General features: G+C 41.8%; 1 protein-coding gene across 1 annotated transcript; it reads right to left on the bottom strand.

Moving 5' to 3' along the window:
• Positions 1-47,228: 47,228 nt before the first annotated feature.
• LOC113720202 (uncharacterized) lies at positions 47,229-54,446 on the bottom strand. Its single transcript, XM_072053599.1, has 3 exons — positions 52,169-54,446; positions 49,999-50,786; positions 47,229-47,285 (listed from the first exon to the last, which is right to left on the bottom strand). The coding sequence occupies exons 1-3, from the start codon at positions 54,444-54,446 to the stop codon at positions 47,229-47,231; spliced, it is 3,123 nt and encodes a 1,040-aa protein (XP_071909700.1).
• Positions 54,447-72,089: the final 17,643 nt, after the last annotated feature.

Here is a 72,089-nt window from a genome sequence, read left to right as displayed (position 1 = left end):
TATCACCAAAAACCAACCATTTCCTCCATTATTTCTGCATATCAGCCGTGAGTTGAGGGAGGAAAAACAAGAGAAAAGGAAACTTCAATCAATCTTGGTTTGAGCTTGAATGAGTGAAAACAAGAAAAACTAAACCGATTAATCATTAGTTTGGAAGCTTGGGAAGCTTAAGGAGCTAAATTTTGCCAAGGGAAGTGAAGGATAACTCTTGAAAGCTTTTTTCTTGAGGTATAATGGCTGACTAATTTTTCTTTTCCCTTAACCATGTTTGAGTTGTGTAGTAGCATCTAATATTGCTTGTTATGCTTATATCAAGTGGATTTGGATGATTGGGGTTGATGTATTTAAGTCAGGGTTTGAATAATTTCCTTCCCATATTTGTTGTATGAATGATATACGATGTATATAAGCATGTATAGGAGGTAGTAGGGGTGTTTCAAGTTCAATTTGTGAGGATTAGCAATTGATTGCAAGAATCCCAGATTTCTGGAAAATTTCAGTTCAGTTCTGCCCGGTTTTAGTACTCATAGTTAGAGGCCGAATTAGGCTTGGCCTAAAACATGAAAGTTGTAGATAATAGTATTTTATATGTGCCTACAAAATTTCAACTCAATCGGAGCAACGTAGCCTATGAAAATACCAAAATACCCTCACTGTTCTAGGTTACATTCCAGAGTTCCGCGTGGATAGTTTAGTCTATTCGGTTGTGTTTATTCACTATGATCCGTACTGATTTAGCCAATGAACAAAACATGAAAGTTTTAGTGTTCTGTCTTATCTTTTAAACGCCTCTAAGTACACCTTAATCGGACCTTGGTAACCTGAGATATAGCCATTTAAAGGTAGTGCGGTTAATTAGCCGACTAGTTGGATTTTGGTTCTGTAAATTGGGAATTTGACTAGGTTGCATTGGAAACTGGACTAAGTGATCTCATAAAAATTGTAGCCCTGTGTCTTAGCTTCGAAACGGTATAAGATTCATCCCAATCCGATAAGCGTAGCCTCGGATGTGTTCTTTCCACAACCACACGTCAAATCTGTCTTTTGCTAGATTGCATTTCCGCACTTGTTATTAGTTTAATTCTTGTTCTTATATTGTTTTGAGCCTATGGAACGGCTATTGACTTGAATCTATGATATGTATGACTTTGGGATTGGTTGAGGAAAAATAATGAAGCCATAAATGGCTGGAAAATAGGTAAACACAAAGGGCGTGCTGCCCAAATTTTCGCTTAAGAGCTAAGTTTCTATTTGAACTTATATATTTTCGATTGGCAAATCCTATGACTATTTTTCCATCTTAAAACATGATCCTTCTGCAATTGGAAACTCCAAATATTTACTCACTCTTACCCAAATAAAGAGGAGTGGTTTAGGGTTTTTCTTGGGTATTTTGTCCTCCCCTTTTCATGAATTTCATTAAGGCATTTAGTCTATAATATCTACTTGAATATGAGATGATTTTGAACCATATAAACGATTCCGAAAACAGTATTTCTTAGCCTATCTAGTTGGATTCCGACTTGTCGTTAGTTCAAGGATTTCCATTGGAAAATTTTATAACCCTTTTGAATTTGGTTTCTAGCTTGGATTGCGAAACCCTAATTATTTCCGACCACATATTCAAATACCCTCTTTTCACTTAAGAATCATCTTTATACATCCTACTAGTAATTAGTCGGACTTCCTTTAATTTTACCTAGTTGATTTACTAGATAACTTGTAATATGTTCTCTTGCTTAATTTTAGGTTTCATTGGTGATTGAGGAATTGGACGTTATTTTGCTTGTATAAGTGAATGTTCCTTATTTGTTATATTCTCCTTGACTTCATGACTTGTTGTTATTGTTTGATAATGTGTGAAGTGTTTCCAATAATTTCCAAAACGAATTTTCTAGGCGAGCGTGTACTTTATCGCGCTCGACCTAAATGAAACGTGAAATTTTCAACGATTTAATGATTGAAACGTTACTTGTGCATGAATGTAAGCCTTTTGGGCTGAACTGGTCACTCGAGCCAGAAGCGGACTCGGTCGGGCGATTTGGTGACCTGGGTGAACGTTTTGGTATGCTCGAGTATTACCTTGAAGTCTGGTGGAGCCTGGCCAATGTCCGGGAAGGGGGTGAATGAAATGAATGAACAAATGAATGAACGAGGGGTTTTATTGACAAAAATGCATTTGCAAATGATTGAAGGTGTAAGGGAATGAAAGGAGAATGAATGAATGAACGAATGAAGGAATGGCTCCTTGAGAGCACGTATCCTTTTAATGAATGTGTTTATCGCTTTGTATTGTAAATGTTTTCTTGAATTATGGGTTAATGTATTGGGTTTATTACTTGTATATGTGTTCGGAACCTCACTGAACTTTCAAGCTCATCCCTTTAGTTTTGTTTTCCTTAACAGGGGACGGCGAGCAGGATGAGAGCATAGACTAGCCAGTTTAGTTCTGTTGTAATGGTTCTCGCCCTAGTGCTTGGCACGGGCTAGACGTATGAAGGATTGAGAACCTTTGTATATTCGATGGTTATACTCTCTTTTGGGATGGCAATGTATATATAAGTTCCGCTTTAAGTTTTGGATAGTTGCCTATTTATTCTTGTGGTTTTATTCCGATTTTAATTGTGAACTGAAGTGATTGACTGAGTCTTGGCGAGAGCTGGGCAGGCGACCCGCCGAACCTTGGGGTACGCCTGATGCGAGACGCGGAAGCAACTTCGGATCTAGAGGAACACGATGAAGATTGGATGGAGTTGAACCTGAACTTGGACCACTCAAGAACAGATTTAACGGTAGAGGACGCCACATTCAAGTATGTGTGCTTGATTGATAAGTCAAGAACAGCCTAGGATCAACTCTAGGATGTTCAACTTAGCTTTCACAAGCTAAGGGAATTTGCCACAAGGAATGGACGAAATTCTGGAAATTTTATTCAATACTCTCAAAAACTGAATGTAACATGCGGCTTGAGGCTATTAATAGCCGTGACTAAGACCTAATAAACTGGAAAGATAACAAGGAAAGTTCGGCCAGGCCCTTGGGCCTCCACTTGACCGAAAGCTAGCCCAACTAACTATAGATCTTAAGCGAGGGTACTTAACTGCAGCTTGGCCCGCTATTTGGAGCTTGAACACTTGCATCTTCAATTGTAAGCAGCATTTTAGTAGTCGTGCAAGGATATTCCAACTCAATTCCTTCAATGGCCGGTTTCTCTTGGATTCGGATGGCACGTACCAAGGCTTGGAGGGACTCCTTGAATCTCTTAGCTCGTGCTCGTGTCACCGGGCCTAGGGGCACCTTCACAGGGTCTACTTGTACACTTTGGGTCTCGTGCTCAATCGCATCAACGCCCTAGGGGGAGGTAGGGCCGTCACAGTTGGTATCAAAGCCTGCTTCGCGTGGTCTCTGCGCGGAGTGAGCCTGGACTAAGTGGTGAACAAGTATAAAGGCTAAGTTGATGTGTGCACGGACCTTGGCCCACCAATGACCCAGTTCAACTACCATTGGGCCCAGTCACATGTGCACGGGCTAAGCAATTCAAGGAACGTTCAAGACCAACATGGAGTTCACTAAGAAATTGAGGGCTTGGAGAGAGACAATCGAGTCATTTACACCATGATCCAAGTCCACGAAGAGTCAAGCGGGCCACCAAGAGAATAAGGCCTTAGGCCCCATCAATTAGTTAGCAATTAGTTAATGATTAAGTAAGAGCATGGGCCGGCCCATCTTGTTCCAAAAACATGGGCCGACTTTTTCCTTTTCCTAGCCTTTAGGGTTTTAGTCACTTTAACCTATAAATAGGCTTGCTTTGTAAGGTTTAAGGGTAGACGTTTTATCAATAAAATTGTTATTTTCGATTCTTCTTCTTGAGAGAGAATTCGAGCCTTTACTTGCTTTGGCAAGGGTTTTGAGCAGTCTTGCGTCTCGTCCTAGATTGTTCTACCGACCTATCCCGTGGAGTATCCACCTTCATTGGAGTTGTCGTCCTACCGTCTTGAATCAAATCGTGTCGTCCGTTTGGTTCTAGATCCCGCAATTCCAAGCGTTGGATATCCTTGCTAGATCCTTAGGCAAACGTGCTACGTGTCTCGAAACGTGTTGATCGAGGAACGTATCAGTTGGCTTCAGAGCTTTGGTGGACGTATCTTCCGTTATATCCGTAGTTTTGTCCTAGTTATCAATTTTCCGCTGCCTTTGTGTCAAAAAAAAAAAATTTCGTGCATCATATTTGTTGCTTCCTTATCGTGAAAAAAAATTCTGTTCGTTAGCATTGTTGCTTTGTTGTGCCATTTCGTTCTTTTGTTGTCAAGAAACTCTGGTCGTTGTTCTTGTTGTTGAGTCCGTGTTCAAAAGAGAGAAAAGAAAAAGAAAAACACAAACAAAATCTGTTCGCATCACTTGTCAAAAAAAAAAAATTTCTGTCCGCTAGTTCTTGTTCTTGGTCGCGTCAAATTTCTGGTCAGTCGCATGTATTGTTGCTAGTTCTAATCTGCCCAGATTTTGTACTTGTATTGCAACCATTCTGCCCAGCCATTGGTCTTAGCCGAATCTGCAAAAAAAAAAAAAAAGGAAACCTGTCCGTATAGCTCTTGTCAAAGTTTTCAACTCAATCTGGCCGCAACTTGCTTGTTGTGTTGCGTCGTTAGTTGCTTGCAATTTGGCAGCACCTGTGTCCTTTTGTTGCGTCAAAACTGTTGGGCTATTGTATCTTCTAGTTGTTCAGGCATAATCTGTCCGTGTGTGTGGTTAGCTTGTTATCCCAAAATTCAGTTTGTCATTGTGTCTCCGCGGGTCACGAATCTGTCCGCGGCCTAGCTCCTCATTGGCGTCAATTTCTGTCCCCGTTGTGGGCTGAAATTTCTGGTCGTGTCCTGGTGTCTTGTGTCCGTAGTCACTGCCCAAAGTAGTTGTACCGTGATCAGCAAAAAAACAAAAAAAAAAAGAGACTTTGCGGCAGCTAGGGTTTCTTTCCCTTCTTGTCACATCTTGCGTTTGTAGCAACCTGTCCAGAAAGTTGTTCCCCGCTATTTGCTATAGTTTGTCTCATTTGTGGTCTGAAATCTGGTGTGTTGTTGTGTTGTTCGAGTCTTGTAAACAACCCAGCAAAAGTCAAAAAAAAAAAAGAGAAAAAAAAGGAGTAGAGGGTCACATACCTTATTGTTCGGGAATCGTGGCTGGAATTGTCTTGTTGGGGGCTGCCGACCCAGTTTTGCTATTAAACCTTGATTATTTGTGATTAGTTCTTGCAATCTTGGGCAACAAAACCTAACTTGGGTAGTTCTTGAGCTTCTTGATCAAAAATCTTGAAGTTCTTGTTCTTGGGCAACCGAGACTGATTTGGGCAACTCTTGACTGAGGGAAGGGGATTTCTCTTTCTTGGCCATCTTGAATATTGATCCAAACTAGAGGAGTCCTTGGGACTGACATTACGTACTTGGAAACATTAGTTTGAGCCAAAAAAAAAACAAAGAAACAAAAAAAAAGGGAAAGATCCGGCTCTTAAGGTTTCCTACTTGGGAAAACCAAGTCCCACCTTTGACTCCAACTAATCCTACCTTTGTTGGGATTAATAGCTGCCAAGAACTTTGGCCAAGGCCCAAGCTTCCCTCCAACGGACCTCCACTGCCCATATAATCACCAATTCAGTCTCCCGGTCGGCCAAACACCAAGCCACTTCCCAAAGCCTTGACCGACATAAACAGCCCCACATACTAACCAATTCAGTTTTTCCAAAACACCGCCGGCCATCACACCCAATCATTTCCAAAGCCTTCACCGACTCAACAGTCCACTTTATATAAAATCCAGCCTTCCATCAACCACCCTCCACTGCCCACATATAACCAATTCAAATAAACAATTCAGTTTCCCAAATTCTGTCTCACATTCGGCCACCACACCAAAACCATTTCCCAATGTCTTGACCGACCTCCACTGCCATATAATCACCAATTCAGTCTTCCATTCGGCCAAACACCAACTCATTTCCCAAGCCTTGACCGACCTTCACCACCCACAATTCAATAACCCATTCAGTCTTTCAGATTATGTTTCACATTCGGCCGCACCCACCGCCCATAAATCAACAATTCAGTTTCCCAAATTCTAACTCACATTCGGCCAGCACACCAAAATCATTTCCCAAATGTCTTGACCGACCACCACCGCCCATATACTAACCAAAAAAAAAGAAAAAAAAAACTGACCAAAAGGGCGCAAACAGCAACCTAACACATTCCAAAAATTGGGTCATCGGGTAGAGTTCTTTCTAGGAATTCCAAAATTTCAGCTTGTGAGTTTTGGGTATTATCTAGTGTCAATCATCTTGGGCTGCTCACCTACATTATTTAGGTCATAAAACAGTATCTCAAGTGTGTCCAAAGTATCTTTGCTCGTTGGTTACTCTTGTGCGAAGCTTGGTGGACAATTCTTGGACCTTGTGCGGCATTGCTCAAGTTACTCAATCCAGCAACGTAAGCGTAATGGTAAGACCATTAGAGTGTCATCAGTTTGAGTGATACACGAGAGTAGAGTGTACATGCGTGAGCTTGTGGGAGGAAAATTCCTTTGCTCTACTAACCGTTTTGCAGGTCACATAGTCATGCCCACTAGAGTTGCATCTTGCTCATACAATCAAGAATTCGTGGAGACCGAACCTTTCAAGAGGAGAGGTCCCAAGCGAAGTACCATGCAATCCAGTTCACAATGTGGGTATCATTCACTCCGGGAGGAGATGCAACGCCACCGTGCTTTGTGTGTATACGAAAGGTATAAACAAGATTGTGATGAGTATGAGGAGGAGCAAAGCAGCTTGCGTAGAGCATCTAAATCAAGGTCAACTTCAAGCAAACAAGGTTCATCTAAGAAGCATCTTGACAATCAAGACGAGGAGCTCGAGAATTTTCGAATTGAGTCAAAGCTTCGTGAAGCAAAGGATGAATTCCGAAGTCAAACTAAAGCATGGGTTGATTCTATGATGGAAATACTTAGCCAAGTATGGGATTCCCACTTTGAGCAACTTAATCATGTGTCGACCGATGGTAACAAAGGAAATATTCATCCTAGTCCCTCGTCGATTGAAGAGCCCTCTATGAATGAGATGCAGCTAAGCCATGAACATAATCCGAACTCAAGTGCAATGAATGGACAATGGTCCGAGACAAATGGAGTGGGAAAAGGCAAGAATAGTTTGGCCTTATTGATGAGTAAAGAGGAGGAGTTGGCCATGTTCGCAAAAGTTGAAAGTGTAGACGTTTTGTTTGCTAACACAAGCTAACATGTGTTTTGTTTAGTACCTCTTCTTTTGTGCAGATTAAACAAAGTCAAGTAGAGTTGGTCATGGCATGTTCCATTCCCACGTCACTTGGACACTTTGCGAGTTTCCATGGAGTTTGTCTTCAATTCATGGAACCATGTCAACTCAAACCTGTCCACACCATTGGAGGATTGATTCGAGCTCGTCTTAAAAGGGAAATTTCAGATTCTACTTCTTGTTCTCTACCTATGGTTCATTCCTCACCTTTGCCTTATTTTGAGCATGATACTAGCACTAACTCTTGTCGCTCTCATGTAGGTGTTAAAGAGAAGTGTAAAGGACTAGCACTGGCATCTCAAGTTGAATCAATTGGTAGAAAGAATATTGAAGTGTCAAAGGGAGTTTTCTCATTTCCATCTTGTTCTACACTTTCTTACCATCTAGTTAATAATGTACCATTAGTTCTTTACCCGATTTCCGAATTGCTTCAAGTTGAAGGTTATTTTGTTTTTGTAGGTTGTAACGCTGTCCAAAATTTTCCAACTATGGTTAAGGACTTGCAACCCGATTTCGTGCTTATTCCTGCTGAAAGTGGAGCACGTTCGTGCTTCTTCACATGTCCAAAAGCTGGTCACCACGAGCTTACTTCACCAACTCCAACTTGCACAAATTCATATGATTCGTATGGAGTGCGTTTCACTTCATTGCTGCCACTTTTGTCGGGTGATACCCACAAATGTGTCAATAAAGATCCGAACGTTGGTCTTACATCACTGGTTCGTACTTCTAGGGAAGTGCAACCTGATTGGTTCAATGTTTCACCTCCAAATAGGCAAGTTGTGCCAAATCAGCAACAACCAGGGACGAGTCATACCACCTTGAAAAACCCGATTTGGAATTTCTCTTGCTCCCATGAGCATCATTCTGAAGATCCTTATTTTGTGCATGAGAATGGTGACACTATACCAATGCATGGCCGAAGGATGATTAGAGCGCGCTGGATTGCTACCTGGAAGTTTCGCGAGCCTTACACAGGCTCTTTCCTATCTTGGCGCATGTCCTTGTTTGAGAGCCTAATGAAGCTGACCAAACGCCATTTAACTTGGCTCGTGACCTTTCATTTGTTCCCAACGTGGCTGACTTCCAAACGCACTATCGATTTGAGTTGTCATACTACTAACACTTGTTAGTATCTTCCATCCCCATCTAGATTTGAGGACAAATCCTTCTTAAGAGGAGGGGACTGATGTGTGCACGGACCTTGGTCCACCAATGACCCAGTTCAACTACCATTGGGCCCAGTCACATGTGCACGGGCTAAGCAATTCAAGGAACGTTCAAGACCAACATGGAGTTCACTAAGATATTGAGGGCTTGGAGAGAGACAATCGAGTCATTCAAGCGGGCCACCAAGAGAATAAGGCCTTAGGCCCATCAATTAGTTAGCAATTAGTTAATGATTAAGTAAGAGCATGGGCCGGCCCATCTTGTTCCAAAAACATGGGCCGACTTTTTCCTTTTCCTAGCCTTTAGGGTTTTAGTCACTTTAGCCTATAAATAGGCTTTCTTTGTAAAGTTTAAGGGTAGACGTTTTATCAATAAAATTGTTATTTTCGATTCTTCTTCTTGAGAGAGAATTCGAGCCTTTACTTGCTTTGGCAAGGGTTTTGAGCAGTCTTGCGTCTCGTCCTAGATTGTTCTACCGACCTATCCCATTGAGTATCCACCTTCATTGGAGTTGTCGTCCTACCGTCTTGAATCAAATCGTGTCGTCCGTTTGGTTCTAGATCCCGCAATTCCAAGCGTTGGATATCCTTGCTAGATCCTTGGGCAAACGTGCTACGTGTCTCGAAACGTGTTGATCGAGGAACGTATCATAAGTGCTCGTTCGAGCATAAGTTATGAATTATGAATATTATAGGCCTTAAATCTTTCTCATGGTATCTGAGGACCATAAATAAGTATGTCGGGTAGGAATTTCGATTGTAGATGGTTTACTCTTGGGACTGGCCAGCTCGAATGTGAATTGTCTTATTTCAGATTCTCATGCCCGTGTACTTCAAAGTTGAGGTCATGGTAAGTGCTTAAGACTTGTATTTCGGGAACATGAACAGGTTTTGTCCGACTGTAATGAGTATAAGAAGTAATGGACATCTCGTTTGGATAGTAAGTGACGTGAGAAACCGGACGGGGTTATTTAATTGAGACTGGGACGACTTCACCTTCTCTTTTTTATTTACCCGTATATTGTTACTACATGACGTTAGTATACGTGTGTGTACATGGTTATCTGTCCAATTTGATATGTATTTGTGTAATTGATTATCTGCCTCATTGATATGGCGTGTTATGTGCGCATATGTTTATTTTGTATTTGGAATGCTAGAATTTGTTACTTTGGTCAATTTACTGTGTTTATTTACTAAATTACCTTTTGGGGGAAAAGAAAAGAAAAGAGAGAGGGAAAAACATATATATGGACGGGAGACGTAGCCGTGGACGTGGACATGGTCGTGGAAATAAACGAGCTCAAGAGCCAAGAGAGGAAAGGGAAACTACAGCTGCACAAGAGCAAGGACCGAGGGTCGAAGCCGGGGACCAAATGGCGACGGCAATGCAACAAATGACAAATATCTTAGCAAGGTTGGTGGACCAACAAGGTCAAATACTTGTGAATCAACCTCTGAACCCTGAAATAGGAGAAGATCGGGCTCTTGAGAGGTTTCAGAAGTTTGCTCCTCCGAAATTCCTTGGAGGGTCTGATCCGGATGTAACCGAACAGTGGCTGGAGGCCATGATCAACATCTTTGCAGCTTTGAACTATACCGAACAAAGGCAAGTGAACTTTGCGGTATTTCAATTTGAAGGACCGGCCCGAGCATGGTGGAACGTGATTAAGGCAAAGTGGGAAAGGGAACAGACTGTATGGACATGGGCGAATTTCATAAGGGACTTTAACGAGAAGCACCTCCCTCCTTTAGTCAAAGAAATGAGAGAGGAGGAGTTTATTGGGTTACGCCAGGGAACGCTAAGTGTGGCCGAATATGAAACGAAATATACAAGACTATCCAAGTTTGTTTCTGAATTGGTGGCCACAGAACGACGAAGAGTAAGACGGTTTATACAGGGATTAAATTTGAAATCCAAGAAGCATTAGCGGCGGTACAAGTGAACACGTTTACGGAGGCCCTTGAGAAAGCTCAAAGAATCGAGACTGCAAAGGCACAGATAAAAGCCTCCCAGACCCGGAAAAGGGGTACATCGGGCAGTGTAGTGGAGGAATTAAGTGAAACAATAACACCTCGTAAAGTGCAGAAAGTGAACCCATTACTCCGCCCACCATGGACATTAGGGGCGATAGATGAAAGGTTTTCAAGAAAGCCAAATCGGACCTGGGAAAAGTTTTCAAGAAAGCCAAACGATGGCTTCTCATGTGATCTGTGGATACTGTGGAAAGGCAAATCATGCTGAAAGCAATTGTTGGAGAAAAGGACGGAAATGCTTAATCTGCGGAAGTGACGATCATCAAGTTAGCAACTGTCCGAGGAGACAGTCACGTGAAAACAATACTCCGCAACTGGATGGAGCTAAATCACAAGTGAATGAAAGAGAGAAACGAACTAGTGTACCGGCAAAGGTTTATGCTTTAGACAACCGACAAGTTCTGGACTCGTCTGAGGCAACTGAAGGTAAAATTTCGAGGACGAAATTCTCTTAAGGGGGAGAGAGTGTGAGGACTTGCAAATTCCTTACATATTTCTTGAAAATTTCCTGTTATTTGAAAATTATTTGGAAATTATTATTCCATACCATATTGCTACTTAATCACCCTAGAAAAAGTGCCAATGATCATAGAAAATTAGGGTTTTCCTTTCCGATTTCAATTCGAAGTGAAATAGGGTATTTCGTGTATCCGTCGTGTAATTATCCGGTACGGAGCGAGGATCAAATTTGGTGCTTAAGAGTGACTTTTGGATGAGGAAATATTATATGATTAGAAGTGATAATAATAAGTTAGTGATTAGAAGTTAAAAACCCAAGTATATGCGATTTAAGGACAAACGGCTTGGACCGACGGGTGTCGCGCGCTACCGATTGAACACACCACTTGATCCTTACTTTATTACCTTAATCTTCTTATTTTATTACAGCTAATTAACCCTCAAAATATCTCATACATCAGTCACATTTGTTGACTTTAAATACCAAGAGAGAGAAGGGAAAAAATGAATGGAATTGGTGGCGACAAGTGGCGGTATTTCATTGGATGGTTGACTAACTAATTTACACCATATTTATCACCAAAAACCAACCATTTCCTCCATTATTTCTGCATATCAGCCGTGAGTTGAGGGAGGAAAAACAAGAGAAAAGGAAACTTCAATCAATCTTGGTTTGAGCTTGAATGAGTGAAAACAAGAAAAACTAAACCGATTAATCATTAGTTTGGAAGCTTGGGAAGCTTAAGGAGCTAAACTTTGCCAAGGGAAGTGAAGGATAACTCTTGAAAGCTTTTTTCTTGAGGTATAATGGCTGACTAATTTTTCTTTTCCCTTAACCATGTTTGAGTTGTGTAGTAGCATCTAATATTGCTTGTTATGCTTATATCAAGTGGATTTTGATGATTGGGGTTGATGAATAATTTCCTTCTCATATTTGTTGTATGAATGATATATGATGTATATAAGCATGTATAGGAGGTAGTAGGGGTGTTTCAAGTTCAATTTGTGAGGATTAGCAATTGATTGCAAGAATCCCAGATTTCTGGAAAATTTCAGTTCAGTTCTGCCCAGTTTTAGTACTCATAGTTAGAGGCCGAATTAGGCTTGGCCTAAAACATGAAAGTTGTAGATAATGGTATTTTATATGTGCCTACAAAATTTCAACTCAATCGGAGCAACGAAGCCTGTGAAAAGACCAAAATACCCTCATTGTTCTAGGTTACATTCCAGAGTTCCGCGTGGACAGTTTAGTCTATTCGGTTGTGTTTATTCACTATGATCCGCACTGATTTTGATGCGATTGAGCACGAGACCCAAAGTGTACAAGTAGACCCTGTGAAGGTGCTCCTAGGCCCAGTGACACGAGCACGAGCTAAGAGATTCAAGGAGTCCCTCCAAGCTTTGGTACGTGCCATCCAAATCCAAGAGAAACCGGCCATTGAAGGAATTGAGTTGGAATATCCTTGCACGACTACTAAAATGCTGCTTACAATTGAAGATGCAAGTGTTCAAGCTCCAAATAGCGGGCTAAGCCGCAGTTAAGTACCCTCGCTGAGCCGTACGGGGATCTCGCATCAGATTTAGCCAATGAACAAAACATGAAAGTTTTATTGTTCTGTCTTATCTTTTAAACGCCTCTAAGAACACCTTAATCGGACCTTGGTAACCTGAGATATAGCCATTTAAAGGTAGTGCGGTTAATTAGCCGACTAGTTGGATTTTGGTTCTGTAAATTGGGAATTTGACTAGGTTGCATTGGAAACTGGACTAAGTGATCTCATAAAAATTGTAGCCCTGTGTCTTAGCTTCGAAACGGCATAAGATTCATCCCAATCCGATAAGCGTAGCCTCGGATGTGTTCTTTCCACAACCACACGTCAAGTCTGTCTTTTGCTAGATTGCATTTCCGCACTTGTTATTAGTTTAATTCTTGTTCTTATATTGTTTTGAGCCTATGGAACGGCTATTGACTTGAATCTATGATATGTATGACTTTGGGATTGGTTGAGGAAAATAATGAAGCCATAAATGGCTGGAAAATAGGTAAACACAAAGGGCGTGCTGCCCAAATTTTCGCTTAAGAGCTAAGTTTCTATTTGAACTTATATAATTTCGATTGGCAAATCCTATGACTATTTTTCCATCTTAAAACATGATCCTTCTGCAATTGGAAACTCCAAATATTTACTCACTCTTACCCAAATAAAGAGGAGTGGTTTAGGGTTTTTCTTGGGTATTTTGTCCTCCCCTTTTCATGAATTTCATTAAGGCATTTAGTCTATAATATCTACTTGAATATGAGATGATTTTGAACCATATAAACGATTCCGAAAACAGTATTTCTTAGCCTATCTAGTTGGATTCTGACTTGTCGTTAGTTCAAGGATTTCCATTGGAAAATTTTATAACCCTTTTGAATTTGGTTTCTAGCTTGGATTGCGAAACCCTAATTATTTCCGACCACATATTCAAATACCCTCTTTTCACTTAAGAATCATCTTTATACGTCCTACTAGTATTTAGTCGGACTTCCTTTAATTTTACCTAGTTGATTTACTAGATAACTTGTAATATGTTCTCTTGCTTAATTTTAGGTTTCATTGGTGATTGAGGAATTGGACGTTATTTTGCTTGTATAGGTGAGTGTTCCTTATTTGTTATATTCTCCTTGACTTCATGACTTGTTGTTATTGTTTGATAATGTGTGAAGTGTTTCCAATAATTTCCAAAACGAATTTTCTAGGCGAGCGTGTACTTTATCGCGCTCGACCTAAATGAAACGTGAAATTTTCAACGATTTAATGATTGAAACGTTACTTGTGCATGAATGTAAGCCTTTTGGGCTGAACTGGCCACTGCCCCTTGTTACCGGTCGACTCGAGCCAGAAGCGGACTCGGTCGGGCGATTTGGTGACCTGGGTGAACGTTTTGGTATACTCGAGTATTACCTTGAAGTCTGGTGGAGCCTGGCCAATGTCCGGGAAGGGGGTGAATGAAATGAATGAACGAATGAATGAACGAGGGGTTTTATTGACAAAAATGCATTTTCAAATGATTGAAGGTGTAAGGGAATGAAAGGAGAATGAATGAATGAACGAATGAAGGAATGGCTCCTTGAGAGCACGTATCCTTTTAATGAATGTGTTTATCGCTTTATATTGTAAATGTTTTCTTGAATTATGGGTTAATGTATTGGGTTTATTACTTGTATATGTGTTCGGAACCTCACTGAGCTTTCAAGCTCATCCCTTTAGTTTTGTTTTCCTTAACAGGGGACGGAGCCAGTTTAGTTCTGTTGTAATGGTTATCGCCCTAGTGCTTGGCACGGACTGGACGTATGAAGGATTGAGAACCTTTGTATATTCGATGGTTATACTCTCTTTTGGGATGGCAATGTATATATAAGTTCCGCTTTAAGTTTTGGATAGTTGCCTATTTATTCTTGTGGTTTTATTCCGATTTTAATTGTGAACTGAAGTGATCGACTGAGTCCTGGCGAGAGCTGGGCAGGCGACCCGCCGAACCTTGGGGTACGCCCTAGGGGGAGGTGGGGCCGTCACAGTTGGTATCAAAGCCTGCTTCGCGTGGTCTCTGCGCGGAGTGAGCCTGGACTAAGTGGTGAACAAGTATAAAGGCTAAGTGCTCGTTCAAGCATAAGTTATGAATTATGAATGTTATAGGCCTTAAATCTTTCTCATGGTATCTGAGGACCATAAATAAGTATGTCGGGTAGGAATTTCGATTGTAGATGGTTTACTCTTGGGACTGGCCAGCTCGAGATGTGAATTGTCTTATTTCAGATTCTCATGCCCGTGTACTTCAAAGTTGAGGTCATGGTAAGTGCTTAAGACTTGTATTTCGGGAACATGAACAGGTTTTGTCCGACTGTAATGAGTATAAGAAGTAATGGACATCTCGTTTGGATAGTAAGTGACGTGAGAAACCGGACGGGGTTATTTAATTGAGACTGGGACGACTTCACCTTCTCTTTTTGATTTACCCGTATATTGTTACTACATGACGTTAGTATACGTGTGTGTACATGGTTATCTGTCCAATTTGATATGTATTTGTGTAATTGATTATCTGCCTCATTGATATGGCGTGTTATGTGCGCATATGTTTATTTTGTATTTGGAATGCTAGAATTTGTTACTTTGGTCAATTTACTGTGTTTATTTACTAAATTACCTTTTGGGGGAAAAGAAAAGAAAAGAGAGAGGGAAAAACATATATATGGACGGGAGACGTAGTCGTGGACATGGACATGGTCGTGGAAATAAACGAGCTCAAGAGCCAAGAGAGGAAAGGGAAACTACAGCTGCACAAGAGCAAGGACCGAGGGTTGAACCCGGGGACCAAATGGCGACGGCAATGCAACAAATGACAAATATCTTAGCAAGGTTGGTGGACCAACAAGGTCAAATACTTGTGAATCAACCTCTGAACCCTGAAATAGGAGAAGATCGGGCTCTTGAGAGGTTTCAGAAGTTTGCTCCTCCGAAATTCCTTGGAGGGTCTGATCCGGATGTAACCGAACAGTGGCTGGAGGCCATGATCAACATCTTTGCAGCTTTGAACTATACCGAACAAAGGCAAGTGAACTTTGCGGTATTTCAATTTGAAGGACCGGCCCGAGCATGGTGGAACGTGATTAAGGCAAAGTGGGAAAGGGAACAGACTGTATGGACATGGGCGAATTTCATAAGGGAATTTAACGAGAAGAACCTCCCTCCTTTAGTCAAAGAAATGAGAGAGGAGGAGTTTATTGGGTTACGCCAGGGAACGCTAAGTGTGGCCGAATATGAAACGAAATATACAAGACTATCCAAGTTTGTTTCTGAATTGGTGGCCACAGAACGACGAAGAGTAAGACGGTTTATACAGGCATTAAATTTGAAATCCAAGAAGCATTAGCGGCGGTACAAGTGAACACGTTTACGGAGGCCCTTGAGAAAGCTCAAAGAATCGAGACTGCAAAGGCACAGATAAAAGCCTCCCAGACCCGGAAAAGGGGTACATCGGGCAGTGTAGTGGAGGAATTAAGTGAAACAATAACACCTCGTAAAGTGCAGAAAGTGAACCCATTACTCCGCCCACCATGGACATTAGGGGCGATAGATGAAAGGTTTTCAAGAAAGCCAAATCGGACCTGGGAAAAGTTTTCAAGAAAGCCGAAAGATGGCTTCTCATGTGATCTGTGGATACTGTGGAAAGGCAAATCATGCTGAAAGCAATTGTTGGAGAAAAGGACGGAAATGCTTAATCTGCGGAAGTGACGATCATCAAGTTAGCAACTGTCCGAGGAGACAGTCACGTGAAAACAATACTCCGCAACCGGATGGAGCTAAAGCACAAGTGAATGAAAGAGGGAAACGAACTAGTGTACCGGCAAAGGTTTATGCTTTAGACAACCGACAAGTTCTGGACTCGTCTGAGGCAACTGAAGGTAAAATTTCGAGGACGAAATTCTCTTAAGGGGGAGAGAATGCGAGGACTTGCAAATTCCTTACATATTTCTTGAAAATTTCCTATTATTTGGAAATTATTATTCCATACCATATTGCTACTTAATCACCCTAGAAAAAGTGCCAATGATCATAGAAAATTAGGGTTTTCCTTTCCGATTTCAATTCGAAGTGAAATAGGGTATTTCGTGTATCCGTCGTGTAATTATCCGGTACGGAGCGAGGATCAAATTTGGTGCTTAAGAGTGACTTTTGGATGAGGAAATATTATATGATTAGAAGTGATAATAATAAGTTAGTGATTAGAAGTTAAAAACCCAAGTATATGCGATTTAAGGACAAACGGCTTGGACCGACGGGTGTCGCGCGCTACCGATTGAACACACCACTTGATCCTTACTTTATTACCTTAATCTTCTTATTTTATTACAGCTAATTAACCCTTAAAATATCTCATACATCAGTCACAATTGTTGACTTTAAATACCAAGAGAGAGAAGGGAAAAAATGAATGGAATTGGTGGCGACAAGTGGGGGAATGATGCGGTTGAGCACGAGGCCCAAAGTGTACAAGTAGACCCTGTGAAGGTGCCCCAAGGCCCAGTGACACGAGGACGAGCTAAGAGATTCAAGAAGTCCCACCAAGCCTTGGTACGTGCCATCCAAACCCAAGAGAAACCGGGCATTGAAGGAATTGAGTTGGAACATCCTTGCACGACTACTAAAATGCTGCTTACAATTGAAGATGCAAGTGGTCAAGCTCCAAACGGCGGGCTGAGCCGCAGTAAGTACCCTCGCTGAGCCGTACGGGGGTCCAAGGGGGCGACGCGCCCCTAGCTTGGGGGGCCTGGGGGCCTGGGGGCGCAGCGAAGCCCCCGGTGGGGGTTCGGGGGCAACGCCCCCGAAGCTTATGATCTATAGTTAGTTGGGCTAGCTTTTGGTCAAGTGAAGGCCCAAGGGGCTGGCCGAACTTTCCTTGTTATTTTTCCAGTTATTAGGTCTTAGTCACGGCTATAAGTAGCCTGAAGCCGCATGTTACATTTAGTTTTTTGAGAATATTGAATAAAATTTCCAGAATTTCGTCCATTCCTTGTGGTAAATTCCCTTAGCTTGTGAAAGCTAAGTTGAACATCCTAGAGTCGATCCTAGGCTGTTCTTGACTTATCAATCAAGCACACATACTTGATTGTGGCGTCCTCTACCATTAAATCTGTTCTTGAGTGGTCCAAGTTCGGATTCAACTCCATCAAATCTTCATCGTGTTCCTCTAGATCCGAAGTAGCTTCCTCGTCTCGCATCACGGTATTTCATTGGATGGTTGACTAACTAATTTACACCATATTTATCACCAAAAACCAACCATTTCCTCCATTATTTCTGCATATCAGCCGTGAGTTGAGGGAGGAAAAACAAGAGAAAAGGAAACTTCAATCAATCTTGGTTTGAGCTTGAATGAGTGAAAACAAGAAAAACTAAACCGATTAATCATTAGTTTGGAAGCTTGGGAAGCTTAAGGAGCTAAATTTTGCCAAGGGAAGTGAAGGATAACTCTTGAAAGCTTTTTTCTTAAGGTATAATGGCTGACTAATTTTTCTTTTCCCTTAACCATGTTTGAGTTGTGTAGTAGCATCTAATATTGCTTGTTATGCTTATATCAAGTGGATTTGGATGATTGGGGTTGATGAATAATTTCCTTCTCATATTTGTTGTATGAATGATATATGATGTATATAAGCATGTATAGGAGGTAGTAGGGGTGTTTCAAGTTCAATTTGTGAGGATTAGCAATTGATTGCAAGAATCCTAGATTTCTGGAAAATTTCAGTTCAGTTCTGGCCGGTTTTAGTACTCATAGTTAGAGGCCGAATTAGGCTTGGCCTAAAACATGAAAGTTGTAGATAATGGTATTTTATATGTGCCTACAAAATTTCAACTCAATCGGAGCAACGTAACCTGTGAAAAGACCAAAATACCCTCACTGTTCTAGGTTACATTCCAGAGTTCCGCGTGGACAGTTTAGTCTATTCGGTTGTGTTTATTCACTATGATCCGCACTGATTTTGATGCGATTGAGCACGAGACCCAAAGTGTACAAGTAGACCCTGTGAAGGTGCTCCTAGGCCCAGTGACACGAGCACGAGCTAAGAGATTCAAGGAGTCCCTCCAAGCTTTGGTACGTGCCATCCAAATCCAAGAGAAACCGGCCATTGAAGGAATTGAGTTGGAATATCCTTGCACGACTACTAAAATGCTGCTTACAATTGAAGATGCAAGTGTTCAAGCTCCAAATAGCGGGCTAAGCCGCAGTTAAGTACCCTCGCTGAGCCGTACGGGGATCTCGCATCAGATTTAGCCAATGAACAAAACATGAAAGTTTTATTGTTCTGTCTTATCTTTTAAACGCCTCTAAGAACACCTTAATCGGACCTTGGTAACCTGAGATATAGCCATTTAAAGGTAGTGCGGTTAATTAGCCGACTAGTTGGATTTTGGTTCTGTAAATTGGGAATTTGACTAGGTTGCATTGGAAACTGGACTAAGTGATCTCATAAAAATTGTAGCCCTGTGTCTTAGCTTCGAAACGGCATAAGATTCATCCCAATCCGATAAGCGTAGCCTCGGATGTGTTCTTTCCACAACCACACGTCAAGTCTGTCTTTTGCTAGATTGCATTTCCGCACTTGTTATTAGTTTAATTCTTGTTCTTATATTGTTTTGAGCCTATGGAACGGCTATTGACTTGAATCTATGATATGTATGACTTTGGGATTGGTTGAGGAAAAATAATGAAGCCATAAATGGCTGGAAAATAGGTAAACACAAAGGGCGTGCTGCCTAAATTTTCGCTTAAGAGCTAAGTTTCTATTTGAACTTATATATTTTCGATTGGCAAATCCTATGACTATTTTTCCATCTTAAAACATGATCCTTCTGCAATTGGAAACTCCAAATATTTACTCACTCTTACCCAAATAAAGAGGAGTGGTTTAGGGTTTTTCTTGGGTATTTTGTCCTCCCCTTTTCATGAATTTCATTAAGGCATTTAGTCTATAATATCTACTTGAATATGAGATGATTTTGAACCATATAAACGATTCCGAAAACAGTATTTCTTAGCCTATCTAGTTGGATTCCGACTTGTCGTTAGTTCAAGGATTTCCATTGGAAAATTTTATAACCCTTTTGAATTTGGTTTCTGGCTTGGATTGCGAAACCCTAATTATTTCCGACCACATATTCAAATACCCTCTTTTCACTTAAGAATCATCTTTATACGTCCTACTAGTAATTAGTCGGACTTCCTTTAATTTTACCTAGTTGATTTACTAGATAACTTGTAATATGTTCTCTTGCTTAATTTTAGGTTTCATTGGTGATTGAGGAATTGGACGTTATTTTGCTTGTATAGGTGAGTGTTCCTTATTTGTTATATTCTCCTTGACTTCATGACTTGTTGTTATTGTTTGATAATGTGTGAAGTGTTTCCAATAATTTCCGAAACGAATTTTCTAGGCGAGCGTGTACTTTATCGCGCTCGACCTAAATGAAACGTGAAATTTTCAACGATTTAATGATTGAAACGTTACTTGTGCATGAATGTAAGCCTTTTGGGCTGAACTGGCCACTGCCCCTTGTTACCGGTCGACTCGAGCCAGAAGCGGACTCGGTCGGGCGATTTGGTGACCTGGGTGAACGTTTTGGTATACTCGAGTATTACCTTGAAGTCTGGTGGAGCCTGGCCAATGTCCGGGAACGGGGTGAATGAAATGAATGAACGAATGAATGAACGAGGGGTTTTATTGACAAAAATGCATTTTCAAATGATTGAAGGTGTAAGGGAATGAAAGGAGAATGAATGAATGAACGAATGAAGGAATGGCTCCTTGAGAGCACGTATCCTTTTAATGAATGTGTTTATCGCTTTGTATTGTAAATGTTTTCTTGAATTATGGGTTAATGTATTGGGTTTATTACTTGTATATGTGTTCGGAACCTCACTGAGCTTTCAAGCTCATCCCTTTAGTTTTGTTTTCCTTAACAGGGGACGGAGCCAGTTTAGTTCTGTTGTAATGGTTCTCGCCCTAGTGCTTGGCACGGGCTGGACGTATGAAGGATTGAGAACCTTTGTATATTCGATGGTTATACTCTCTTTTGGGATGGCAATGTATATATAAGTTCCGCTTTAAGTTTTGGATAGTTGCCTATTTATTCTTGTGATTTTATTCTGATTTTAATTGTGAACTGAAGTGATCGACTGAGTCCTGACGAGAGTTGGGCAGGCGACCCGCCGAACCTTGGGGTACGCCCTAGGAGGAGGTGGGGCCGTCACACTATCAATCCAAGACCAACCCATGATTATAATATAAAATTCAGAAAATCCCCTAATAAATCATAAATTCACCATAAACTCCTTCAACCCATGAAATCTTCCACAAAACAACATATTTAACCACTACGAAGCACAATATACCATTATTAGAACAGAAAGGGAATTTTCTTAGGAACTCACCTTATAACTCAAGAAAGATAGCACCTTAAAACTTCCCTTTCAAAAATCACTCCGTCAAAAGATTTAAACCTCCTTAGTATACCCTTGTATGGAGTAGTTTGAAAATCCAATGGTGAAATCTCAAGATTCGAGCAAAAATTGAAACTAGGAAATGAAGAGATCTCTTTCTTCTTTCTATGATGCACGGCTGAGCAAGGGAAGAAATGAAGATATTTCGGGGCCAAAAGCAATATAAGAAGGAAAGGAAACAAGCGATCAAAGTTGGTGGCTGCCTGTGCCACGTCATAATCCGGTCGGAATCTGGCCGGATTCAAGGCAGAGGAGAAATCAATTTTTTTTTCAAAACCCTTCAACAATCCGGCCAAGAACTGGCTGGATTTGCGGCCGGATTTGGTCCTTCCTCTTCTCACAAATTTTTTTCTTCTTTTCCTAGTTCAAATGCCGTATTCATCCACTCTTCCAACTCATAGACATATATTGATACGGTCCTCGATCAACACGTTTCGAGACACGTAGCATGCTTGTCCAAGGATCTAGTGAGGTTATCCAACGCTTGGATTGCGGGACCTAAAACCAACACGGACGACACGAGTTGATTGAAGGTGGTAGAACGACGACTCCAATCGAGGTGGGTACTCAAGTGGATAGGTCGGCAGAACAATCACGGACAATCGCGAGATTGCTCAAGAGCCCTTGCCATTGCAAGTAATGGAATTGTACTCTCAAATGTAAGAGAAACAAAACAATGTTTATTATCATAAAATGGCTACCTTAATGCTTACAAAGCAAGCCTTTATATGGGCAAAACTAATGAAACCCTAATATCGAAAAGCTAGATGGTTGGCCACTCCTTGAACAAGGTGGGCCGATCCATGGACTCAATAAAAAAGGGCCTAGTGGTTCGGCTATCCTTAGACAAAGGTGGACCGAATCCATGGCTAACAAAAAGGACTAATCTAAACTTAGGACTCCTACACTAAGGCCTAATAGGCCATGGTCCACTTGGCTCTTCACGAGCTCTTTTCACGGGCTTGATCATCGTGTAGACAATTGGGTTATCACCTTCCAAACCTTCAATGTCTCGATAAACTCCTTCTTAGCCTTGAACATTCCGCATAAGGCTAGGAGTGATTCCTTGAATTGTTTAGCCCGTGCACGTGTGACTGGCCCCAATGGTACTCGAACTGGGTCATTGCGTGGGCCAAAATCCGTGCACACATCAGTCCCCTCCTCTTGAGAAGGATTTGTCCTCAAATCTAGATGGGGATGAAAGATACTAACAAGAGTTAGTAGTATGACAACTCAAATCGACAGTGCGTTTGGAGGTCAGTCACGTTGGGAACAAATGAGAGGTCACGAGCCAAGCTAAATGCCGTTTGGTCAGCTTCATGAGACTCTCAAACAAGGACATGCTCCAAGATAGGAAAGAGCTTGTGTAAGGCTCGCGAAACTTCCAGGTAGCAATCCAAAGCTCTCTAATCAACCTTCGGCCATGGATTGCCATATTGTCACCTGACATATGTGGCAGCAATGAAGTGAAACGCACTCCATATGAATCGCATGAATTTGCGCAAGTTGGAGTTGGTGAAGTAAGCTCGTGGTGACCAGCTTTTGGACATGTGAAGAAGCATGAACGTGCACCACTTTCTGCAGGAATAAGCACAAAATCGGGTTGCAAGTCTTTAACCATAGTTGGAAAATCGTGGACAGCGTTACAACCTATGAAAACAAAATAACTTTCAACTTGAAACAATTCAGAAATCGGGTAAAGGACTAATGGGACATTATCAGCTAGATGGTAAGAAGGTGTAGAACAAGATTTAAATGAGAAAACTCCCTTTGACACTTCGATATTCCTTCCACCAATTGATTCAACTTGAGATTCCAGTGCTAGTCCTTTACACTTCTCATCAACACCTACATAAGAGCAATAAGGGTTAGGGCTGGTAACATGCTCAAAATATGGCAAAAATGATGAATGAACCACAGGTAGAGAATAAGCAGTAGAATATAGGATTTCCCTTTTAAGATGAGCTCAAATGACTCCTCCAATGGCGCAGACAGGTTTGAATAGACATTGTTCCATGAATTGATACCAAAGAAATTTAGTTCCTAGAAGACAAACTCCATGGAAACTCACAAAGTGTCCAAGTGACTTGGGAATGGAACATGCCATGACCAAATCTATTTGATTTTGTTTAATCTGCACAAAAGAAATGGTACTAAACAAAACACATGTTAGCTTGTTAGCAAACAAAACGTCCAACACTTTTAACTTTTGCGAACATGGCCAACTCCTCCTCTTTACTCATCAATAAGGCCAAATTATTCTTGCCTTTTCCCACTTCATTCTGCTTGGACATTTGTTCATTCATTGCACTTGAGTTCGGATTTTCATTATCTAGCTCATGTGCATGGCTCAGCTGCTGCTCATTCATATAGGGCTCTTCAATCGACGAGGGACTAGACTGAATTTTTCCCTTATCACCACCAATTGTGATACGAACGTCGCCAACCTTGTGACGAAACCCGTAAAAGATTAGCTTCAGGATCGACAAGAGGACACCAAGTTTGAAGCGGATGACCTCAACCCGTTAATCACGTGGTTAACGAACCTTGGTATAATGGTAGAAGACGCTACAACCTAGTGCGATTCTAGATTGATAAGTCACGAACACCTAGAGAAATTCTAAGGTATTCAAGAAGCCTTGGAGAAACCAAGAAAACTCTCAAAATCTGATTTATTGATTGAATGCCTAAACCATTGGAAGTGTGGGCTATTTATAGCCTTACATAGAGATGAACAACTAAATGTGGAACTAGTCTAGAGTTGTGGTCTTGACTAAGACTAACAATTATAGGCTTGACCAAACCTTATGAGGTCATCCCTTAGGTAAACAACCTTATGAGGTCATCGCTTAGGTAAATGACCTTATGAGGTCATCGCTTAGGTAAATAAAGCAAGGCTATGGACCATTAAACCCTTATTACAATGACTTAACTAAAACAGCAAATGTGACTAGAGAAGGGTCACACATGGTTCTCTTTGACGTGCTGATGCGGACCCTGTGAAGGTGCCCCTAGGCCCGGTGACACGAGCACGAGCTAAGAGATTCAAGGAGTCCCTCCAAGCCTTGGTACGTGCCATCCAAATCCAAGAGAAACCGGCCATTGAAGGAATTGAGTTGGAATATCCTTGCACGACTACTAAAATGCTGCTTACAATTGAAGATGCAAGTGTTCAAGCTCCAGATCACGGCTATTAATAGCCTCAAGCCGCATGTTACATTCAGTTTTTGAGAGTATTGAATAAAATTTCCAGAATTTCGTCCATTCCTTGTGGCAAATTCCCTTAGCTTGTGAAAGCTAAGTTGAACATCCTAGAGTTGATCCTAGGCTGTTCTTGACTTATCAATCAAGCACACATACTTGATTGTGGCGTCCTCTACCGTTAAATCTGTTCTTGAGTGGTCCAAGTTCAGGTTCAACTCCATCCAATCTTCATCGTGTTCCTCTAGATCCGAAGTTGCTTCCGCGTCTCGCATCAGCTGGCATCAGAGCTGGTTAGAGGTATCACGAATATCCTTTTTTATTGTTTTTAGATCTGTTTTAGTCTTCTAAATTCGTAGCTCAAGTGCTCGGGTTTGTCAAGTCCTAAATCTGTCTTGGTTGTTTCCTTGTCAGAAATCTGTCTTTGTTGTTTAGTTGTTGTCCGAAATTTTCTGTCCAGTTTTGTCTTGTGTTTATGTTCTGTTTAAATCCAAAAAAAAAAAAACTATTGTGATGCATACCTTATTGTCATTCCCTTGAGTCGTTGCTGGAATTAATTTGCTGGGAAGCCGAACCTGTTTGCACTTGTTTCTTGAACCTTTGTGTTGTTGCTTTGCAAAACTCGAACATCAAAACCTTATTGGGGAAGTCTTGAGCTTCTTGGATCAAAGAGGTTAATCTTGGCAGTCTTGAAACCTGAAATAAACCTTCAACCGTGTTCTTGTTTTCATGGAACTTTGATCTTGAAACCAAATCTGTCCAAGTTGTTTACGTTAATTGCTGTGAAATTCTGGTCTAAACTAGCTGGATATTGTGTGAAAACACCCCAACAGAAGTCAAAAAAAAAATTCTAAGAATGACGGCTCTAGTTTCCAATTTTTGACCAGACTTCATGTTTTACCAAATCTGATTCAAACTTGGACTTCCAAATCTGAACAACCTCCAATTCTTGACCAGCCTTCAAGTTTTACCAAATCTGATTCAAACTTGGACTTCCAAATCTGAACAGCCCTAGTCTTGGTCAACCTTCAAGCCACCAAATCTGATTCAACTTGGACTTCTGAATCTGAACAACCTCCAATTCTTGACAGCCTACAAGTTTACCAAATTTGGTGCAAAATCTGACTTCCAAATCTGACCACCCCAAAATTTCGAATTTGAACCACTTGGGACTCCCAAATCTAACCAAACTCCAAGGTTTCCAATCCTTGGCAACCCCAAGTGTCCAAATCAGATCAAACTTTCCAATTTTCGAATCTTGAATCCTTGAATTTTCCCAAAACCGTTGGAGCAATTGTGACACCCGATTGGGCTGAGTTTTAGGTAGTAGATTGCCCATTATTTGAGCAGCATAAGGCCACCCAAAATACTCCAAAACCCTTACCAAAAAGACCACGGACCAGCAGCTCAACAAATTCCAGAAAATTGGGTTTCGGGTAGAGTTTTCTAGGATTTTCAAAATTTCAGCATTCAAGTTAATTGTCTTACTTTCTTTTGCGTCGTTAGTTATTGTCCAGCTATATTCTAAGTCTTGAGTCGTGTCTAGGTCTTCAGTCATTCAACTCCATTTTATTGCTACTAGCTTGTGTGTCACCTGTTGACTAGTCAAGAACGTACATTGCGGTGACGCCTAGTTTGTTCAACTCAAGCAACAAGCAAGCCAAGGAATTGCTTGGTAAGATTATTAGAGAGTGATACACTTGAGTGAAACACGAGTGTGAGTGACCTATACATCGTAATAAAAAAAAAAAAAGAGAGAGGAACTCGTTTTGTTTATTTGTTTTGCAGGTGGACTAAATATGTCTAGTGGAGTTGGTGAACAAACCATGGACATCAAATTACAGTTGGAAGCCATGATGAGGGAGTTCAAACGATTGCTTAAGAATGAAATTGAGCCATTGCATGATCGAATTGATCAGTTGGAGAACTCGAGACCTCCACCTACCCCGAGTAAGGGCAAAGAATCGGCATACTCAAACGATGAAGAGGAAGCATTTGAGGGAAGGTACCAAAATGATCAAAGGTTCCAACGTCGAGGAGACGACACCATTAAAGGTGTCAAACTCAAGATTCCCTCATTCCAAGGCAAGTCGGATCCCGAGGCGTACTTGGAATGGGAACGAAAAATTGAGTTAGTCTATGAATGCCACACCTATACGGAGGAGCAAAAGGTGAAACTAGCAGCCGTAGAATTCACTGACTACGCCTCCATTTGGTGGGACCAACTTAGACTAAGCCGAAGGAGAAATCGTGAGAGACCTGTGGAAACTTGGGAGGAAATGAGGAGTCTGATGAGAAAAAGGTTCGTTCCGAGCTACTATAGCCGAGATCTACACCGTCTGCTACAAGCTCTCAACCAAGGGTCCATGTCAGTTGAGGATTATTACAAGGAGATGGAAATGGCCATCATGAAGGTGGATTTGCGTGAAGATGGAGAGGCCACGATGGCTCGTTTTCTACATGGATTGAGGCCCGAGATTACTGAAGTAGTGGAACTCCAACACTACCTCGACATGAATGAAATGCTCGAGAAGGCGGTTACCATTGAACGGCGCCTCAAGAGGAGGGGTACTGCACGACAAAGCACTACTTATCCAGCAGGAAATTGGCGCACTTCTCAACCAAAAAGGGAGGAGAAGGCCGCAGCTCCTTCTTACCCTCCAAGGCCAAATGGCCTCCCTTCCAAGGCAGCGCCCAAGCCTGACTTTAAGGCTAATAATGCAGCTTCCCAACCACGTGGTCGAGACACCAAGTGCTTTAAGTGTCAAGGATTTGGCCACATCGCTTCTCAATGCCCCAGCCAAAGGACCATGCTGATGTTGCCAAATGGGGAAATTGTATCAGATGAGGAAGAGGAGTACGAGGGGATGCCACCTCTAGAAGAGGAAGAGAATGAATCGAGTGAGGAGATACCTACGCATGAGGAGATTGGATGCCTAGTGGTTCGAAAGGTCCTCACTACCCGCGCCAAAGAGGAGAAAATGGAGGTACAACGGGACAACCTTTTCTACACAAGGTGTCATATCAAGGATAAGGTGTGTAGTGTTGTTATTGATAGTGGGAGTTGTGCCAATGTCGCTAGTCTACTCATGGTAGAAATGCTAGGGCTCCAAGTTATCAAACATCCAAGACCTTATTGCCTTCAATGGTTGAACAATGAAGGGGAAATACGTGTGTTTAGACAAGTGAAAGTGCCATTCCGAATTGGCAAGTATGAAGACGAGATTACTTGTGATGTCGTGCCAATGCAAGCAAGTCACCTCATTCTTGGATGGCCTTGGCAATATGATCGCGATGTCGAATTCAAGGGAAGAGCTAATAAATATGTCTTTACTCATTGCAATAGAAAGGTGACACTTGTACCTCTCACCCCAAAACAAGTGTATGAAGATCAAATGAGGCTCCAAAAGGAGTATGAGCTAGAACTTGAGAGGAAAAAGCGAGAGAAAAGTGAGGAAGAAAAAGGAGAGAGAAGGGCCGAACCCCTAGGGAAGAAAAAGGCAACAAGTGGGTCGGCTATGAGAGAAGAAAATAAGGGGAAGCTAAGCTTGCTAGCAAAAGCCAAAGATGTAAGGCGAGCTTTGTCTTCCAACCAACTCTTACTTATGCTTGTGTGCAAAGAAGAGTTGGTCACTTCATCCATATCCACTGACTCCTTGCCTTCTACTATTTTACCTCTCTTGCAGGAATTTGAGGACATATTTCCTGAGGATGTACCTGATGGACTACCACCACTAAGGGGAATCGAGCACCAAATCGATCTCATTCCTGGAGCACCATTGCCTAACAAACCAGCCTATAGAATGGGTCCTGAGGAAACAAAGGAATTGCAAAGGCAAGTGGAGGAATTGCTAAGGAAAGGTTGGGCTAGAGAAAGTCTAAGTCCATGCGCTGTACCAGTGATTCTCGTGCCAAAGAAAGATGGAGCGTGGAGAATGTGCACCGACTGTCGAGCAGTCAATGCAATCACGGTAAAATATCGTCACCCTATCCCTAGGTTAGATGATATGTTAGATGAATTGCATGGTGCCATTATATTTACTAAAATTGATTTGAAAAGTGGTTACCACCAAATAAGAATGAAAGAGGGAGATGAGTGGAAAACCGCTTTCAAAACTAAACATGGTCTATACGAGTGGTTAGTAATGCCATTTGGTTTAACTAATGCACCTAGTACCTTCATGCGTTTAATGAACCATGTTTTGAGACCTTTTCTTGGGAAATTTGTAGTGGTTTACTTTGATGATATTCTGATTTATAGCAGAAGTTTAGAAGAACACCTTGAGCACCTCAAAGCCATCTTTGAAGTACTTCGAAGGGAAAGGCTATATGCCAACCTTAAGAAGTGCACATTTTGCACTGATCGTGTTGTGTTTCTAGGATATGTTGTAAGTGCGCAGGGCATTCACGTAGATGAAGAGAAGATTAAGTCCATCCAAGAGTGGCCAACACCTACCTCAGTAAGTGATGTGCGCAGCTTTCATGGATTAGCAAGCTTCTACCGTCGTTTTGTGAAGGATTTTAGCACCATCGCTGCACCTCTTACCGCAGTCATAAAGAAGAACGAGAAGTTCTTTTGGGGGGAAGCCCAAGATAAGGCTTTCCAATTGCTGAAACACAAACTCACACATGCACCACTCCTTGCAATACCTAACTTTGATCTCACTTTTGAAGTGGAATGTGATGCATCAGGTGTAGGAGTAGGAGCCGTACTCATGCAAGGAGGGAGACCGATTGCCTACTTTAGTGAGAAATTAAATGGCGCGGTCCTCAACTACTCAACTTATGACAAGGAGATGTTTGCCCTTGTACGTGCTTTGGAGACATGGCAACACTACCTACGTGCCCGAGAATTCGTCATCAAAACTGACCATGAGTCTCTCAAGCACCTAAAAGGACAACAAAAGCTGAGCAAACGACATGCCCGATGGGTAGCCTTCATTGAGTCTTTTCCATACGTCATCAAATACAAAACAGGTAAATCTAATGTCGTAGCTGACGCTTTATCTCGTAGACACATTTTGCTCACTGCTTTAGATGCTAAACTTCTAGGCTTTGAACTCATGAAGGAGTTGTATAAGAATGACTTGGATTTTACGAACGCTTATGCGAATTGGGGAAAATCTGACTTTGAAAAATTCTTCGTACATGATGGGTTCTTATTTTATCTTACCAAGTTGTGCATTCCTCGAGGGTCCATACGTAACTTACTTATTCAGGAGTCACATAGTGGTGGACTAATGGGACACTTTGGTGTCACCAAGACATTAGCTGTATTACAGGAACACTTCCATTGGCCTCGCATGCGCAAGGACGTGGAGAGGATTGTTGAAAGATGTGGTGTGTGCCACAAAGCTAAGTCTCGGGTCAACCCAAACGGTTTGTATACTCCTTTACCCATACCTCACCAACCTTGGGTTGACATTTCCATGGATTTCGTGCTTGGGTTACCTCGTTCAAAGCGTGGCCATGACTCTATATTTGTTGTGGTAGATAGGTTCTCCAAAATGGCTCACTTTATTGCATGTCATAAGACGGATGATGCTTTACACATTGCTGATTTATTCTTTAAAGAGGTTGTTCGTTTGCATGGCATACCTAGGACTATAGTATCTGATAGAGATGTCAAGTTTTTGAGCTATTTTTGGAAATCTTTATGGGGTCGGTTGGGAACCAAACTGTTGTTCTCTACCTCTAGTCATCCTCAAACGGACGGACAAACTGAGGTAGTCAATAGGACTTTATCCACACTCCTACGTGCAATCATAAAGAAAAATATCAAGTCATGGGAGGAGTGTCTACCTCATGTTGAGTTTGCATACAATAGGGCTGTGCATAGTGCTACACAATTCTCGCCTTTTGAAGTTGTGTATGGTTTGAACCCCTTAACTCCCTTAGATTTGTTGCCATTACCTTCTTCTGAGCATATGAACTTAGATGGCAAGAAGAAAGCTGAGTTCGTGAGATCATTACATGACAAGGTTCGTACTAATATCGAGAGGAGGACGGCCCAATATGTCCAACAAGCTAATAAGCACAGGCGCAAGCTTGTCTTTGAACCAGGTGATTGGGTCTGGTTACATTTGCGCAAGGAGAGATTTCCAAACCAACGGAAAAGCAAGCTGTCACCAAGAGGAGATGGGCCTTTTCAAGTCATTGAGCGCATCAACGACAATGCATACCGCTTAGATCTGCCTGGTGAGTACAATGTTAGTGCTACATTCAATGTTGCTGATCTAAATCCATTTATTGCAGGGGACGAGTACGATTTGAGGGCAAATCCTTTTCAAGAAGAGGGGAATGATGCGATTGAGCACGAGACCCAAAGTGTACAAGTAGACCCTGTGAAGGTGCCCCTAGGCCCGGTGACACGAGCACGAGCTAAGAGATTCAAGGAGTCCCTCCAAGCCTTGGTACGTGCCATCCAAATCCAAGAGAAACCGGCCATTGAAGGAATTGAGTTGGAATATCCTTGCACGACTACTAAAATGCTGCTTACAATTGAAGATGCAAGTGTTCAAGCTCCAGATCACGGCTATTAATAGCCTCAAGCCGCATGTTACATTCAGTTTTTGAGAGTATTGAATAAAATTTCCAGAATTTCGTCCATTCCTTGTGGCAAATTCCCTTAGCTTGTGAAAGCTAAGTTGAACATCCTAGAGTTGATCCTAGGCTGTTCTTGACTTATCAATCAAGCACACATACTTGATTGTGGCGTCCTCTACCGTTAAATCTGTTCTTGAGTGGTCCAAGTTCAGGTTCAACTCCATCCAATCTTCATCGTGTTCCTCTAGATCCGAAGTTGCTTCCGCGTCTCGCATCACGTGCACTACATGGATGACTTTCATTCCTTCATGCTCAAGCCCCTCAATGACCTTGGGGACAATTTCTTGGCCTTGTATCTCATGAACAAGTCCTTGGAGTTCCTCCATCATCTTCTTAGCTCGTGCTCGAGTTACGAGTCCTAGGGGAACTCGAATAGTTCGCAATGGTGTCTCTTGGTTCGTATCATCCCCCTCCTCTTCAAAAGGATTTGTCCAAGAAAAGGAGATAGATCAGAGACATTGAATGTAGCGCTCACATTGTACTCACCGGGTAGGTCCAGTTTGTAAGCATTGTCATTGATGCGCTTGATGACTTGGAACGGCCCATCTCCTCGGGGAAGTAATTTATTGCGCCTTTGGACTGGGAACCTTTCCTTGCGTAGATGTAACCACACCCAGTCACCAGGTTCAAACACAACGCGTTGGCGTCCGTTGAGCAACTTGGTCCATCCTTCGCTCAATGTTTAGGCGTACCTGCTCGTGTAATTTCTTGACAAAATCTGCTCGTTTAGCACCATCCATGTTAATGTGCTCAGAAGAAGGTAAAGGTGATAAGTCTAGTGGTGTTAAAGGGTTAAAACCATAGACTATTTCAAATGGTGAAAAATGAGTAGAACTATGCACCGTGCGATTGTATGCAAACTCAACATGGGGTAAACACTCTTCCCAGGTTCTAATGTTTTTTCTAATGATGGCACGCAAGAGTGTAGATAGTGTACGATTGACAACCTCAGTTTGGCCATCAGTTTGTGGGTGACTAGTAGTAGAAAATAGCAATTTGGTACCCAATTTTCCCCACAAAGTTTTCCAAAAGTAACTCAAAAATTTGACATCCCTATCAGAGACAATTGTCCTAGGCATGCCATGCAATCTAATGATTTCTTTGAAAAACAAATCAGCAATGTGCGATGCATCATCTGTTTTGTGACATGGTATAAAATGTGCCATTTTTGAAAATCTGTCAACAATAACAAAGATGCTATCATTTCCCCTCTTTGACCTAGGCAACCCTAAAACAAAATCCATGGAAATGTCGGTCCAAGGTTCCTTAGGTACAGGTAAAGGACTATAAAGGCCATAGGGTTGAAGTTTAGACTTAGATTTGTGGCAAGTAATGCATTTAGCCACCATTCGCTCCACATCTCGTTTCATCCTTGGCCAATGGAAGTGCTCTTGAAGGATAGCTAAGGTTTTAGCCACGCCAAAGTGTCCCATCAAGCCACCTCCGTGTGCTTCCCTAACTAGTAAAGAGCGAATAGAGCAAGTAGGTATGCATAGTCGATTGAGGTAGAAAAGAAATCCATCAAGGATGTAGAATTTACCTTGAGTTGCTGAACCACAAGAATCATAAATACCTGAGAAATCTGGGTCATTGGTGTATAACTCTTTAACTAATTCAAATCCTAACAACCTTGCATCAAGTTGAGTGAGCAAAGAGTACCGACGTGATAATGCATCAGCAACAACATTAGTTTTCCCCACTTTGTACTTAATCACATAAGGGAAGGTTTCAATAAATGCAATCCACCTAACATGACGCTTATTCAACTTGTGTTGTGACTTAATGTGCTTAAGCGACTCATGATCAGTGTGTATGACAAATTCCCTTGGTCTCAAGTAATGTTGCCAAGTTTCTAAAGCACGGATTAAGGAGTACAACTCCTTATCATAAGTGGAATAGTTCAAAGCTGCTCCATTGAGTTTTTCACTAAAGTATGCAATTGGTTTGCCCTCTTGCATTAGGACAGCTCCAATACCCACCCCAGATGCATCACACTCTATTTCAAACATCTTGTCAAAGCATGGTAATGCAAGTAGTGGTGCATGTGTGAGTTGATGTTTAAGCATTTGGAAAGCACGTACTTGAGCATCTATCCACACAAATGGCTCATTTTTCTTAATTACAGCAGTTAGAGGTGCAGCAATGGTACTAAAATCTTTAACAAATCGTCTATAAAAACTAGCAAGACCATGGAAGCTACGTACCTCACCCACCGTGCTTGGAGTAGGCCATTCTCGAATTGCTTTAACCTTCTCCTCGTCCACTTTGATTCCCTATTTACTCACAACAAAGCCTAGGAAGACAAGTTGATCAGTACAAAAGGAGCACTTCTTAAGGTTAGCATAGAGCTTTTCCCTTCGAAGTACATCAAGAACAAGCTTCACATGTTCAACATGCTCATCGAATGTAACTCCCTTGTCGAATTGCCATGGTCTCCTCAATAGTATGTGACATGCTTGCATAGGGACCACGTCGCATAACACCACGTCCTCATACTTTCCAATTCGGAAAGGTACTTGGACTTGCTTGGTCACACGAACATCCCCACTATCGTTCAACCATTGCAAACGATAAGGTGTTGGATGTCGTAGAGTGGGTAGTGCTAGTTTCTCCACCATCAAGGCACTAGCGACGTTAGCACAACTACCTCCATCTATGATCAAACTACATACCTTGCCTTTGATATAGCAACGGGTGTAGAAAATGTTCTCCCTTTGTGCATGGTCGGCAGCTTTCACTTGGGTTGCTAAGGCTCGTCTAACAACGAGTCCAACTCGTTCATCGACAGGCAATGCTTCCTCTTCTTCCTCAAGGGATGGCAACTCCTCCTTCTCATCTTCATCATCGGTGAGAAACTCACCATTGGGTAAGATGATCATAGTGCGTTGGTTCGGGCATTGGCTAGCAATATGCCTTCGGCCTTGGCATTTGAAGCATCTAGTATCTCGATTTCGCCCCATGCTCGACTCAATGGCAGTCTTTGGTGTTGCCTTAGACTCCCACTTAGTCATATCCGGCCTTGGTCTTGAAGGGATGGAATTACTCGGCCCTTTATCCTCTTTCTTTGGTGGTGTAGTTCGGAGATAAGAGGGTGAAAAGTTGGAGTAACTCCGAGTCGAACCCCTCCTCTTAATCCTCCTTTCAATCTTGATGGCCTTTTCCACCAAATCCCCAAGTTCCACATAGTGGTGTAACTCTACTTGGTCAGCGATTTCGGGCCTTAGTCCGTTCAAGAAGCGTGCCATTGTTGCTTCTCGATCCTCCATGATGTCTGCCCGTAGCATGAGTATTTCCATTTCCTTGTGATAGTCCTCGACACTTCGTGCTTCTTGGTTGAGGGTTTGAAGCTTTTGGTACAAGTCACGGTAGTAGTGACTTGGTACGAAACGCTTCCTCATTAGTCGTCTTAGCTCCGTCCAAGTGTGTATGGTAGGTTCACGACTCCTCCTTCGACTAGTGGAGAGTTGATCCCACCACACAACGGCGTAGTCGGTGAATTCGACCACGGCCAACTTGACCTTTTGCTCCTCCGAGTAAGTATTGCAATCGAAGACAAGTTCAATCCGCTTCTCCCACTCTAAGTAGGCATCGGGGTCTGATCGTCCTTGGAAAGGCGGGATTTTCATCTTTATGCCCGGAATGTGGTCATTTGAAGGCCTAGCATCACGCTTGGACCTACTTTGCTTATGCTCATAATTGTTGTCTGAGTTAGAGTCGCTAGACTCATCTGCATAAGCCTTTCCACGGCTGCCTTTGGAGCTTCCATGAGACAACTCTAAGCTGTCAATGCGTTGGTGCATCAGTTCAAGTTTTTGGTCCATCATGCGTCCCAATTCGCCTTTGATTGCTTCTGTGAAAAGTTTAAGATCAAAAGCTTGGGAGCTTGCTCCCCCCTCGTTAGCCATGGTAGGGTAAAAAAAATAATAATGGAAAGAAGCAAAGTTTATCTCGCACACTTCCTCACGTGTTTACTCTCGCTCTCGTGTTTGAACACTCTAATGAATTCACCAAGGTATTTTCAAGGCTCCTCAGTCAACTCCTCGAAGAAGTTAGAACTCCTTCTAGTGTGGATCGACTTACCAACCAGGGTCACAAGATTGTAGCACTTTGAACGAAAAAAAAAAGAACAAAAGATGAAGGGACTAACCACGACTCAATGAATGACTCAAAGTTGAATTTTAAGGATCCTAGACAAAACTCTACCCAAAACTGGAATTTTGAGCTGCTGGTTGCTGCATTTCTGGTCAGTGTTTTGGTAGGTAAATGGACACTTAGAGGATTCAGAATGACACTTAAAACTGACCTAATGATGCACGAAAATTTTCAGAATTAATGATTGGACAGAAATCCCCAATGGTTGCAAAGATGGAATCTGAATGGAAGATGAATTTGTGTTGCGGTAGGATTGTTTTGGAAACCCAAGGCTGGCTTTTCTTCCTTAATCCTTTGGAAATGAGGATTAGTCTTCCTATTTACTGGTTCCCATGAATTCTAAGGTCAAGTTCAAGATTGGAATTGATTTGGTTGTTTTTGGGAACAAGGGTGGAAAATTTGACTTGAACAGGTTGGAAAATTTTGACTTCAATAGGTTGGAAAATTTGACTTGAATAGGCTGAATGTTCTTCTTCTTCCTTTGTTTTTGTTTTCTAATCAGCCAAGAAGAGTCAAATTTCGTGGCTAAAATGTTCTTAGTCAAGAAAGAAGATTATTGTGGTGAAAACAAGGATTTTGGCAGCTGGAATTTTGCAACCTTGTTGTTTACCAAGATTTGATTCCCAAAACCCAGAAACTTCAAGATTCTTTCAAGAATTCAAGATGTTAATTTCCAGAATTCAAGAAACACGAAATTGAAGATGATTTCCTCCCCAAACAATCCAAGATTTCACGATTTGATCAAGACAGATTTTGGTTGTCTTCAAGAATCCCAACCAAAGTTCCAAGAACTTCAAGATTGTGGTTTTAAACAATCAGGAACTTCAAGAAACCCAAGTTTTGATCAAGACAGATTTCCAGGAATTTTTGTAAGGTTAGCCAGCTATATATTTTTTTTTTTTGTATGTAAACAAGAACACAAGGTAATAACTAGATAGGACTCTAAAACCCTTGCTACAAACTGATTTTTTTTTTTCGGATGAACAGTAACCTCGAATGATCAAATAGAACAAAAGATTGGAATTGAATGGATATAACAGGATAGAAACAAGACTCAAACACAAACAAAGAATCAAGAATAAGACACAAAAAAAAAGGTTGGACCAAACAAGGCTAACCACAGCAATTAACAACAACTAGACACAAGTTTATGTCGTAACAAATCTGGAAAAATAACGCAAGAACACGAAGTAACAAATCTGGAAATTGCGGATAGCAACTTAGAACACGAAAACAGAATTTTCGACAACTTGACTCGAAAAGCAAATAAAAAAAAAAGGATATAACGTGATACCTCTTAATTAGCTCTGATTACCAACTGATACGAACGTCGTCAACCTTGTGACGAAACCCGTAAAAGATTAGCTTCAGGATCGACAAGAGGACACCAAGTTTGAAGCGGATGACCTCAACCCGTTAATCACGTGGTTAACGAACCTTGGTATAATGGTAGAAGACGCTACAACCTAGTGCGATTCTAGATTGATAAGTCACGAACACCTAGAGAAATTCTAAGGTATTCAAGAAGCCTTGGAGAAACCAAGAAAACTCTCAAAATCTGATTTATTGATTGAATGCCTAAACCATTGGAAGTGTGGGCTATTTATAGCCTTACATAGAGATGAACAACTAAATGTGGAACTAGTCTAGAGTTGTGGTCTTGACTAAGACTAACAATTATAGGCTTGACCAAACCTTATGAGGTCATCCCTTAGGTAAACAACCTTATGAGGTCATCGCTTAGGTAAATGACCTTATGAGGTCATCGCTTAGGTAAATAAAGCAAGGCTATGGACCATTAAACCCTTATTACAATGACTTAACTAAAACAGCAAATGTGACTAGAGAAGGGTCACACATGGTTCTCTTTGACGTGCACTACATGGATGACTTTCATTCCTTCATGCTCAAGCCCCTCAATGACCTTGGGGACAATTTCTTGGCCTTGTATCTCATGAACAAGTCCTTGGAGTTCCTCCCTCATCTTCTTAGCTCGTGCTCGAGTTACGGGTCCTAGGGGAACTCGAATAGTTCGCAATGGTGTCTCTTGGTTCGTATCAAATTGGCACATGGTTAAGTTGCTCCAAGTGTGAATCCAGCACTTGGCTAAGTCTTTCCATCATATCATCAATCAATGTTTTAGTCCGTCTTCGGAATTTATCCTTTGATTCACGAAGCTTTGCCTCAATTTGAGTGTTCTCAAACGCCTTGCCTTGATTGTCAAGGCACTTCGTAGATGAATCTTGTTTGCTTGAGGTTGACCTCGATTTAGATGTTTGGTGCAAACTTCTTTGCTCCTTCTCATACTCATCACAATCTCGTTTATACCTTTCATATACACATGAAGCATGGTAACGTTCTATCTCTTCCCGAAGTGAACGAAACTCACGTGGTGAATTAGATTCCATGGAACTAGAGTGCTTGGGAGTAGGCCTCTTGGGACCCCTCCTCTTGAGAGGCTCATTCTCCAAGAATTCTTGGTTGTATGGGTAAGAGGCAACTCCCCTAGGCATGATTATGAGACTTGCAAAAATGGTTAGCAAAGAAAAGGAATTTTCCTCCCACACACAAGCTCACGCATGTACACTCTACTCTCGTGTATCACTCATCCTCATTTGTATCACTCAAATAAACACTCTAAGGGACTTACCAAATACCTTTACCTGTTGGACCGAGTAATTGAGAAATGCCGCAAAAATCCAGTAATTGTCATCACATTTTCCACAAGAGTAATCAAGAGGTAAAGACACAAATGTGGATGGAAAGTGAGGTGAAATGGACGAATTTGGAGGGAAGGTAGTGGCAGACAGCAAGGGATGCACCAATGTAAACAAAAAGGTCAAGAAACCCTAGTTTCCTAAAAGCTAGGAGTAGATTCCTAAAATATAGGAGTGGTTTCCTAAAACGTAGGAGAGAAAATAGGAGAGTAGCCTAGAAACAAGGAGTTATCCAAGTGTTTTACTTAGTTTCCTAAAGTGGTTTTTGGAAACAAGTTAAGTTTGGAAACTCTTTTAGGATCCCTTTCTTGAATAACTTTAGAAACTTCCAAATCCCTCTACAAGTGGACTAGCAAACTAGATTTGGTTTCCAATTCCTTTCCAACCAAAATTTCAGATTGGTTTTCCCCCAAAATCCTCTCACCAAGGTCAGTTGGGTCTCTTTAAAACCCTCTTCACAGCCGCACCTTTATGTACCAGCAATTCGGCCTCAAGAAGCAAGTAATTCGGTTGCTCCTTCCTTGCACATCACACTCCAATCAAACTCGGCTATGGGGTCCCAACAAGAAGAGGTAAGTGATCTCTCACAACTTCCCTTCCCACGGGCTGCCCAAGTCCCTCCCAAGAAATTTATTCCCAAACCAAGAAGGTCCTTCACCACCGCTAGAGAGTATAGGAAATTATTTGTTCAAAGGGAGGTTCAAGTTTTCGAGAAACATGGTCAAGAAATCCAAGATCCTTGAAGGGTGGTTCAAGTTATCAAGGCACAAAGTGACCAAGAATTGCAAGAAGAGGTTGGTCAGAATTTTTGAGTACCTTTCTTGGGTTTTAAATTTCTGTTTTGGGTAGAAATAAGATGTAACAAACTGGTTTGGCAATAAACTTCAACTCCCTCGCTTGGTTTCGTTTGTTTTCTTTCCACCCGTTGGCTTTCTTTCCTTTCTTTCATTTCTGTTTTTTTTTTAACTCAAGAACAACAAGAAACCCGGCTGAAGTAGTAAAAATTCCAGCAATCTAGTCAGCCCTCCAATGTATCTTCAATCCTCCAAGAACTAGCAAGATATGTATCAAAGTTTCAAGAACTTCAAGGTAGTAACCAAGAACTTCAAGAAACAAAACCCTAGCCGCACAAGGCTAAACCCTAGCCGTCGCCCACTTGCTTTCTTGTAACTTCGGCTTAGGCTGTCTACTTGGACAGAATTTGGGTGCAACAAGGATACAAGATGCGGTCAGATTGTCAATGGCAACAACAATACACGCATGGGCAGATTGGACGCAAAACAGGGAACTCTACTGACGAAGAAAACCGCCGCCAAGGAAACCCTAGCAGTCACCTATTGGTTTTCTTGTTGCTTCGGCTTGGACTAACGACTCTGACAGATTTTGGACAAAACAAACAGCAATATTTCGGGCAGATTTGGTGACAACACAAGACTCAAGACTACAAACAACTTACGAACAGATTTTGGACAACAAGCTGCAACAATAACAACTACAGCAGATTTTTTTTTTTTGAATAAAGCACAACAAGGGCGGACAGATTAGAGTAAGACTCAATGACAAGAACACAAACGACACAAACAGAATTTTTTTTGTGAGACAAGGCGGCAGAAACAAGGAAAACTAAGACAAAATAAGACAAAACAACGGATATAACGGAAGATACCTCAACCAAAGCTCTGAAGCCAACTGATACGGTCCTCGATCAATACGTTTCGAGACACGTAGCACGCTTGTCCAAGGATCTAGCGAGGTTATCCAACGCTTGGATTGCGGGACCTAAAACCAACACGGACGACACAAGTTGATTGAAGGTGGTAGAACGACGACTCCAATCAAGGTGGGTACTCAAGTGGATAGGTCGGTAGAACAATCAAGGATAATCGCGAGATTGCTCAAGAACCCTTGCCATTGCAAGTAATGGAATTGATACGTTCCTCGACCAACACGTTTCGAGACACGTAGTACGTTTGCCCAAGGATCTAGCGAGGTTGTCCAACGCTTGGGTTGCGGAACCTAGAATCAAACGGACGACACGATTTGATTTAGGTGGTAGACGACACTCCGATGAAGGTGAATACTCTAGGGGAATAGGTCGGATGAACAATCAAGGACAAGACGCAAGATTGCTCAATAACCCTTGCCAAAGCAAGTTAAAGGCTCGAATTCTCTAGAAAGAAAACGAAAGTACTAAGAATTTTATTCATAAAACTTGTGTCTTTAACCTTACAAAGCTAGCCTATTTATAGGCTAAAAGGTAACAAGCAAAACCCTAAAGAAACCCTAAGGGAAAGTCGGCCATCTTGCTCCCAGATGGGCCAGCCCATACCTTCTACTAAGCAACTAGTCCAACTAAAACAAATAACAATGACTAAGGCCCTACTTGGCTGACTCACCAAGAGGCCCACTTGATTCTTCATGGGCTTGGATCAAGGTGTAAGTTGCTTGATTGTCTTTTTCCAAGCCTTCAATATCTCTATGGGCTCCATGTTGATCTTGGACAACTCGAACAAGGGTATGGAGGGATTCTTTGAAGAGCTTGGCCCGTGCCCGTGTGACTGGGCCCAATGGGACTCGGACTGGGCTCTGGTCCACGCACACACCAGTCCCCTCCTCTTGTGAAGGATTTGTCTTCAAACCTGGATCCTCCTAGTCAAGAAACGGGCTTAGGTCCGCGACGTTGAAGGTTGCACTAACATTATACTCCCCAGGGAGCTCCAATTTGTATGCATTGTCGTTGACCCTTTGGAGCACTCGAAATGGTCCATCACCTCTTGGGGATAATTTGCTGTGACGTTGCTTGGGGAATCGCTCTTTCCTTAAGTGTAGCCAGACCCAATCTCCAGGCTCGAAAATCATCTTGCGACGGTGCTTGTTGGCTTGCTGGATGTATTGCTGCGTACGCTTCTCAATGTTCGCCCTCACGGCTTCATGTAACTTGCGCACAAATTCAGCTTTCTTTTTCCCGTCTAAGCTTGTGTGCTCAGAGGAAGGTAAAGGCACCAAATCAAGGGGGGTCAGGGGGTTGAAGCCATAAACAATCTCAAAGGGAGCAAATTCAACATGAGGTAAGCACTCCTCCCAAGACTTAAGATTCTTTTTAATCAATGCCCGAAGTAAAGTGCCAAGTGTGCGATTGACAACCTCAGTTTGTCCATCACTTAGTGGATGACTAGTGGTGGAGAATAATAACCTAGTGCCCAGTTTGGACCACAAAGTCTTCCAAAAGTAACTCAGGAACTTCACATCTCTGTCACTAACAATAGTCCTAGGCATGCCATGCAAACGGATAATCTCTTTAAAGAATAAATGAGCGATATGAGATGCATCGTCAGTTTTGTGACAAGGGATAAAATGAGCCATCTTAGAAAATCTATCAACCACCACAAATATGGAATCATTACCCCTTGGCGATCTAGGCAAACCCAGTACAAAGTCCATAGACAAGTCAACCCAGGGATGGTGAGGGATAGGTAATGGGGTATACAAGCCATATGGATTTGTCCTCGACTTTGCCTTGTGACAAGTAGCACACCTACCAACCATGCGTTCAACATCTCTACGCATATGGGGCCAGTAAAAGTGCTCTTGTAACATGGCCAGAGTCTTGGCAATGCCAAAGTGGCCCATGAGACCACCACTATGTGCCTCTCGAATCAAAAGATCACGAATGGAAGAGTTAGGCACACAGTTTATCTATATGGAATAGAAATCCATCATGCAAAAAGTACTTTCCATGCGGGTTCTTAACACAAGCAGCATAGATATTACCAAAGTCAAGTAGCTTGGCATCAAGACAGGAAAACAAGGAGTGTCTACGTGACAAGGCATCAGCTACCACATTTGTCTTGCCAGTCTTGTACTTAATCACATAAGAGAAGGTGTCAATGAAGCTTACCCATTTGGCATGTCTCTTGCTTAACTTTGGTTGCCCTTTGAGGTACTTCAATGACTCGTGATCAGTGTGTATCACGAACTCCCGAGGGCGAAGGTAGTGTTGCTAGGTCTCCAAGGCCCTCACTAAGGCGTACAACTCCTTGTCGTACGTAGGGTAGTTTAATGAAGCTCCTCCCAACTTCTCGCTAAAGAAGGCGCACGGCCTCTTGTCTTGCATGAGGACTGCACCAATACCTACACCAGAAGCATCACATTCAATTTCAAAGGTCTTGTTAAAGTTTGGTAATGCTAACACAGGTGCATGTGTGAGTGTGTCCTTGAGGACGAGAAATGCTTGTTCTTGTGATTCTCCCCAATGGAACTTGTCATTCTTCTTTGTTACGGCGGTCATGATACGTTCCTCGATCCACGGTCGAGACACGTAGCACGTTTGCCCAAGGATCTAGCGGGGATGTCCTACGCTTGGTTTGCGGAACCTTTACTCAAACGGACAACTCGATTTGATTGGAGGTGGTAGACGACACTCCGATGAAGGTGAATACTCCAGGGGAATAGGTCGGATGAACAATCAAGGACAGGACGCGAGATTGCTCAATAACCCTTGCCAAGCAAGTTAAAGGCACGAATTCTTTATGAAAGAAAACGAATGCACTAAGAATTTTATTAATCAAAAGCTAGTTCTTAACCTTACAAAGCTAGCCTATTTATAGGCTAAGGAAAACAATAAAGAAACCCTAAGTAATCCTAAAAGGGGTGGTCGGCCATCTTAGTGTAAGGTGGGCCGGCCCATTCTACTAAGTAAGCTATTCCAATAAGTGTCAAAGGCTAAGGCCCTACTCGGCCGAATCCCTTGGAGACCCACTTGAGTCGTCATGGGCTTGGATCAAGGTGTAATTGGCCCAGTGGTCTTTCTCTAAGCCCTCAATATCTTTGTGAACTCCATGTTGGTCTTGGACGACTCTCACCAGGGCTTGGAGTGATTCTTTGAACAGCTTGGCCCGTGAACGTGTGACTGGGCCCAGTGGGACTCGGACTGGGTCATCGCGTGGGCCGAGGCCCGTGCACACATCAGTCCCCTCCTCTTGAGAAGGATTTGCCCTCAAATCTGGATCCTGCTCGTCAAGGAATGGGCTGAGGTCCCCAACGTTGAAGGTTGCACTAACGTTGTAGTCCCCAGGCAGCTCCAATGTGTATGCATTGTCATTGACCCGTTGGAGTACCCGAAATGGTCCATCCCCTCTTGGGGATAATTTGCTTTGACGTTGCTTGGGGAAACGCTCTTTTCTTAAGTGTAGCCACACCCAATCTCCAGGCTCAAAAATCATCTTGCGGCGGTGCTTGTTGGCTTGTTGGATGTATTGCTGCGTGCGCTTCTCGATGTTTGCTCGCACAGCTTCATGTAACCTGCGTACAAACCCAGCTTTCTTTTCCCCATCTAAGCTTGTTTGCTCAGAGGAAGGTAAGGGCACCAGATCAAGGGGGGTGAGGGGGTTGAAGCCATAAACAATCTCAAAGGGAGAATATTGAGTTGCACTATGCACAGTGCGATTGTAGGCAAATTCAACATGAGGTAAGCACTCTTCCCAAGACTTAAGATTCTTTTTAATCAAGGCCCGAAGTAAAGTGCCAAGTGTGCGATTGACAACTTCAGTTTGTCCATCGCTTTGAGGATGACTAGTGGTGGAAAATAATAACCTAGTGCCAAGTTTGGACCACAAGGTCTTCCAAAAGTAACTCAGGAATTTCACATCCCTGTCACTAACAATAGTCCTAGGCATGCCATGCAGGCGGACAATCTCTTTGAAAAATAAAGTAGCAACATGAGATGCATCATCAGTTTTGTGACAAGGAATGAAATGCGCCATCTTAGAAAATCTATCAACCACAACATAGATGGAGTCATTACCCCTTGGTGATCTAGGCAATCCTAATACAAAGTCCATAGACAAGTCAATCCAGGGATGGTGTGGAATAGGTAATGGGGTATACAAGCCATATGGATTTGTCTTAGACTTTGCCTTGTGGCAAGTAGCACACCTACCAACCATGCGTTCAACATCTCTACGCATATGGGGCCAGTAAAAGTGCTCTTGCAACATGGCCAGAGTCTTGGCGATGCCAAAGTGGCCCATGAGACCACCACTATGTGCCTCTCGGATCAAAAGGTCACGAATGGAAGAATTAGGCACACACAATTTATCTACATGGAATAGAAATCCATCATGCAAAAAGTACTTTCCATGCGGGTTCTTAACACAAGCAGCATAGATATCACCAAAGTCATGATCATGTGTATAGAGTTCCTTAACCATTTCGAACCCTAGTAACTTGGCATCCAGAAGTGCCAGCAATGAATGTCTACGTGATAATGCATCAGCCACTACATTCGTTTTGCCAGTCTTATATTTAATGACATACGAAAAGGTGTCAATGAAGCTTACCCATTTGGCATGTCGCTTGCTTAGCTTGGGCTGTCCCTTGAGGTACTTCAATGACTCGTGATCAGTGTGTATCACGAACTCCCGAGGGCGAAGATAGTGTTGCCAAGTCTCCAAGGCCCTCACTAGTGCGTACAACTCCTTGTCGTACGTGGGGTAGTTTAACGCAGCCCCTCCCAGTTTCTCGCTGAAGAAGGCACACGGCCTCTTGTCTTGCATGAGGACTGCTCCAATACCTACACCAGAAGCATCACAGTCAATTTCAAAGGTCTTGTTAAAGTTTGGTAATGCTAACACAGGTGCATGGGTGAGTGTGTCCTTAAGGGCGAGGAACGCTTGTTCTTGGGATTCCCCCCAGTGGAACTTGTCATCCTTCTTTGTCACGGCGGTCAATGGGGCGGCAATGGTGCTAAAGTTTTTGACAAATCGCCGATAAAAACCCGCCAATCCAAGAAAGCTGCGCACGTCAGGAACGGATGTAGGGGTTGGCCATTGCTCGATGGCCTCAATCTTGGATTTGTCCACCTTGATGCCCTGCGAACTCACAACATAGCCTAGAAACACAAGCTCGTTAGTACAAAAGGTGCACTTTTTGAGGTTAGCGTATAGACGCGCCTGTCGAAGTGCCTCGAGGACTAATCTTACATGCTCCAGGTGCTCATGCTCACTACGACTATAGATCAGAATGTCATCAAAGTAAACAATGACAAATTTACCAATAAAATGTCTCAAAACATGGTTCATGAGGCGCATGAAGGTGCTAGGGGCGTTAGTCAAGCCAAAAGGCATAACTAACCACTCATAGAGACCATGTTTGGTTTTGAAGGCTGTCTTCCATTCATCTCCTTCCTTCATCCTAATTTGATGATAGCCACTCCTCAAGTCAATCTTGGTGAAAATAATAGCACCATCGAGTTCATCCAACATATCATCAAGTCTAGGAATGGGATGCCGATATTTGACAGTGATAGCGTTTACAGCCCGGCAGTCAGTGCACATGCGCCAAGTGCCATCCTTTTTGGGGACAAGGACCACAGGCACAGCGCAGGGACTTAGACTCTCCTTCACCCATCCCTTACCTAACAGGCCATCTACTTGCCTTTGAAGCTCCTTGGTCTCCTCGGGACCCATGCGGTAGGCAGGTTTGTTGGGTAATGGTGCTCCAGGAACGAGGTCGATTTGGTGTTCAATTCCCCGAATGGGTGGTAAGCCATCAGGGACCTCGTCAGGGAAAACATCCTCAAATTCCTGTAAGAGAGCCACTATGCTTGCAGGCAGCGCCTTGTCGAGCTCAGCAACATCTAAGAGCACATGCTTGCAAATCATGAGAAGTATAGGCTGATTAGAGTTTACCACTTTTCTAACATCTTTAGCCTTAATAATCATGTTATGCTTCCTAGTGGGAGGTGCGGCAGGTGGTTTGTCGCGTAGACCCCTAGGTGTGCTCCCTTGATCCTTGGTTGATGGCTCAGTCGTAGATGTGGAGCCTTGACCAGGGTCGACCGCCTTGAGTTTCCTCCTTTGACGGTCTTGTTCACACTCTCTTTGCAAAAGTAGTTGGTCCTCATAAACTTGTGCAGGCGTGAGAGGTGTAAGGACCTTACGTTTGCCATCGTGCAAAAGTGTGTACTTATTCGCTCTTCCATCGAATGTGACATGTTTGTCAAATTGCCAGGGCCTTCCCAAGATGATATGTGTAGCATGCATTGGCACTACGTCGCACACGATTTCATCAATGTAGGTACCAATGGAGAAGGGAATGCGTACTTGTTTGAAGACTCGTACTTCACCATCCTCACTTAGCCATTGGAGGCGGTAAGGATGTGGATGCCTGGTAGTGGGGAGTCCTAGACTTTCAACCATGAGCAAACTGGCCACGTTCGTGCAACTTCCACCGTCGATGATGAGACTACAGACTTTGTCTCCTACCTTACAGCGGGTGTAGAATAGGTTTTCGCGTTGTAGCTGCTCATCCTCCTTGACGCGGGCGGTTAGCACTCGTCGTGCTACTAGGCAACCTACTTCTCCTCGTGTAGGCGAGCAAGCCTCCCCAGCTGGCTCTTCTTCCAGGCAGTCATCTTCTACTAGTTCGGGCACGTCATCACATTCGTCATCATCCGACACGATTTCGCCATTGTGAGTTATCAGCATTACCCGTTGGTTTGGACATTGAGATTGAATATGCCCAAACCCTTGGCACTTAAAGCATTTGATGTCCCTACTCCTAGCTTTAGGAGTTTCTTGCGGTGCCTTAGAAGTAGACCTGGACACATCAGAAACCTTGTTAGGTGTAGAATAGGCATTCCGGGTAGAAGCATTACCTTGGAAACGGTTAGAATAGTTTGATGTTGTTGCATTTCCAGCTTCGTGGGTCACTCTTCGTGGTTGGTTGCCTTTCCACGAGGTGGTGGTGGAAGGTTGGAAAGTACGGCCTCCCCGTCTTAATTTCTTCCCCCGTTCGGCCTTAATGGCGAGTTCTAGAAGGTCGTGCATGTCCAAGTAATGTTGAAGCTCCAAGGCATCCTGAAGGTCAGGGTTGAGACCCCTAAGAAACCTAGCCATTGTGGCTTCATTGTCTTCTTGAATGTTGGCCCTCATCATGGCCATCTCGATTTCTTTGTGGTAATCCTCCACACTCATGTTGCCTTGCGTGAGTGTTTGCAGCTTAGAGTGGAGATCACGATTGTAGTAGCTAGGAACAAACCGCTTGCGCATTAGTGCCTTGAGTTCTCGCCAAGTCCGGACACGTGGTTCTCCCATCCTCCTCCTCGTGGTCCTCACTTGGTCCCACCAGACGAGTGCGTAGTCGGTGAACTCCACGGTGGCAACCTTCACTTTTTGTTCCTCGCTATAGTCGTAGCAGTCGAAGACCATCTCGATGCGGCCTTCCCACTCCAAGTAAGCCTCAGGGTCACTTTTGCCTTTGAATGCGGGAACTTGTATTTTAAGCCCCTTGATTTCGTTTTTGGGCATGTCCCTTGTAGGCCTCTCAGGTCGTTCCTCATCCTCACTAGCGGAGTAGTCTTCGCCATTTGTGTCTTTGGTGCCATGGTTACTCCGGTTATGGGACCGAGAACGAGAGCCTCGCGTAAGGCTCCTAGACAATTCATCAAAACGAGTGTGTAGTGTCTCCATTTGTTGCTCACTGATTCGCCTGAGCTCATTCTTCATGGCGGCGAATAATAAAGAAGGATCAGTGGTTGCTTGTTGTTGATGGTGGTGTTGTTGCTCCATGCTTCCCTTGTTGCCCCTGCAAAGGTTAGAAGAAACAAAGAAAATGCAAATATAGTCCTCACTTCACTCCCTTAGTGTATCCCTCACGCTCGTGTGTAGTGTGCAAGTCACTCTATAAAGCTTACCAAGTACCTTACCTGTTGGTTTAGGTAGTTGAGTAATGTTGCTCGAGTCCAATAATTGTCACCAACTTATCCCCCCACAAGAGTACACAAGAATTCTTTGTTGTTGGTGAAGGGAAGGACGGTTTTGGGAAAGCTTAAAGGCGGTGGACAGATTTGGAAAGTATGGCCAAGAAAGGAAACTCTAAGAATCCTAAGATGTAGGAGTGGTTTCCTAAAAAGGATGAGAAAATATAGTAGGATATCCTAAAATGGAGGAGAAAATTTAGGAGATGTCCAAGAGTTATCCAAGTATATTACTTAGTCTCCTAAACGAAGTGGGAAAACAAGTTGGAGTTGGAAACTTCCTAATTCTTCTCAAGACAGATTCGGTTCCTCCTCTCTCTTACCCGCAAGCTTCCAGAAATTTCCCTCACAAAAAACCACCCCAAGGTCGGTTCAAATCCCACTCACAAACCAGAATTGGAACCCTAAAATTTCCAGAATTCCTCCCTCTTATTCCTTTCCTAAGGTCGGCTACAAGAAACCTTAGAAGGCCTCTTAAGCAGCCGCCCACTATGCTCACAACACAAACCAGAATTGGGCCACTGAAATTTCCAGATTGCTTCCTTCTTGAAACCCTTCCCTAAGTCGGTTATCCTTCCTATAAGACTCCCTCTTCACAGCCGCGACTTACCCCAAACAATTCGGCTCTCTCTCTACTCCAAGAACAAGAAATTCGACCCTCTTTCTAACAAGACAGTTTCGGTTCTTGGCACTCCAGAAATTCTGCTCCAATGGACTCCCAAGGTCAAGCAAGTGATGTTACTCAAGAATCTCCCAAGAAATTCACACCTAAGCCAAGAAAGCCTCGTATGGATGCAAGATCTTACAAGAAACTCTTTATTCGAAGAGAGGTGCAAGTCTTCAAGACTCAAGATGGTCAAGAGCCTCAACGAAGAGTTGTGCAAGTGATCAAGAATCAAGAAGTTCAAGAAGAGGTTGGTCAAAACTTTTGAGTTCCCCTTTTTTTTTTTTTTTTCTCTCTTGATGTAATTTCTGGGTTGGGTATACGATACAATAAGACAGATTTGGCAATAAAAGTGCGGTGTTCCCTCTTGGGTTTCTTGTTACCCGATTGCTCTCTTTTTTTTTTCTCTTCGGTTCTGTTTTCTTTTGCTTTGTTTTTTTTTTTTTTTCACTTGGTAATAGACTACACCTGACCGAATGAGTAAAACAATCCCAGAAACAAGGTCTGCCCGAAACACACAAGAACGCACCACCCTACTCCCTCAAACTAACAAAGTTTTTTCAAGACTTTCAAGAAATTCAAGAAAGTGTTCAAGAACTTCAAGAACCCTACAAACCTTGCGGGTGCTATTCAAGATTCACCACCCCAACAAGTTTTTACCCCCAAATCAGTTTAGACAAGGTAAGCAAACAACTTGGATAATCAATAACTACTTGGACAGATTCGGACAAACAACAAAACCCTAGCCGCGCCTGTTTTGTTTTTTTTTTTTTTTTTTTTTTTTGTATGCAGATTCGGCAAGGCTAATTGCTGGGCAGAATGGATGTCACTAGAGTATGAAATCTGGGCAGATTGGGACTAACAATAATAACACACAGCTGTCCAGAAATTTGATGCGACAACAACAAGAACTAGCGAACAGAATTTTTTTTTTTTTTTTACGAACAAAACAGCAACGGACAGACTTGCAGACTCAAAACGAACAGATATGGAAACGTAAAACAAAACAAAAGCAACGACCAGAATTCTAGAGAACAAACGAAGGAAACGGCTCAACAAGTAACAATTCGAACAGAAAAATATATATATATATTTTTTAACAAACAAGGCAGCGGAAAATTAAGGAAAACTAAGACAAGACGACGGATATAACGGAAGATACCTCCACCAAAGCTCTGAAGCCAACTGATACGTTCCTCGATCCACGGTCGAGACACGTAGCACGTTTGCCCAAGGATCTAGCGGGGATGTCCTACGCTTGGTTTGCGGAACCTTTACTCAAACGGACAACTCGATTTGATTGGAGGTGGTAGACGACACTCCGATGAAGGTGAATACTCCAGGGGAATAGGTCGGATGAACAATCAAGGACAGGACGCGAGATTGCTCAATAACCCTTGCCAAGCAAGTTAAAGGCACGAATTCTTTATGAAAGAAAACGAATGCACTAAGAATTTTATTAATCAAAAGCTAGTTCTTAACCTTACAAAGCTAGCCTATTTATAGGCTAAGGAAAACAATAAAGAAACCCTAAGTAATCCTAAAAGGGGTGGTCGGCCATCTTAGTGTAAGGTGGGCCGGCCCATTCTACTAAGTAAGCTATTCCAATAAGTGTCAAAGGCTAAGGCCCTACTCGGCCGAATCCCTTGGAGACCCACTTGAGTCGTCATGGGCTTGGATCAAGGTGTAATTGGCCCAGTGGTCTTTCTCTAAGCCCTCAATATCTTTGTGAACTCCATGTTGGTCTTGGACGACTCTCACCAGGGCTTGGAGTGATTCTTTGAACAGCTTGGCCCGTGAACGTGTGACTGGGCCCAGTGGGACTCGGACTGGGTCATCGCGTGGGCCGAGGCCCGTGCACACATCAGATCAACTACCACATAAATGGAATCATGCCCTTGTCTAGTTCTAGGTAATCCAAGTACAAAGTCCATAGACAAATCTACCCAAGGTTCATGTGGGATGGGTAAAGGAGTGTAGAGTCCATAAGGATGTACCTTTGATTTTGCTTGGTGACAAGTGACACACCTTTGTGTATGCCTCTCGACGTCCCTCTGCATGCGAGGCCAGTAGAAATGCTCTTGGAGAATTGACAAGGTCTTCGCCACTCCAAAATGTCCCATGAGGCCTCCACCATGAGCCTCTCTAACCAGCAAAAGTCGCATGGAGCACAGGGGAATACATAGTTTGCCTTTGTAGTACAAGAACCCCTGCGACATAGAATAATGCTCACGAGTAACTCGTGGCAAGGTTGTGAAAATCTCACCAAAGTCTAGGTCAGCTGCATATAAATCCTTAATGAATTCAAAGCCAAGCAACTTAGTGTCTAGTGTAGTGATTAGTGTATACCTTCTAGAAAGTGCATCAGCCACTACATTAGTCTTCCCAACCTTATATTGGATGACAAACACAAAACTATCAATGAAAGCCACCCACCTCGCATGCCTTTTGCTCAATTTGGTTTGTGATTTGATGTGTTTGAGCGATTCATGATCAGTGTGGAGTACGAATTCCCGAGGTCTGAGGTAGTGTTGCCAAGTTTGGAGAGCGCGCACCAAGGCCATCAATTCCTTGTCATAAGTTGAGTAGTTCAACGAGGCACCAGTCAACTTCTCACTAAAGTAGGCCACTGGTTTCCCCTCTTGAATGAGCACAGCTCCAATACCTATACCAGAAGCATCACACTCTACTTCAAAAGCCTTGTCAAAATTAGGTAAACTTAATACAGGTGCATGGGTGAGCTTGTGTTTAAGTAATTGGAAAGACTTAGCTTGTTCTTCTTCCCATTGGAATGGCACATTTTTCTTGATAATGGCTGTAAGTGGGGCAGCAATGGTGCTGAAATCCTTGACAAAGCGTCTATAGAAGCTTGCCAAGCCATGGAAACTCCTTACCTCACTTACACTGGTTGGTATTGGCCATTCATTTATAGCCTTCACCTTCTCTTGGTCAACTCGTATTCCCTGGTCACTCACAACATAACCTAGGAAGACAAGTTGATTAGTGCAAAAAGTACACTTCTTAAGGTTAGCATAGAGGCTCGCCTTTCGAAGTGCATCTGATACGAACGTCGCCAACCTTGTGACGAAACCCGTAAAAGATTAGCTTCAGGATCAACAAGAGGACACCAAGTTTGAAGCGGATGACCTCAACCCGTTAATCACGTGGTTAACGAACCTTGGTATAATGGTAGAAGACGCCACAACCTAGTGTGATTCTAGATTGATAAGTCACAAACACCTGGAGAAATTCTAAGGTATTCAAGAAGCCTTGGAGAAACCAAGAAAACTCTCAAAATCTGATTTATTGATTGAATGCCTAAACCATTGGAAGTGTGGGCTATTTATAGCCTTACATAGAGATGAACAACTAAATGTGGAACTAGTCTAGAGTTGTGGTCTTGACTAAGACTAACAATTATAGGCTTGACCAAACCTTATGAGGTCATCCCTTAGGTAAACAACCTTATGAGGTCATCGCTTAGGTAAATGACCTTATGAGGTCATCGCTTAGGTAAATAAAGCAAGGCTATGGACCATTAAACCCTTATTACAATGACTTAACTAAAACAGCAAATGTGACTAGAGAAGGGTCACACATGGTTCTCTTTGACGTGCACTACATGGATGACTTTCATTCCTTCATGCTCAAGCCCCTCAATGACCTTGGGGACAATTTCTTGGCCTTGTATCTCATGAACAAGTCCTTGGAGTTCCTCCCTCATCTTCTTAGCTCGTGCTCGAGTTATGGGTCCTAGGGGAACTCGAATAGTTCGCAATGGTGTCTCTTGGTTCGTATCAGCATCTAAGACCATTCGTACATGCACAACATGCTCTTCTGTACTCTTACTATAGATCAATATGTCATCAAAGTAGACTACCACAAATTTACCAATAAAAGAACGCAAAACATGGTTCATTAACCTCATGAAGGTACTAGGTGCATTAGTTAAGTCAAAAGGCATGACCAACCACTCATATAGACCATGTTTTGTTTTAAATGCTGTTTTCCACTCATCCCCTTCCTTCATGCGTATTTGGTGATAACCACTTTTCAAGTCAATCTTAGTAAATATAATAGCACCATGTAATTCATCAAGCATGTCATCTAATCGAGGTATGGGATGGCGATACTTTATCGTTATGGCATTTATGGCTCTACAATCGGTGCACATCCTCCATCCTCCATCTTTCTTTGGCACAAGTAGGACAGGTACAGCACAAGGACTTAGACTCTCTTGAATCCAACCCTTACCAAGCAAGTCCTCTACTTGCCTTTGTTGCTCCTTAGTTTCCTCCGGATTAGTCCTATATGGTGCCTTATTAGGAAGGGAAGAGCCAGGAATGAAATCAATTTGATGTTCTATTCCCCTCAAAGGTGGCAACCCATTAGGTATATCCTCAGGAAATACGTCTTGGTACTCCTGTAAAAGGTTAGCAATAGCACTAGGCAAAGAAGCACCAAGTTCATTAGTGAGCAAAGACTCTTTACAAAACAAGATAAGTAAAATCTGGTTAGAGTGCAAAGCCTTTCGCACATCTCTAGTTCTAGCAAGCATGATGGATTTTCTCTCCTTTTTCCCTTCAATGGCCGAATGTGAAGTGTCAATTTTATGAGAAGATGGTTCGGCCATTTTGCTCTTTGTATCATGCAAATTTTTCTTTTTATTGTCACAATGCATGTCATATTCCTTTTGCAACCCAAGTTGGTCCTCATGCACTTGTTGAGGTGTAAGAGGTGCAAGTGTGATCTTTTTAGTATTATGCACAAAGGAATACTTATTCAAGAATCCATCAAAAATGACCCTTTTATCAAACTGCCACGGGCGACCCAAAATAATATGAGTAGCTTGCATAGGCACAACATCACATAAAACATCATCTTTATATCTACCAATGGCAAAATTAATTAAAACTTGCTTATGAACACGTACCTCACCACTATTATTCAGCCATTGTAGTTTGTAAGGTCGGGGGTGATCACTAGTTGGCAAGGTCAATCGTTCCACCATGAGTGCACTAGCAACATTGGTACAGCTCCCTGGGTCAATTACCAAGCTACAAAGCTTGTCCATCACATGGCACCTTGAGTAAAATATGTTCTCTTGTTGAAGGTCATCTCTACTAGCTTGAGTAGTTAGAGCTCGCCTTGCAACCATACCAACTTTACCATGAGCTGGTATCTCCTCAAATTCCTCTTCATCCTCAACCAAGGGAGGCATGTCCTCACACTCATCCTCCTCATCCGTTTGTACTTCCCCATTTGGTAGTATAAGCATAACCCTTTGATTTGGGCATTGGGAAGCAATATGTCCGAATCCTTGACACTTAAAACACTTAGTATCTCGGTATCGAACTTTACGTACCTCATGAGTAGGCCTACCATCGCCCCTCGAGGGTGTTTTTGAGGAAGGTGCATTCGGCCTTAGAGACTCCTTGGTTGTCCCACCTTGTTTGGCCAAGGGGAATGCACTAGAGGGGCTGACTTCCCTCTTGAAGGGTTGGTTCCTCCAATTTCCAACTTGAAAGTTGGAATTTTGTCGAATTGGACCCCTCCTCTTGAGCCTCCTTTCAATCTTAATAGCCTTGTCTAGCATATCATGGAGGTCCACATAATGGTGCATCTCCACTTGATCCGCTATTTCAGGCCTCAATCCACTTAAAAATCGTGCCATAGTAGCTTCCCGGTCCTCGACAATGTCGGCCCTTAACATGGCTATCTCCATCTCCTTATGGTAGTCCTCCACGCTTTCGGCTCCTTGTGTCAAATTTTGAAGTTTGAGGTACAAGTCACGGTGGTAGTGACTAGGAACAAAGCATTTTTTCATGACACCCTTCAATTCGGTCCATGTAGTGATAGGGTATTCACCACTTCGTCTTCTACCAGTAGTGATTTGATCCCACCACACTATGGCGTAGTCGGTGAATTGCATGACTGCAAGTCTCATTTGCTGCTCTTCGGTGTAATCATTGCAATCAAAGATCAACTCCACTCGTTTCTCCCATTCCAAATAGACATCGGGGTCGGATTTGCCTTGGAAAGTAGGCAATTGCATTTTAACGCCTTTGATTGGATCCACACTAGCTTTACGGTGTTTATTCTTCCATGTCCTCGACCCATATTCCTCCTCGGAGTTGGAACTTTCATAGTCACGGGTTGGTGCTTTGTGTCTCCGGGACTTAGAATTGGTTTGGGAGTGTTCGAGACTATCCATCCTCTCATGCAATGGTTCTAATTCCTGTTTCATTAGCTTGAGCAATTTATCAGTCATAGCTTCCATCACAAGTTTAATATCAAAAGGAGTAGTTTCCTTCCCTTCGGACATGTTGAGGTATTCCTGCAAAAATAGGGTTAGTGGAAATAACACCTCACTCACTCCCTTAGTATATCACTCACACTCGTGTTTCACTCAAGTGTATGAAAACACTCTAATGATCTCACCAATCACTTCTCAAGTCACTGGATTGCTTTTCTTGAAGAAATCAGAATTTTCTTGAAGAAATTCAATCAAACTTGAACCAAATTATACCCAAGTGTGGGGGATGAAGGCTGTGATGTTTTTGAAGGTTGTTTGACTAATTCTAAGACACAAAAGGAAATGTATAATATGCTGGAAAAAAAAAACTCTAAGCTGTCCGCCTAAAAGAAAAGAAACCACAAAAACAAGAAAAAAAGAAAGTTTGGTTGTGACTAGTAGCTAAATTGAGGAGTTAACTACCAAGTGGAATCCAAAACTGATTAGGACTCTTGGGCCTCGTAAACCACGTTTTTATTGGCTGGAAATGCTATAAAATAGGCACCAAAGGTCGGCTGGGCAGTTGGCACAAACCACAATCAAGAAACAAAAGCAAGAGACGGCTACAAAGTAGGAAACCCTATCTTATCTTCCCACCTTTTGTGGCTATTTAATAGCAAGGTTTCTTGGTTGTTTTGGGGTGTTAATGGCTGCTGGTTTTCTGGTATTTCGTGGACAAAGAGATGCGGCCAATAGTGCAAGATTGAAGGCAACAAGGTTTGTTCTTTCAACCCAAGTTCGGCTAGGCTACCCAAGCAAACTATTTCTTGTTCTTGAAATCCGATTTGGGGTTTTTGTTTTTTTTTTCTTTCTTGCGTCGTTTTTTTTTTTTTTTTTTTTTTGCAAGATGGATCTTTCTTTCCTTTTCAATTCGGATCAAGATGCACACAAGAAACAAGATTTTTTTTTTTGTGTCAAATTTGAGCAAGGCAGCCGCAAGTTTGAGCCAAGAACTTTGGTTTTGTTTTGAAGGTTCAAGATTTGGAAAAGGTTGAGAACAAGATTTTCAAGAACCCTTGTTTTCCCACCCAAGAACTTCAAGATTCAATCAAGATTTCCAGATTCCAGGAGTTTGAACAACAATATCCAACAAAAAACTTGATGGCAGCCCACGAAAATTCAAGAAACTACAAAACCCTAACTTCAGCCCAAGAACTTCAAGACTCAATCCCCACAATATCAAGGACGCTAGGAAATTTCAAGGTCAGCCATGGTTTCATCAAGACACAACCAGAAAATAGGTTTTTTTTCTCTCTTTTTCGGATGAACAGTGTTTCCGGGTGAATAGTACCCGATGAACAGTAACCTTTTTTTTTTTTTTTTTTTGTTTTTTTGGTTGTTGTTTTTGGATGACTCTATATGAATTCAAGACTTCAAGATACAAGACACAAGACCCACAAAATCAAGACACACGATGGATGAATTGCGGACAACAACAAACACGAAAATTCAAGACAATCAACGAAAACAAGGATAAACAACAAGAACCAAGACAAAACCCTAGCCGCTTATGGAATTCCTAAACGACCAGAATTGACACTATAAGAAACGGAAAAAAAAATTTCTTTTTTTTTTTAAGGAAAACTTACAAGATGCAATGGGATATACTTGATGTCGTCGACTAGCTCTGATACCAACTGATATGAATGCGCGGATCTAGACGAACAATCAAGTTGGAACGGCGGCACGTATGACCCCTCTAAACCCCGAATTGATGAACTAAGATGAATCTCAACCCAACAACTAACGATTTAGTGAACCAACGATCTGGATAGAAGAACGCCACAATCAAGGTGTTTACTTGGTTGATAAGTTCAAGTTGAATAACTCAAGAAAAACTCTCAAGTATTCAAGCAAAGCTCTCTTGGAAGAGAAAAGTGAATAAACTCACAAATATAATGTAATTTCTCAATCCCTTAACAAGGAGGAAGTAAGGCTATTTATAGCCTTTACAAGCATTAACCCTAATCCCAAAATTGACTAAACTAACCCTACTAATTAATGACAAGGATTCGGCCAGCCCTAAGAGTTTAATGGACTGACTTTAACTAATATTTAACTATAAAAAGATAAATAATAGAACTAGCTTAACTCTTCCTTAAGCGTGACCACTAGGTGAGGACACGCCTAACTAGCAACAGGCGCTGGAGGGTCTTCTACTTGGAGCAATGTGTAAAGTTTTGAATCTTCATTCTCCAAGCCTTCAATAATCTTTAAATCATCTCCAATGCGGCCTTGGATTGTACTCACAAGGGCTTGTAAAGATTCACGCATCTTCTTGGCACGAGCTCTTGTGACTGGACCACTTGGTACTTGAATGACTTGGGCAACTTGTGTTTGACCAGCCTTGAGCCCCTCATCACCTGCGAACTTACCACATAGCCTAGAAACACAAGCTCGTTAGTACAAAAGGTGCACTTCTTGAGGTTAGCGTATAGACGCGCCTGTCGAAGTGTCTCAAGAACTAATCGTACATGATCCAAGTGCTCATGCTCACTACGACTATAGATCAATATGTCATCAAAGTAAACAATGACAAATTTGCCAATAAAATGTCTCAAAACATGGTTCATTAGTCGCATGAAGGTGCTAGGTCAAACCAAAAGGCATGACTAGCCACTCATATAGACCATGTTTGGTTTTGAAGGCTGTTTTCCACTCATCGCCTTCTTTCATCCTAATTTGATGATAGCCACTCCTTAAGTCGATTTTGGTGAAAATAATAGCACCATCGAGTTCATCAAGCATATCATCAAGTCTAGGAATGGGATGCCGATACTTGACAGTGATAGCATTTACAGTCCAGCAGTCAGTGCACATGCGCCAAGTACCATCCTTTTTGGGGACAAGGACCACAGGCACAGCGCAAGGACTTAGACTCTCTTTCACCCAACCCTTACCTAGTAGGCCATCAACTTGCCTTTGCAGCTCCTTGGTCTCCTCAGGGCCCATGCGGTAGGCAGGTTTGTTGGGTAGTGGTGCTCCAGGAATGAGGTCGATTTGGTGCTCAATCCCTCGAATAGGTGGTAAGCCATCAGGGACCTCGTCGGGGAAAACATCCTCAAATTCTTGCAAGAGAGCAACCATACTCGCAGGCAATGCCTTATTGAGTTCAGCAACATCAAAAAGCACATGTTTGCAAATCATGAGAAATACAGGCTAATCAAAATTGACAACTTTCCTAACGTCCTTAGCCTTAATGATCATGTTTTGCTTCCTAGTGGTAGGTGCAGTGAGCGATTTGTCACGCGTAACACTAGGTGTGCTCCCTTGACCCTTGGTCGATGGCTCACTTGCAGGAGTAGAGCCGTTGCCAGGGTCGACCGCCTTTTGTTTCCTCCTTTGCCGGTCTAGTTCACACTCTCTTTGTAGCTTAAGTTGGTCCTCATACACTTGTGCAGGTGTGAGTGGTGTGAGAACTTTGCCTTTGCCATCATGCAAGAGTGTGTACTTGTTGGCCCTTCCGTCGAATGTGACGTGTTTGTCAAATTGCCAGGGTCGACCCAAGATAACATGGGTAGCATGCATAGGCACGATGTCACAAACAACTTCATCGGTGTAAGTTCCAATGAAAAAAGGAATGCGTACCTGTTTGAAGACACGTACCTCTCCTTCCTCGCTCAACCATTGGAGGCGATAAGGGTGTGGATGTCTAGTGGTTGGAAGCCCTAAACTCTCAACCATGAGTAAGCTTGCCACGTTTGTGCAACTCCCACCGTCGATGATGAGGCTACACACCTTGTCACCTACTTTGCAACGGGTGTAAAATAGGTTCTCCCGTTGTAGCTGCTCGTCCTCCTTAACTCGGGTGGTTAGCACTCGTCGTGCCACCAAACACCCTACTTCCCCTTGTGTAGGCGAGCAGTCTTCCTCAACAGAGTCGTCACCCAGGCAGTCCCCTTTGGTCAATTCAGGTAGCTCCTCACAGTCGTCGTCATCGGACACGATCTCGCCAGTGTGAGTGATTAGCATGACCCGTTGGTTTGGACATTGAGATTGAATATGCCCAAACCCTTGGCACTTAAAACATTTGATGTCCCTACTCCTAGTTTTAGGAGTCTCTTGTGGTGCCTTAGAAGTAGACCTGGACACATCGGAAACCTTGTTAGGTGTAGAATAGGCATTATGGGTGGAGGCGTTACCTTGGATTCGGGTAGAAGAGGTTGGTGTAGTCGCACTTCCAACTTCGTGGGTCGCTCTTCGTGGTTGGTTGCCCCTCCATGAAGTGGTGTTAGAAGATTGGAAAGTACGGGCTCCTCGTCTTAATTTCTTTCCCCGTTCGGCCTTAATAGCGAGTTCTAGAAGGTCGTGCATGTCCAAGTAATGTTGGAGCTCCAAGGCTTCTTGAAGGTCAGGATTAAGACCTCTAAGAAACCTCGCCATCGTAGCTTCATTGTCTTCTTGAATGTTGGCCCTCATCATGGCCATCTCGATTTCTTTGTAGTAGTCCGCCACACTCATGTTGCCTTGCGTGAGGGTTTGAAGCTTAGAGTGGAGATCACGATTGTAGTAGCTAGGAACAAATCGCTTGCGCATCAGTGCCTTGAGTTCTCGCCAAGTCCGGACACGTGGTTCTCCCATCCTCCTCCTATTGGTCCTCACTTGGTCCCACCAGACGAGTGCAACTTTAACCTTTTGTTCCTCGCTGTAATCGTAGCAGTCGAAGACCATCTCGATACGACCTTCCCACTCTAAGTAAGCTTCGGGGTCACTTTTGCCTTTGAATGCGGAGACTTGAATCTTAAGCCCCTTGAGTTCGTTCTTGGACGTGTCCCTTGTAGGCCTCCCGGGCCGCTCCTTATCCTCACTAACGGAGGAGTCTTCGCCATTTGCCTCTTTGGTGCTGTGGTTACTCCGGTTGTGGGATCTAGAACGAGAGCCTCGTGTAAGGCTCCTGGACAACTCATCAAAACGAGTGTGTAACGTCTCCATTTGTTGCTCACTGATTCGCCTGAGCTCATTCTTCATCGTGGCGAATAACAATGAAGGATCGGTGGTTGCTTGTTGTTGCTCCATGTCTTTCTTGATGCCCCTGCAAAGGTTAGTAACAAGCAAAGAAAGTGCAAATATAATCCTTACTTCACTCCCTTAGTGTATTCCTCACGCTCGTGTGTAGTGCTCAATTCACTCTATTAGACTTACCAAGTACCTTTATCGGTTAGTTTAGGTAGTTGAGAAATGTTGCTCGAGTCCAATAATCGTTACCAACTTTTCCCCACAAGAGTAAACAAGAGTGAAGGACACAGTTGGGTGAGATTTTGTGAAGGGAAGGACGGTTTTGGAAGGCTTAGGGGCGGCGGACAGATTTGGAAAATATTGCCAAGAAAGGAAACTCTTAGAATTCCTAAGATGTAGGAGTGGTTTCCTAAAGTGTGTAAGCCCCGATGCAACCAAATACAACCAAAATACTCAACCAAACAAGTAGTCAAGTAAATACAATGACAAAGAATATAAGCAATTTTAAAGCACAAAAATAGAGTAACAATAAAGTAAGAGAAATTCAAACCAATCAAACTCCCAAGCTTCTTCCAAACTTGGAGTTGAATCCACCAAATAGCTTCTTCAATTGATGGTAGTGCTAACCAACTTGAACAAGTGAAGGCTCACTCCTTCCTCACCCCAAACATACTTTGGTTGAGCAAAGGAATTTTACTACTCTCCAAGTAAACCCTCAACTAGCTACAATTGAAAGCTTACCTACTCAATTAAGAACTACTTTATACAAGTGAGACAACTTTTATCAAGGTTTTATCACTCCAAGTGATAGGTTCACCTTCACCAAGGTTTTACTCCTCCTAGAGAGTAACCTTCACTTGAGACACCTCACAACCCAACTTTCCCAACCCCTTATACAACCAACAAGGAATATTTCTACTCAACGATCTCACTTGTAAGCTTGTATATAGTGTTGGCAAAAGTCCATGTCTTCTTGTGCTTTGGGATATTTTTAGAAGGTGAGAAATGGCTCCAAAAGGCTCTCCAACGATCAAATATTAAATGCTGTCGAAACTAGCCGTTGGCCTGTCGGACGTCCGGACCATTTGCTCTGCGTCCGAACCACCTATCGGACGTCCGAACCATTTGTTCTGCGTCCGAACCCTGCGTCCGATAGAAGTCAGAATGTTCAACTTTCATTCTTTTTGTGTCGGACGGCCGAAACAATGAATGAACGTCCGATCCAAGCGTCCGAAGAGTATCGCCGTTTGTCGGACGTCCGATCCTCTATCGAGCGTCCGATCCTCTACGTCCGAACCTTCAAAATTCTTAACTTCTCTTTGATTCAAATCTTTTCGATTCTCTTTTAGATCAATGACCTGTTCTAACAAATTTCTCACATAAAAACATTAGTCCAAATCTATATTTTGGTTTGTTAATCATCAAAACCAAGGACTGATCAACCAAGGTCAACAATCTCCCCCTTTTTGATGATGACAAACAAAATGAAGATTTCTTTGATCAAATAAGTTCAAATAAAACTCCCCCTTAGAAAATTCCAACATACAAAGAAATTTCAATAAATCCTACTCCCCCTTTTGGCATCAATCAAAAAGCAAACTCCCCTTTATTTTTCAAATCAAGACCATATAGAATGTCAAAACTTTCAAAAAGCCAATTGTAATTTTTTATAGGGTCCTTGGGAGTTAGTACAACATGATCTAGCAATCCACATGGATTTCATACCTTTTCTCATATTTTTCTTTACATAGCAATCATTTTGCATATGTCCAAATTGGCAACAAAAGTGACACATGATAGAAGTATTTTGCACATAAGTGGATTTAATGCAATTAATTTTCTTAGCAAACTTATTTGTGCCTTGAAAAGATTTGCTTTCTTTTGTTTGAGAAAACTTTTGTTTTTCATTTTGGAGAAACTCGTTCAAGTCATTAATTCTTTTCTTTAACAAATTTTGTTCCTCCAATATTTTTTCATAAAACTTTGTTTTCTCTTCCAACTTCCTTTTCAAATTATTTTTGCAATCAAAAACACTTTTTGATTTTTTTAAATCATCATTTTCCATTCTCAAACATTTGTTTTCTTGAAAAAGTTTGGAGTTTTCTTCCAACAAATCATTTATTTTTGTTTTCAAATCTTTATTTTTAGCATAAGATTCTCTCAAACATTTATGCATTTTAATCATAAGAATTTGCACATCATCATCTTCATTATCTTCATCACTAGAAGAGTGATAAGAATTTACCTCATCTTTTTCAAAGGCCATTAGTGCCATTTGGGCCAACTCTTCTTTTTCTCTTTTTGAATTGCATTCATCCCATGTAATTTTGCAATCTCCTCTTGAATTTCTCTTGTTGAAGATCTTCTTGAAACTTTTGATGTGAGGAGTTATATCATTGTCCACTTCCATGTTTTCATTACCCATGAATGATGGGTTATCCCCCACTTGAGATGCTTTAAAAGCTATGCCTCTCTTATACATTCTTGCATTTTCTTCCTCTTGCACTTTGAATTTCAGCTTTAATTCATAAGATGTTAGGGAATTTACAAGAGATTCAATGGACATAGAATTTAAATCCTTTGCCTCTTCTATAGCATTTATTTTGTTTTCCCATTCTTTTGGCAAGGCATTCAAAATCTTTCTATTTTTCTCACCCAAAGAATATTCTTTTCCAAGCAATTTAAGATCTTGAATAATGTCACAAAATCTACTACACATCTTATCAACATTTTCAAGAGGATGCATTTTGAAAAATTCATATTGAGAAACAAGCAAAGATTTCTTTTGTTCTTTAATATCTTGGTTACCTTCATGAAATACACACAATTTATCCCAAATATCTTTAGCTGATTTACAACCTTTAATTCTACTAGATTCATTTACATCTAATGCATTGCACAATATATACATGGCTTTGGCATTCAAAGAAAGGTATCTCTTGTCTTTTTCATTCAATTCTTGTCTAGTCTTTAATCTACTCAAATTAGTGGTAGAGTCAACTATTCTAGCTTCATAAGGACCATCTTCTACCACATACCATAATTCAATATAAACGGATTGTAAGAAAATCATCATTCTTTGTTTCCACATGCTAAAATGAGAACCATTAAACATAGGTGGTCTATCAATAGATTGCCCTTCTAAAAAGGAAACCAAGGAGACCAAGCTCTGATACCAATTGTAAGCCCCGATACAACCAAATACAACCAAAATACTCAACCAGACAAGTAGTCAAGTAAATACAATGACAAAGAATATAAGCAATTTTAAAGCACAAAAATAGAGTAACAATAAAGTAAGAGAAATTCAAACCAATCAAACTCCCAAGCTTCTTCCAAACTTGGAGTTGAATCCACCAAATAGCTTCTTCAATTGATGGTAGTGCTAACCAACTTGAACAAGTGAAGGCTCACTCCTTCCTCACCCCAAACATACTTTGGTTGAGCAAAGGAATTTTACTACTCTCCAAGTAAACCCTCAACTAGCTACAATTGAAAGCTTACCCACTCAATTAAGAACTACTTTATACAAGTGAGGCAACTTTTATCAAGGTTTTACCACTCCAAGTGATAGGTTCACCTTCACCAAGGTTTTACTCCTCCTAGAGAGTAACCTTCACTTGAGACACCTCACAACCCAACTTTCCCAACCCCTTATACAACCAACAAGGAATATTTCTACTCAACGATCTCACTTGTAAGCTTGTATATAGTGTTGGCAAAAGTCCATGTCTTCTTGTGCTTTGGGATATTTTTAGAAGGTGAGAAATGGCTCCAAAAGGCTCTCCAACGATCAAATATTAAATGCTGTCGAAACTAGCCGTTGGCCTGTCGGACGTCCGGACCATTTGCTCTGCGTCCGAACCACCTATCGGACGTCCGAACCATTTGTTCTGCGTCCGAACCCTGCGTCCGATAGAAGTCAGAATGTTCAACTTTCATTCTTTTTGTGTCGGACGGCCGAAACAATGAATGAACGTCCGATCCAAGCGTCCGAAGAGTATCGCCGTTTGTCGGACGTCCGATCCTCTATCGAGCGTCCGATCCTCTACGTCCGAACCTTCAAAATTCTTAACTTCTCTTTGATTCAAATCTTTTCGATTCTCTTTTAGATCAATGACCTGTTCTAACAAATTTCTCACATAAAAACATTAGTCCAAATCTACATTTTGGTTTGTTAATCATCAAAACCAAGGACTGATCAACCAAGGTCAACAAAGTGAATGAGAGAATATAGGAGAATATCCTAAAATGGAGGAGAAAATATAGGGAAGTATCCAAGAGTTATCCAAGTATTTTACTTAGTCTCCTAAACTAATTTGGAAACAGGTTAGAGTTGGAACTCCTAAATAGATTTGGTTCCCCCCCTCAACCGAAATTTCCAGAATTCCTTCCTCCTTGAAACCCTTCCCTAAGTCGGCTATACTCCTTATAAAACTCCCTCTTCACAGCCGCAGCTTGCCCAAGCAATTTGGCTCTCTCTCTATTCCAAGAAACAAGCAATTTGGCCCTCTCTCCTACAAGACAGGTTTGGTTCTTGTTACTCAAGCAATTCGGCTCCAATGGACTCCCAAGGTAAAGCAAGTATTGTTACTCAAGAATCTCCCAAGAAATTCACTCCTAAACCAAGAAAGCCTTGTATGGGTGCAAGATCTTACAAAAAAACTCTTTATTCGGAGAGAAGTGCAAGTCTTCAAGACCCAAGATGATCAAGAACCTCAAGAATCCAAAAAGGTAGTACAAGTAATCAAAGTTCAAGGTGATCAAGAAGTTCAAGAAGAGGTTGGCCAAAACTTTTGAATTCTTTTCTTTTTTCTTGATGTAATTTTCTGGCTTGGGTTGGAACAAGAAGTCACAAGACAGATTTGACAATAATAATACGGCTTCCTTCTTTGTTTCTTGTTGTCCGAATGTTTGTTTTTTTCTCTTTTCTCTTGCGTTTCTGTTTTTTTTTTCTTAAAGACAACACAAGTTCTTGGCCGAATGAGTAAAAAATCCCAGAAATAATGTCAGCCCTCAACACGCAAGAACGCACCACCCAACTTCCTCAAACTAACAAGGTTTCTCCAAGACTTTCAAGAATTTCAAGATAGTGGTCAAGAATTTCAAGAACCTTAGAAACCTTGTAGATTTTCTTCAAGATTCACCAACCCAACAAGTTTTTGTACCCCAAATCAGTTTAGGCAAGTTAAGCAAACAACTTGGATAACAATAACTACTTGGACAGATTTGACAACAAAGAAAAACCCTAGCCGCGAAATTGGGAAACCCTAGCAACCAAAAGCACAAAAACCTGGTCAGATTAGGCTAGCAACAATAACGACCACTTTTGGACAGAATTGGACATCAAACTGTGACAATACAACCGCGGCAGAATTTTTTTTTTTTTTTTTTTTTTGTGAAAGTAAGGCAACAACGGACAGATTTGAAGACACAGACGGACAGGCCTGGACACGAACTTAACAACAAAAGCACGACCAGAATTTCTTGACAACCAAAAGAAAGAAAACGGCACAACAAAGCAACAAAGCTAACGAACTGATTTTTTTTTTTTTTTTTTGTAAAACACGGCAGCGGAAATCAACAAAACTAAGTCAAAGCTACGGATATAACGAAAGATACCTCAACCAAAGCTCTGAAGCCAACTGATATGTTCCTCGATCAACACGTTTCGAGACACGTAGCACGTTTGTCCAAGGATCTAGCGAGGTTGTCCAACGCTTGGTTTGCGAAACCTAGAATCAAACGGACGACACGATTTGATTTAGGTGGTAGACGACACTCCGATGAAGGTGAATACTCCAGGGGAATAGGTCGGATGAACAATCAAGGACAGGACGCAAGATTGCTCAATAACCCTTGCCAAAGCAAGTTAAAGGCTCGAATTCTCTAGAAAGAAAACGAAAGTACTAAGAATTTTATTCATAAAACTTGTGTCTTTAACCTTACAAAGCTAGTCTATTTATAGGCTAAAAGGTAACAAGCAAAACCCTAAAGAAACCCTAAGGGAAAGTCGGCCATCTTGCTCCCAGATGGGTCAGCCCATGTGATACGAACCAAGAGACACCATTGCGAACTATTCGAGTTCCCCTAGGACCCGTAACTCGAGCACGAGCTAAGAAGATGAGGGAGGAACTCCAAGGACTTGTTCATGAGATACAAGGCCAAGAAATTGTTCCCAAGGTCATGGAGGGGCTTGAGCATGAAGGAATGAAAGTCATCCATGTAGTGCACGCCAAAGAGAACCATGTGTGACCCTTCTCTAGTCACATTTGCTGTTTTAGTTAAGTCATTGTAATAAGGGCTTAATGGTCCATAGCCTTGCTTTATTTACCTAAGCGATGATCTCATAAGGTTATTTACCTAAGTAATGACCTCATAAGGTTGTTTATGTGACGACCCCACCTCCCCCTGAGGCGTACCAAAGGGTTTGGCGGACCGCCTGCCCAGCTCTCGCCAGGACTCACTCACTCAAATCACGTGCACACATCCATGGACCATAAATAACATCCACAATTCAAGCTTATAATTTACATTGATAGAGATCAGGGTACAAAGTCTCGATATACTTAAACTAATTCAAAACGTATACAATCCAAATACAAAATGTTCCATTCGAGGAATAGCGCGAGTACAAGTCAAAAGTCAAAAGTCAAACAACTAGACTACGCTAGTCTTTACATATCTCACGCCTCGCTCGTACCCCTGTAAGGAAAACAAATAACGTGGTATGAGCTAAAAGCCCAGTGAGGTTCCAAATAGCAAATTGACCATTATTTATAAGTACAAGTTTTCGATATAGCAAAGTAAGGAGCATGAAGAGTTCATAAATGTGAGCAATAACACGTCAAGTAGAAATCTCAAAATGAGCGAGTGTAAAAGTTTTTCAAAATCAACAATAATCCAATAAGCAATAATCAATCCAAAGCATAAGGATACGGATGGCCCTCAGGAGCCAACTTCCATTCATCATCAGGAGCTTGATCACGTAGTAGTTGACACTCCGTCAACTTTCAAGTAAAGGAACCAATCCAGTAGAGCACCACTTACACGACTCTCCGTCCACCATTCACACCCCCTACTGGGCCCAAAATCCTCAATAAACATGGGTGGTAATACTCGAGTATACCGATTAGCCGAGGAGGTATCACTCCACTCGACAAAACAAGAGACCCAGGGTTCGTTACCCAATCGACCAAGCCCTTGCCGGCTCGACTAGAGTAACTCGCCACAGGGTTTCTGGAATTCCAGGAAGTGCGCACATCAAGTATATCAAGTCAATTGCAATCAATAAACAAGTATATCACGTAAGAGCAAGTGCGATAAAGTACACTCTTGCCCTGTCAATTCACGTATATAACATGTACTCATATTGGTCACGTATCAAGTTCAAGTATCTAGTGCAATTCAGTATTTGAAAGCACTCACCACAAGATATAGTGCCTTTACTGGTCACTTTCAGGTTATACTCTGGGTTCGGAGTCCAAATCTGCGATAAACTCAGTTTGAGAACTTTGAAACATGTCTAGAATTCGAAACTTAGACGTTTCGTCAATAAAGATCAAGAAATTGAAATTCACTTGGAGAGTAGTCGTGAAACACTTGCTCGCTTTTTAAACAGTAAAACTTTGTAACATTTTTACTTGAAAATGCCATGCGAGTCGAAAGTACAAGGAAAATATACTCCGAGCAATCATGATTTCATTTCTCAAGGGTACAAGTTCGGCCAAGTCCTAACATATAACCCTTGATAACAAAGCATCAAGGTCCTCGCTAGTTCGAGTGATAATCACTTAACCCTTACTCACGTTACAAGTATAGTTTCCTAGTCCTCGAGTGTAAATTCGGGCCGCATGCCCTTTGTGTTTACCAAATTTTCCAGCCATTTTGGCTTCAATCCTTACACAATCCAACCCAACATCATCCACAATATAATTTCAGTTCATTAGCCATTCCATAGGCTCAACACAACATAAGAACAAAAATCAAAGTGATAATAAGGGTGGAAATGTAACCTAGCAAAAGACAGATTTGACGTATGGTTGCGGAAATAACACATCCGAGGCTACGCTTATTGGATTGAGGCGAAACTTATGCCGTTTCGAAGCTAAGACTCAGGGCTACAATGTTCATGAAGATCACTTAGTCCAGTTTCCAATGAAACCTAGTCAAATCCTCAATTTACAGAACCAAAACCCAACTAGTCGGCTATTTAACCACACTGCACTGGAATGGTCATATCTCAGGTTACCAAGGTCCGATTAAGGTGTTCTTTGAGGCGTTAGAAAGCTAAGACAGGGTACTAAAACTTTCATGTTTTGGGCCAAGACTAAAACTGAACGGATTACAGCGAATAAATACCATCAAATAGACTGAACTGTCCACGCGGCATTCTGGAAGGTAACCTAAAACAGAAAGGGTATTTTTGTCTTTTCACATGGTACGTTGCTCCGATTGAGCTGAAATTTTACAGGAACCTATAAAATACTATTCTATACAAATTTCATGTTTTGACCTAAGGCCAATTCGGCCTCTAACATAGGGTTACAAAACCGGACAGAAAGTTGGGGAAAATTTTCCAGATTCTGGAATTTTTGGTATTTAATGGAATTTTCTCAAATTTCTTGTTCTAATCACTACCAAACAACCTTATATAACCTTATTTACAACATTTACAACCACACAACAAGTTTAGGCAGAAACTCTGAAACCCTAGCTTGCTTATTCATCCCAAAATTCATCACAACCACTTGGATAATCATGAAATCAAGCCAAAACTTAAGCTAAAAAAAACATCTTAAAGCAAGATTAAAGCAACAAGGATCATGATCAGATGTTTATACCTCAAAAGCAAGTCTTGGAAGAGTGATTCTTCACCCCCTTAGAAATTTCTTAGTTCCTCAAGCTTCCCAACTCAACCTCCACTTTAATCGGTTTAAAAATTGGATTTTCTCACTTGGTTTGGCTAAGATTCAAGAAGAAAGAATTTTTTTCTTTTGCTCTCCCTTTCTCTCTCTCTTTTGGTCGACCAGCAGCAGGAGAAATGAAGGGGAAAGTCCAGAAAATTGGTTTAATAAGGTTAGTTAATCACTTGGCCAAGAAACTCTAGGTGTCGCCACCACCACCTTTCATTTTTCTCTTTCCTATCCTTGTTATTTTAGCCTCTAATTTTGGTCAGACTTAGCTGGAAATTAAGAAGATATTTTGCTCAAATATCAATGAGCTCATGTGGTAAGAAAGTGGTGGTCCAGTGGTGCGTTCAATCGGTAGTGCGCGGGACCCGCCGGTTCGCGCCGTTTTTCTTAAAAACACCCGTACTAGGGTTTTTACTTCCCATTCACTAACCTTATATAATTTCTCCTATTCACATATTATTTCTCACTTAAAAGTCACTTTTAATCATCAAATTGATCCTTGGCCAGTACCGAAAATTCATCCGGCGGAAAAATCGCTAAAACCCTAATTTGCTCAAATCTTGAAAACAAAGAGTAAAACCCTACTTTCTAGATTCATTTGCACTTATTATGGAATAATTAGATAGTAGAGCTTTAATAAATAATAATTTCCAAATAAAAGAGCATTTTTAAGAAAACGTGAGGGTTTTACAATTTCAGAAATTAAAATTAGGGTTTCTATTAAAATGTGAGACATTTAATAAAACCGGTTAGTCACAAGTAAACTAGGGTTTTTGATTAAACATTTAGGGTTTCTAGTCTTTTAAAATAAAATAAGGTTTTAAATCAAACCCGAAGAAATACTCTTTAATATCTTCTTTACAAACAATCTCCTAATATTCGGGGTGTTACAGTTTACCTAAGGGATGACCTCATAAGGTTTGATCAAGCCCACAATTCTTAGTCTTATGGAAATAGTCAAGCCTACAATTGTTAGTCTTAGTCAAGACCACAACTCTAGACTAGTTCCACATTTAGTTGTTCATCTCTATGTAAGGCTATAAATAGCCCACACTTCCAATGGTTTAGGCATTCAATCAATAAATCAGATTTTGAGAGTTTTCTTGGTTTCTCCAAGGCTTCTTGAATACCTTAGAATTTCTCTAGGTGTTCGTGACTTATCAATCTAGAATCGCACTAGGTTGTGGCGTCTTCTACCATTATACCAAGGTTCGTTAACCACGTGATTAACGGGTTGAGGTCATCCGCTTCAAACTTGGTGTCCTCTTGTCGATCCTGAAGCTAATCTATTACGGGTTTCGTCACAAGGTTGGCGACGTTCGTATCAGTTGGTAATCAGAGTTAATTAAGAGGTATCACGTTATATCCTTTTTTTTATTTGCTTTTCGAGTCAAGTTGTCAAAAATTCTGTTTTCGTGTTCTAAGTTGCTATCCGCAATTTCCAGATTTGTTACTTCGTGTTCTTGCGTTATTTTTCCAGATTTGTTACGACATAAACTTGTGTCTAGTTGTTGTTAATTGCTGTGGTTAGCCTGGTTTGGTCCAGCCTTTTTTTTTTGTGTCTTATTCTTGATTCTTTGTTTGAGTCTTGTTTCTATCCTGTTATATCCATTCAATTCCAATCTTTTGTTCTATTTGATCATTCGAGGTTACTGTTCATCCGAAAAAATCAGTTTGTAGCAAGGGTTTTAGAGTCCTATCTAGTTATTACCTTGTGTTCTTGTTTACATACAAAAAAAAAAATAGCTGGCTAACCTTACAAAACTTGATCAAAAATTCCTGCAAATCTGTCTTGATCAAAACTTGGGTTTTTTGAAGTTCCTGATTGTTTAAAACCACAATCTTGAAGTTCTTGGAACTTTAGTTGGGATTCTTGAAGCCAACCAAAATCTGTCTTGATCAAATCGTGAAATCTTGGATTGTTTAGGGAGGAAATCATCTTCAATTTTGTGTTTCTTGAATTCTGGGAATTAACATCTTGAATTCTTGAAAGAATCTTGAAGTTTCTGGGTTTTGGGAACCAAATCTTGGTAAACAACAAGGCTGCAAATTTTCAGCTGCCAAAATCCTTGTCTTCACCACAACAATCTTCTTTCTTGACTAAGAACATTTTAGCCACGAAATTTGGCTCTTCTTGGCTGATTAGAAAACAAAAACAAAGGAAGAAGAAGAATATTCAGCCTATTCAAGTCAAATTTCCCAACCTATTCAAGTCAAATTTTCCAACCTGTTCAAGTCAAATTTTCCACCCTTGTTCCCAAAAACAACCAAATCAGTTCCAATCTTGAACTTGACCTTAGAATTTATGGGAACCAGCAAATAGGAAGACTAATCCTTGTTTCCAAAGGATTAAAGAAGAAAAGTCAGCCTTGGGTTTCCAAAACAGTCCTACCACAACACAAATTCATCTTCCATTCGGATTCCATCTTTGCAACCATTGGGGATTTCTGTCCAATCATTAATTCTGAAAATTTTCGTGCATCATTAGGTCAGTTTTAAGTGTCATTCTGAATCCTCTAAGTGTCCATTTACCTACCAAAACACTGACCACAAATGCAGCAACCAGCAGCTCAAAATTCCAGTTTTGGATAGAGTTTTGTCTAGGATCCTTAAAATTCAACTTTGAGTCATTCTTTGAGTCGTGGTCAGTCCCTTCATCTTTTATTTTTTTTTTTCGTTCAAAGTGCTACAATCTTGTAACCCTGGTTGGTAAGTCGATCCACACTAGAAGGAGTTCTAACTTGTTCGAGGAGTTGACCGAGGAGCCTTGAAAATACCTTGGTGAGTTCATTAGAGTGTTCAAACACGAGAGCAAGCAGAACCTTGAGAAAATTAGAGTGTTTTAAACACTTGAGTGATACACGAGTGACGAGTGTAAACATGTGAGCTTGTGTGGCGAGGAAAAATATCTTTTGTTTCACTAATTTTTTGCAGGTTTCCTCATACATCATGGCGAATACGAGGCATTTAAAAGCTAGCTTACAACACCTTCTTCTTGATCCTAAGGGAGTCAAAGAAGTAGCATTACGTGGTGTAGATGAGCAATTGGATATCGTCAAATCTCAGTTGCATGATTGGTTTTATACTCGTTGTGGTGTCAAAGATAAAACATGCAGCTTGGCCATTGATAAGAGTTGTGAAGTCAATCTTGCAAGCGCTATCATGGTTCACAAATTAAATCTTCCAACTATTGATCATCTTCAACCGTATAAGTTGCCGAGTGCTCATGGTGATGTTTGGGTTACTAAGCACACACTTGTACCTATTCAAATTGGCAAGTATGTGGATGAGGTGTTGTGTGATGTAGTCCCAATTCAAATGACACATGTGTTGCTGGGCAAGGCGTGGATGTTGAGGCGAGAAGTTAAATATGATGGACATACTAATAAGTATTCCTTCTTATTTAATGGTCGTCGTTCTGCACTTGTACCACTTATTTATGACCAACTTTGTACTGATCTAGCATACATGAAAAGTGAGCATGAGCATTATAGTATGAAAAAAGAGCTAGATGAGGAAATTGTGACTGATGAGGTAAAATCCGAGGGAGTTGAAAAGGAGAAAGAGGTTGAAAATAATGAGAGGAAAAAGACAGCTATTGAGCATGAGAAAGAGATTGAAACATCCAAAGTATTGACTGAGATTTTAAGTTTCAACAAAAATGAGAGTGAGGGGGTTTATTGCCACCTTAACATTGCTCTGTCTAGTGTTCCTTGTTTTGTGCAGGTTAAGCAAAGTGCAATCGCTTCGATCTTACAATGTTCCATCCCAAAGTCACTTGTACAATTTGCGAGTTTTCATG

The sequence above is a fragment of the Coffea arabica genome, chromosome 6c, assembly GCF_036785885.1.
Source record: "Coffea arabica cultivar ET-39 chromosome 6c, Coffea Arabica ET-39 HiFi, whole genome shotgun sequence".
In the NCBI taxonomy this organism is placed as follows: Eukaryota; Viridiplantae; Streptophyta; class Magnoliopsida; order Gentianales; family Rubiaceae; genus Coffea; species Coffea arabica.
The sequence above is the reverse complement of the archived record's forward strand: the minus strand, read 5'-3'. Positions and strand labels throughout refer to the sequence as shown.

Bases quoted from the DNA above. Each gene is read 5' to 3' on its own strand.
- LOC113720202 (XM_072053599.1), bottom strand. From the start codon at position 54,446: ATGTCCGAAGGGAAGGAAACTACTCCTTTTGATATTAAACTTGTGATG. The intron at 50,787-52,168 runs GTTATCACCAAA...CTTCTGGTATAG, and splicing joins TAAGATTGACTTGAAAAGTG to GTATTGGAGCTGTGCTCATT. The intron at 47,286-49,998 runs GTAGTTGATCTG...TAACCTTTGCAG, and splicing joins GGCATGATTCCATTTATGTG to GGGCAACAAGGGAAGCATGG.